This window comes from Camellia sinensis, chromosome 3, assembly GCF_055761805.1.
Source record: "Camellia sinensis isolate YWXY chromosome 3, ASM5576180v1, whole genome shotgun sequence".
NCBI classification, from domain to species: Eukaryota; Viridiplantae; Streptophyta; class Magnoliopsida; order Ericales; family Theaceae; genus Camellia; species Camellia sinensis.
The window spans coordinates 147,317,776-147,386,601 of record NC_138963.1 but is presented as its reverse complement, the minus strand read 5'-3'; the positions used below and the strand labels follow the sequence as shown (position 1 = coordinate 147,386,601).

Here is a 68,826-nt window from a genome sequence, read left to right as displayed (position 1 = left end):
ACAGTGATCAGTGGTTGAATATAGTTATCCAGCCATACCTGTATTTGTCCTAGGGAAATTGGGCTGAGCTGCTGCCTGTTTTCTCTTTCAGTTCGGAGATTCTGTTCAAAGCAGTCAGTATCTTTCTTCGCTGAGGAAAAGCAGAGAAAGGCCAGTTAGGGCACACCGGTTCATCTGATCCGTCAGCCACCAGTCACATCACCTCCGATCAGTTCAGTGGACTCATGATGACACATAATTCAGAGGAAATAGTGGTTATGGAAGCCGCATTAAACCAGGGAATCATCATACAGGGTGATACCGACGTTGAAGTGCCACACCTACCCAGATCACCTACGGCACATCTGATCTGGGAACCCCTATTATTTTAAACCCATGAGCCCACCACTTTCGAGTTGATGGGAATGATTGGCGTTCTTCAGAGATCCGTGGCTGATGTAGCCTACGGAATGTCAGCTTCGCCACCAACCACATCGTATGTCGGGAACTTCGTACCGAAGGAGCCCCCGCTACTGGGGCGAATTGCAATCCAACTCAGCCAACCTGAAGCCATCCCAAGTTCCGACAATGGCATGTCGACAACAACGAGGCTCCACTCTTATGTAGCAACTCAAACCTTCTACTAAGCCGAGGCGAGTGGTAAGAACAAGGTGAAGGTGGACACCGACCCCTACGAACAACTCCTGTCGGCTGTTGAGGCTTTGAAAGCCGGAGGACTAAATAAATAGCAGGTGCTCACTATTGCTGTAAAAACAGTGGATGACACTTTGCACATCAGAGTGAGAGTAGTTCAAGCGAAGGGGAAAACCGAGAGAAGGACCGTCGTACCAGAAACGATCCTTTGAGCTCAAATCCTGCACTCAGGAGAGATCAGCAAACCAAGCCAGCTCCTGCTGACCCTTTCGCTTGTGCGCCTAGCAAAAATCCACAAACCTCGAAGTATCAACCCCGAGGTCACAGGGTCTTCCATGCCCTCTATATGCCTCTGTCCAAGGCCCTTCAAGTCCTTGCTGAAAAGGGGCATCTTAAACCCCTCGAGCCTCGGCCCCTCCCTGCTCATCTTCCCCCAGGGCATGATACTACCTAGTACTGTGTGTACCATCAACAGACCGGTCATAACACCAACAATTGCTTCCGTCTTTGCCATGAAGTACATGACTTGTTTGACAATGGGGTCGTCCTCCCACCAAGCTCAGCAAAGTCTATTGTTACTAGATCAGTGAACCTGGGGGATAATGTGATGTCATCAGGGGATGAACCATCTGCGGGCGGTGCTCGGTTTACTCCGGATGTGGCGTTTGGCACGCAGTATTTTGAGCATTTGCGAATGCTAGTTTTGTAGTTTCTGACTTGGGTGTTGAGTCAATCCTGTAGTTTTTTTTGAGTCTGTCCCATTGTCTTGAGCCAGTCTGTTTGATTAAGGGTCTGTCTTGGTGTATCCAGTCAGTCCTGTTGTACAAAGGTCGGGTGATTCCGGTGGTGTTACCCCGGGCATCACCATTTTGTTTTGTGTTTATCTTTTTGCTTTCTCTCTAGTCTGTTTCTGCCTTGGAGCCAGTTACACCAGAAGATCTAAATGAAACAGCAGTGATTTTCACACTCATGTGTTTGCTTCTGCCTTGGAGCCAGTTACACCAGAAGATGTAAATGAAATAGCAATGATTTTCACACTCTTGTGTTTGCTTCTGCCTTGCGCCACTTGTGCCAGAAGTTTGAATAAAATGGCAGCGCATTTCACCTGCTCTTCTGTGCGTTGAAATTATTGCATTGACCTAAGTTTTTCAAAACTTTTCGAACACTGTGATGAAAACGAAGAGGGAGGAATTCCTCGGGTTTTGCAAAATTTGATCAATTGAGAGAAAGAGAGGCATGTTAAGCCCTTAATGAATGAAATCATGTTTGTTAATGTGAGTACTGAGAAGGACCCTAGCTTGATCCAGATTGGTTCTACACTGTCTTTAGCGCGAGCGATTTGTCGCTTTCTTAAAGAATTTCAAAAAATGTTTTGCATGGTCCTGCGAAGACCTGTGTGGAATCACTCTTGAGATTGTGCAGCTTAGGATCGCTCTCAGCCCTGAGACTCGACCCCTCACTTTCAAACCTTGAACCTTAATTCAGAATATGCAAAGGTCAACCACAATGTGAGGCCTGTGTGGCCAGATTCGAAGCAGCTTACAAACTAGGGGCAGGGAAGGTAGATCAAGAAGATCAGATGTCGTCAAAAGAAGCTTGCAAAGCTAGATTAGAAACACCCCTCAAACTAGGGTCAAAAGATGCCAGATTGTGCTCGAAGAGCCGAAGATGGATCATTCCAAAAATCAATGAAGATCGGCAAGAATGCCAAACCTCAGAAGGGAGGAAAGAAGAAGACATTGCTGAAGGACAGCCGAGTTCCTATCCACAACACTAGGGGCTAATTCACACTCCATTGGATGGTCTTCTACATCATTAGCGAGCAATAGCCATTCTCCTAGATTCAGATGACTTCAAGATCTCGAAACCATTTGACATGGACAAAGCTACACTTTTACCCTTGAGAGGCTCGCTGGGCCGAAAACCCGGAAGGGCGACCCAGGCAAAAGTTAGAGGAAGAAAAAGAAGAAAAAAGAAAAAATGAGAAAAATGCAAAAAAAAAAAAAAAAAAAAAAAAGAAGAAGAAAAGATGAAAAAATGAAAAGAAAAGATGAAAAAGAAAAGAATTGAAAAGAAGAGAAGAACAAAGCCCGCAAGGCTAAAAACCCAGAAAGGGCGGCCTTGGCAAAAGTTAGAGCGCAAAAGAAGAGGTTAATACCCGAGTGTACCTCCCCCCGGAACTACGCAAGGCTTGATTCCCATGTTTGGGATACGTAGGCAACTTCATTCTGAAGTCCAGCCGTAAAACACTTCAAATTCAACTGTGTCCATGTGATGGTTCTAGTCATCTTTGTTCTCTTTGTATCTGAGAGCTCGGTTGTAATTGTCACCTTGAAAACTGGTTACAGTGTGCTGAGGTGCTATTCAAACATGGGGCAACTTTCCGTTGCCTTACAGCGCGCTACGGTACTATTCAAACAAGAGGGCAACTTTCCGTTGCCATGCAGTGTCGTTCAGACAAGGGCAATTCTCCTACGGATCTGAGGTTGTGCATCTCGAGAGTAGGTTCTATGCTCGTTGAGCAGTGGCCGTTTGAAAAAACAATTTTTGAGAATTTTTACTGAGGTTGACTAATTTTTTCGAAAAGTATTTCATTTTTCAAAACTGGACCATTTCTTGGACCCAAAAAAGGAAAATTTTTAGTGCTCATAACCTAACTTGCATGATTTCAAATCAAAAATTGGAACAAATGTGTTAATCTAACTCTCATGTTGGTCAAAATTGTTTTAGTAGAAAGCAAAAACAAAAAATGGTCAAAATAATGAATTGGGGGCACAGTTGAGTCAAGTGTTCTATCTTTTCCCCGTTGTCAACATACTTGCCAGAAAGGGCACTCTTCTTGCCAAGAAGGGCATTCTATCTGCCAGAAAAGGGCACAACTGAGGATAGCAACGAAGGGCTAAAAGCTCTCTCATCTTTCAAACAGTGAGGTATCAAGCCAAGTGCGAAGTAGGAATCGGAATGGATCAATCCATTCCACTCCCTCATCCAGGGCACCGACTAGACGTCATCGAAAGAAGTAGCTGCGAGCTGATAATGTTGGGCATAAACCCACAACTATCTTGTTTATCCATTAATCACCCAGGGAGAGGGATAAAAAATAAGAGATTGAAGAATAGAGAGATGTGCTCTGAGAGGAAAAGCGAGGAAAGGGTTTCGAGAGAAAAACCGAGCTTGAGGGCCGAGTGATGTGAAAATCACAAATAAGAAAAGGATGGGAATATTACCCGAAGAAACTGGCTCCTCGTGCACTGAAAGGTCTCTTGCCATTGGAACACGCCTGTGTGTCGTGTCAGTCGTTTTGACTATCTCGATTCTTGTTTTGAGTCGTTTCGGGTGTCTATAGATGTGTTTAGGTTGTCTTACCTTGTCTTTTTCTTTGTTCTTAAGTCGTGGTGTGTTGTGTTCAATCGTAGGCTCAATATCCAGTTGAGAATTTATTCTCACTCTCAATTTAAAAAAAAAAAAAAAATTGTTTTGTGCTCAGAGTGTCATGCCGTTCTCCACATTTGTGCAAAACGAGATTTTGTTCTTTCAAAAACTGCAGGGTTCAACTCGGGTCATGTGGGAACAGTAAAACCAGGACCTATCTGGAGCTATATACGTTCCAGACTTCGAAACAAAAGAAAGAAAGGTAAAATGTCAGGCATCTGAGTTTGTTTCAACTTCTGCAAGTTCCGTCATCGCATCATGTATGTTCAGAAGGCGCTGCATGTTCAAAATAAAAAAAAATACTGTGTTATCAGCCGTGTGTTCAGATCGAGCAATGTTGTGTTATGAGCTACGTGTTCAAAAATGAAAATGTATGAGCTGCGTGTTCAAAGTGAAATTCGTGAGCTGCGTGTTCAAAATGAAGTGAATGAGCTGTATGTTCAGAAATGAAAATTCATGAGTTGCGTGTTTAGAATTAAGAATGAGCTGCGTGTTCAAAGTCAAATATGTGAGCTGCGTGTTCAAAATGACGTATATGAGTTGTGGGTTCAAAATTGAAATGTGTGAGCTGCGTGTTCAACATGATGTTTATGAGCTGTGTGTTTAGAATTGAAAAGTGTGAGCTGCGTGTTCAACATATGAGTTGTGGGTTTAGAGTTGAAATGTGTGAGCTGCGTGTTCAACATGAAGTATATGAGCTGTGTGTTCAGAATCGAAAAGTGTGAGCTGCGTGTTCAACATATGAGCTGTGGGTTCAGAATTGAAATGTGTGAGCTGCGTGTTCAATATGAAGTATATGAGCTGTGTGTTTAGAATCGAAAAGTGTGAGCTGCGTGTTCAACATATGAGCTGTTGGTTCAGAATTGAAATGTGCGAGCTGCGTGTTCAACATGAAGTATTTGAGCTGTGTGTTTAGAATTGAAAAGTGTGAGCTGCGTGTTCAACATATGAGCTGTGTGTTCAGAATTGAAAAGTGTGAGCTGCGTGTTTAAATATATGAGCTGTGTGTTCAGAATTGAAATGTGTGAGCTACGTGTTCAACATGAAGTGTATGAGCTATGTGTTCAAAATTGAAATGTGTGAGCTGCGTGTTCAACATGAAGTGTATGAGCTATGGGTTCAGAATCGAAATGAGCTGCGTACCCCCAAATGTGTTGTGTGTCCCAAAATGTGTTGTGCGCCCGAAATGAATTGTGTGTTCAGAATAAGCTGTGTGCCCCCAAGATGAGCTGTGTGCCCGGAATGAGTCGTGTGCCCGAAATGACCTGTATGCTCAAAAAATGAGTCGTGTGCCCGAAATAGGCTGTGTCCCCAAAGAGCCGTGTGCCCAAAAAATGAGCTGTGTGCCCCCAAGATGAGCTGTGTGCCCAAGATCTGCTGTGTGCTCGACATGAGCTGTGTGCCCCCAAAATGTGTGTGTGCCCAAAATGAGCTGTCTGCTCAAAAAATGAGCTGTGTGCCCTAAAATGAGCCGTGTGCCCCAAAAATGAGCTGTGAGCCCTCAAAATGAGTTGTGTGCTCGCAAAACGTGTTGTGTGCCCGAAATGTGCTGCGTGCCCAAAATGAGTTGCGTGCCCGAAATGAGCTGTGTGCCCAAAAGAGCTGTGTGCCCAGATAAACAGAGTGCTATGTTTCAAGCTGCATGCCGAATGAACAGAATATTGTGTTGTGAGCCGCATTCCAAACAAACAAAGTATTGTGTTCTGAGCTGTGTGTCGAATAAACCGAATACTGTGTTATGAGCTGCATGTTCAGAATAAGCAGTGTGCTGATCCGAGCTGTGTGTTCAAAGTGAACAGAATACTGTGTTGACTGTTTCTCTGTTTCAGGCCAGAATGGCGATCAGAAGTGCTCCCCCTGAGTACCATTCCCCGTCAAAGTTATCTTGGCTATGTTTGTAATAAGGGAAAGTTATGAATATGATCAGGAAGGAAAACGACATTTGTGGTTTCTGCATGCAGAAGCTACCCCTTGTCAGCATTTTAAGACCTTTATATTGTGAGTTGAAGGTAAGTGTTCGAAGAACACAATGGAAGGAAGATCCCCTTCAAAGTAAAGCGGTTTACCGCCACTCACTCCATAAGGTGCTTTCCAAAGTGCCGCTTTGTCTGTTTATTGCATTCCCTAAACATCATGCTCTACATTGCTTGTAACATGTACTATATCATCGCGCTTATTGCGTTTACTTGCATCTTGTGTTATCTTGTACCATTTATCCTTCTACGTCGAGCTGTATTTAAGATCGTCGTCCTCCGGGACTTTCTCAGGTTGCGCCGAGCACGCACCTGATACTTTGTTTTAGACCTCTTCACACGATTTCAAAGTGGTTTGAGTTTCCGTCTCCTCACACGATTTTAGCGTGTTTGGAATTCATCTCAGGTTGCATCATGTACGCGCTTAGGAGGTTTGTTGTTACGCCTCTTCTCACGATTTCAGCATAGTTTGAGTGTCCCGTTCCTTACACGATTTCAGCGTGTTTGAAATTTATTTCAGATTGTGTTGCGTACGCACCTGAGCGGTTTGTTTTCGGACCTCCTCTCACGATTTCAGCGTGGTTGGAGTGTCCCTTTCCTCACATGATTTCAGTGTGTTTGGAATTTATCTCAGGTTGCGTCGTGTACGCGCTTGGGCGGTTTGTTGTTAGGCCTCTTTTCACGATTTCAGCATGGTTTGAGTGTCCCGTTCCTTACGCGATTTTAGCATGTTTGAAATATATCTCAGGTTGCGTTGTAGACGCGCTGGCTGGGTTGTTGGACCTCCTCTCACGATTTCAGCGTGGTTTGAGTGTTCCGTTCCTTACGTGATATCAGCGTGTTTGGAATTCATCTCAGGTTGTGTTGTGTACACACCTGGGCGATTGTTTGCGGACCTCCTCTCACGATTTCAGCATGGTTTGAGTGTCCCTTTCCTCACACGATTTCAACGTGTTTGGAATTTATCTCAAGTTGCGTTGTAGACGCACTGGGCGGGTTGTTGGATCTCCTCTCACGATTTCAGCGTGGTTTGAGTGTCCCTTTCCTCACACGATTTCAGCGTGTTTGGAATTTATCTCAAGTTGCGCTGTAGACGCGCTGGGCGGGTTGTTGGATCTCCTCTCACGATTTCAGCGTGGTTTGAGTGTCCCTTTGCTCACACGATTTCAGCGTGTTTGGAATTCATCTCAGGTTGCGTCGTGTACGCACTTGGGCATTTTGTTTTCGGACCTTCTCTCACGATTCTAGCGTGGTTGGAGTGCGTTACCCCATTTGCATATTTTGCTCTATCTGTTACATCCATAATTATCAAACCGGCTTCGCGTAACATATAAGCCCAATTATCAAAATCTTCCTGCATAACATATTGCATTCTGCCCCCCTCCTGCGGGCACATCTCATTTATCTCGCCTGTTTGTCTCAGTCTTCGGCCTTGTCAAAAATGGATCGTCTCTGGGCTTTGACATTCACTCCCGTCATGTATGATTTTCGAGTTCTGTCAAAGAGGGGCAACTGTAGACAATCCATTTTTGACCGACCTTAAGACTCAGACATCATCGATTGAGCGCTCGGTGATTGCGCATGTTATGCTCGTTCTGAGGTTACGGAGTCTCGGCTGAGAGCGTTACCCCTGAACCTCGGGACCCTTTTGTGTTTTACCTCGGTTTACGAACCAGGTCTTGTTTTCTCTTCCCGAAGGGAGGGAGAGGTCACGTAGACCATCTCTCAATGGCCGTAGGCTACTTTTCGTGGTCGTAGACCACTGTTCCTGTTTGGAGACCAGTTTTCGATTTTCAGAGCCGTTGGCCGTACGCCTCGGTTCGGGACTACTTAACTTTCTCCGTTTGCTCCAGTTTTTGGCACACACCTTGTTTCCTCTCTCTAGAGAGACACTGTGGCCCGGGAGACCACTTTCGTGGTCGCATGCCACTTTCGATGCTTAACAGTCAGTTTTCGGGGCATCCGGCTGCGCGTTTTGGCCCCCAAACCCTCGTTTGCATCCGTCTTGGTTCATTTTTGGTATGGATCCTATTTTCATTGTTTGGAAGGTGGTACAAGGGTGGGAGACCACCTTTTCTCCTTGGAGACCACTTTTCTCCCGCCGGCCGGTTTTCTTGTCAGGTAGCTGGTCTCCCTCACTTTTGGGCCACAATTGCTGGTCTCCCACCACACCACTTGCTTGCTTTGAGTGTGGAGACCACCCTAGGAGGCCACCGACCAGCTGAACCTTTTGACTCTGGTCGGCCAACCGGGGGGAGTGGTTGGCCGACCACCTGAACTGGTCGGCCAGCTTTCTCCTTTTCTGTCTCACTAAGTTGGTGCCAGCTGTGCCAACTGGAAGCCACAGACTGCATCCTTCATGCACGTATATGGAGGATGTTTAACCTTGGTTTTAAGCTTGTTGAAGAAGCTTTAGACCCTTGGCTCTATAAAGGGAAGGCTCCTCTTCCCTTCCAAGGGTTCAGAAAATTGTTAAAGGCTTATGCATACACTTCCCTCTATATCTCAACACTTTGGCTCTAAAGTTGCATAGTTCTTGACCCCTTTGCATACCATCTCCTAGCACAACCCCTCCATTATCAACTTAACAACCTTGGAGCTGGTTTTCAGAGGTTGAAGGTGTGCTATTTTTGGTCCAGAAGCTACTGGTCCCTTTGGCTACAAGGGTAACACTCTATTTCCCTCTTTTTAGCATTGTTTTGTTCCATCTCTTAGCCTAGTTTGCAAGCATATTTGAGTTTTTACATAAACTGAAAAAAAGTCTTGTTTTGAAGTCCTTAACATGTTTGTTGCAGACCATTTTTCTGTTGGGGGTCATCTACCCCCTTGCATGCTTCATTTCATCTTGTTTTGAGCCATGCATTAGGGCCTTTGTGTTGAGCTTGGTTAGCCCTTTTGACCACTGAAATCCAGCGGATTTTTAGTGGTTATTATGCTGTTTTGAGCACCAAAATCAGAGAGGGGTGACCCTTTCACCCCTTGTCTTGTTTACTAGCATATTTGGCCTAACAAATGAGCCCTTATTTACATGCCTCCAAGCCATGTTTCAGGCCATTTTTGGTGGGTTTTAGGACCTGCATAGGCTCTGTCCAGAGCCTTTTTTGCCATTTTGGGTGTCCATCTTGCATGTGTAGAATAACCCCCTTTATAGCCTATCAAAGGGGCATGTCATTCTTGCATGCATTGGTCAAGTTTCAGTGGGTTTTTGGGCTTCATTTCACATGCCATGATTCTATTTTTGACTAGTTTGGTGGCCTCTCATGTGCTTCATATGGTTGTAGTGTAAATCATGGTTCACTAGCTTGTATTGCATGATGTTTTGGCCCTCTTTCCTAGCATATTTTGGCCATGATCCAAACTAATTTTATTCATATTTTCGGATGCCTAAGCTCTGTTTGAAGTGTTTTGGGTCGTGCATGCATTGCTGTATATGGCCATAGTTCAATTTAAGCTCACCAACTTTGCATATCGGGTCCACTAGCATGCGTTGTTTGGACCCTTGACATGTTTTGGCATCGTCAAGCATGATATTTCAGGGCATATAAGGTTTCCATATTCTCATATTCATCACTCCTTCAATATGTTTGAGAGTTGTGCTTGTATGCCTTATTTTTGAGCCTTAGCATGAGCTTCATTTCTATGCATTTTGAGCCATCATCTTAGGCTATTTTCCCACTGTCTTGGACCTACATAGGGTCTATTCGGGGCTGGTTTTGCCATTTGTGCATTGCTTTGTATACCTCTAGTGTAACGCACTTCACTAGTTTCGGTATTCGAGCCATCTAACATGCATTCTGTGACATATTTGCATGATTATGGACCATCTTGCATATCATTTCAAAGCTAGAAAATGTATGACTGTATGCTATATTCCATCCCTTGCCATGCTTTGGTAGAGTGGCATTGGATGCCTTAGGTTCGAGCCTTTGAATTGTGCATGCTTATGTGTGTCTTGTTACTTTGATTTCATTATGTTTGGCCACTGATTTGGGTGTGGCCGAGGCCCATTCACTTTGGTTTAAGTCCATCTTGCATTGTGTATGCCACATAGTCCATGTTATCGCATGAGCTGATCATTGCATTGAGCATGCCTTGTTCATTCCATTGTGTTTGTTAGTCTTCACATGTGCATTGTGTATGCCATTGTTTAGTCCATGTGCATTGAGTATGTCGTGTGTAGTTTATAGCATTGTGTATGCCATTTGCATGCTTGCATGTCATTCCTTGCATCTTTGTATCATTTAGTTGCATTACATTAGGATTGCATGGTAGAAGTTGCATTGAGCATGACATTCTTGTTTCATCATGTTTGGGATAGGAGTTAGCCCAAATGCGGGAAACGAGGAGCATTTTATACTCCAAGTGATGAAACGTGCCTCAATTCCCGGTCGCCGACACTCTTGACCATCCATGATAGAGTTGTTGGCTTTAGATGTTTATTTGTGCATTCATGTCACATTAAGTCGTGCAATCCGACTCCTCGGCCATCATGCATCGAGATGCGTGATTGGTGGTCCGAGGATCGAGGGTTACACTCCCTAGAGCCTATGCTATGACGGGGAGAGTGGTCGAGCACACATTTTTTGAAAATACCTTGCCATGCTTCCCTATTGCATTGTGTTGCAGAAAACCAGAATCTAGGGGCAGAAAGTGGTCGGCCGACCAGGTTTTCTGGCAGGCCGACCACCCTTTTTGATCTCCACCACAAAGGGGTGGTTGGCAGGTGGTCTCCCATGCCATTGGTTGGTTGGCAGCCCTCCCACAACTTCCCTGAGTGGAGTTTCAGCCTCTTGGAGCTTCGTGCAAGTTTCTGAAATAAATTGCACCCAAAGGCGGGATGAAGCATCACGATAGATTTCCCGACGAGGCGACTGGAGCATGCATACGTCCATTGTCATCCAAAACAGAGCCGAGGTAGTCACATTCATTTAGTTTACATGCTTACTTAGCTAGTTTGTTAATTAGTTAATGTCGTGTAATAATTAGCTGTAGTTCATTATTCATCTGGTTTTGTATTACTCGGATCCTCCGAAGAGGGCAATGTTGTAATAAGTGTGCGCGTGTGTGATGTATGTCTTCCAATCCCACGTCTTTCTCCCTTTTATTGACTTGCTTTTGATGGTTAGCTTAGGGCATGTTTCAATTAGCATACTTATGTTCGCATGTTTGCATTCATTCATCTGTCTTGCATGCACCGGGCTCGGCGCATCATGCTAACTACATTGTATTTCAATTCTGAGTTGAATACGTGTTATCTGTTGCATTTCATACGCCATTCTTAGGATAGCCGAGCCTATTCCTAGTTGCGTTCTTGCATGTGTTGCATTAGACATTTCAGCATAGTTAGGATTCATGCATGTTTTCTAATTACCTTCTTTCTTTGGCTCAGAGTACTCGGTAAGTGTTTATGCTTTATCATCCTTGCATGCGTGTGACTGCCATGATAGCATGCTTACCATGAGGCTATGTGCTTATGTGATATAACTGCCTGAATGCCTGTGGGTGAATGTTAGATTACTTGAATTGGAACAATTCATTGATTACGAGTTTTAAGCCCACGTGAGAGTGGCAAATCACCCTGTTTCTTAAGCCCACTTGATGGTGGCAAAATCCGCATTTTAGCCTACTTGCGAGTAACAAACCATTTTCAAAAACAAACATGAGATGTTGTGTTCCAATTCAGGTGATCCAGTCTGTACTTGTATGCTGTGCGCATCACATAGTAATTCTAGGCTAATAAACCAAAATAAGAGCACATATGTTTTCAAACCAAGATATCATGCTTAGTAGTGGCCGATCTTTGATCGGGCGAGCGAGGGTGCTCATGAAATGACCTTCCCCAATCGTACCCAAGTTCCCGAGCCGAGGCAACTTTGGTGATGACGGACACGTGGCCTTAGGCACGAGTCAGGGTTTCCTAAATTCCCCTAAAATAAAATATTTAGGTGGCGACTCTGTATCTGGAAAAACAGTCCATGTTTTGCCCTTCTTTCTAAAAATTAGTTTTTCAAAACGATTTGCCGGATTTGGACTCTTTGGTGATTTATCAATCTTGCATTGCACTTTGTGAGATCAGATTAAGAACCGTGACATTTTGAGTTCGAACTGTAGTGAGCCTAATGAACAAAACAGGATTCCTCCCAGGACGTTCAGAGATGCCTACAGGTGCACGTGGGGCCCACCTTCAGGCTCGTGCGGCCGAAGAGAAAAAATCTTGTCTGCTTCTTTTCTTCAGTTTGGCCCTCTGGAAATGCTAAAATGTGCATTTGAAACTTTAAAAATGCTTGTAATTTGATGAAGGGTGAACGAATCAGACATTGATTAAAAAGGAAAAACTAAAGAAAATGGACTAACTTGTGAGTTGCATGCTATATGTAGGTCACGTGTAGGAAGGGACTATTGCTCTGCCATTGCACAGTGAGTAATAGTACTGTAGTAATATCTTTAATTACTTCCAATCGCTATCGTTAGCATGTTGTTATTCGTAAATGAGCTATGTCTCCATGTGGTGAACAATTGGAAAACTTATGTGACATTGAACAATGGTATCCTTATAGACCCGGGGCCATTCTGTTTTGTCATTGCTGGGCCCGAGGCCGTTCCAATATAAGTACATTTTATTGACAGCCCTAAGGCCGAGGGAGGTGGTGACATGCCGATGTCTCATCGACCCTAGCATGATTTCAATTGATTATGACTCATGGCTTAAGGCCGAGGGAGGTGGTGTACATGTCGATGTTCTACCTACCCTTCAATGTTCAAACATCTGTTGATATGTGGGCCAGAGGCCGTTCTGTATAATATTGGGCCATAGGCCATTCTGTATGATATTGGGCCTGAGGCCATTCTGAATGATATTGGGCCAGAGGCCATTCTATATGATATTGGGCCTGAGGCCGTTTTGGAAATGAATGCAGAATAAAGACAAGCATATGACATACGTACATACATACGACGTGATTTCTATTTGTTCATACGAATTGCCTACATGCTATTATTCACCGAGCTCGGCTCACTCTATGTTATGTATGTCTATGTAGGTAATCAGCTCGGGGATCAGTCTTAGTCCAGCCCTAGCAGCCCTATTGTCAACCCCACCTGTCCAACCAGTTACATGGAGTTTATGTATTTCTGTAAGAGTTCCCCTCATGGTTCAGAACGTTGGGTCATTAGCACTTTTGTCAATGTCGATAATCATGTATAGCTTTCACTCTTGAATGTCTTAGCCATACCCCCAGTCATGGTGTTGGGATTATGTATATACGTGTGTATATAGTTGTCACTTACGTATATATCAAGTTATATGTCGGGTTGTGTAGTGAAATATTTTGTGATCCTGGCATGTAAACACTGGCTCAATGGATGATTTTTTTTAAAAAAAATTAATCATTGCTTCTATTTAGGCCCCGTATTATATAAGGTAATCATGTTATTGATTTTTTGGTTTTGAGACCCCTTACCGGGTTGGTCATGTCCAAACTTTTAGGGGCGAGTTTACGGTGTGACACTGTGCCTCTGTTGTGCACTTTCTATTTACTATCTGTTCGCACATCCACACTTTATCTTTGCCTTACAGCTCCGGATTTATGCTTATTTACCGGCCCTTGCCCTAGTGCCGGTAGAGGAGGTAACACCAACCGTGCCCTACGTGCAATGGTATGATGTCAGGTGCCGGCGCCAGCACTGCGATGACAAGACATTCGCTTACTTCTGCCGATATTTTGACACGTTGGTGGCTCGTGAGGTAATTCGAAACTTGCAGTCATATCTTCTTTATTCCTGCCGCGATTGTTCTGATCCATACTCGAACAACTGACAACTGATAACAACTAACAACTTGTAAATTCTCCATTTACAGATCACTTGCCAGCCATGGGTGATGATGTCAGCCGAAGTCCGGGACTAGTATGCTGGGGCTTGGGCTACCTCCTGGTATCAGATCTTGCTGGAGGGCCCTTTCTACAGGGCTTAGTTTCTGGGTAAGCGTTTTGTACACCAAACCATAGGTCTGCTTGCTCCAGTCGTTCTTGCTCGGCCTCCAGCATCGATGAGGTCAGTCGATAGCCTCCCAGTTAAGGCTATTATTCAGTTCATGGTGGGGCAGGATGCGGACTACTTCCGGTGAGACAGAGACCACATAGCCTTCATTTGGACTCACCTCACGCCACCCTTGACCGGAGTTTGCCCCGGCGATGCTAAAAGTGTCCCCATTGTTGCGGAGGCTACCTAGGAGGCCGAGGCTGATGTTGGAGAGGTCACACCCATTGTACACACAGCTGGTTGGCTGACGATTCCTACCATGATTCTCTGCAGGCAACCGAGTGGGATGACCCATCAGATCCGGATAAAGCCACCAGCGGCAGAGCATGGGTATGTCAGAGCCCCGGGCGCACCTTAGGTATGGACCACACCTGACAACTTATATCCCGTATTTTTCCTTTTAGATACTGATCATTCAAATTCACTTGCAGGCGCCCATAGAGTACACAGAGGGCCTTCTTCAGCTGGTTGCTTCTCATAGTGCAGAGAAGAGAGACGTTGCTCGCTCTTCATGGTTTCCAGATATATTTCCTTCCCTCACGGGCATTGCATTGCTTCCCACACTGCACTGATATGCCATACTGCCACTGATACACAATACTCATACTGTAAACTAATATGCATTCTAGCACTGCCTCACACTGCACTGATGCACTACGCCTATGCTGAATTTGTCTTTCGGATCATACTCATACTGTATACTACATTCTGCAACATACATACTGTGTCTGATACTCTGATATTTGTTTTTCAGATTCCACCTGTACCGAGGACACAAATGGCAGCAGCAGCACTAGCGGCACCTCCTCTAGTGGTAGGAATGAGAGTTATACAGGCCCTAGCAAGCGGCCGAGATAAGTGTCGAGGTCGAGGCAAGGGCAGAGGTGCTCGTGGTCGGAGCAGTAACAAGTCCCAAACAAAGGAGACCTCCTCCTATCGAAGCCAATTTTGAGTGGGGATGATACTGAGACCAGTAACACTGAGGTGGTAGTGAGCTGATGCTTTGAGCCGTCTAAGAGCGAGGATGATGATGCTGGCTCAGGGTCAGGGAGCGAGGAGGGTGTCGGCTGGCCCTACATCAAAGAGCGGAGATGATGATGCTGGCTTTGGTTCGGAGTCCGATTCTGATAGCGGTGCCGATAGAGACAGTGCCCTTGGGTCCCCTTCGAGAAAGAGGACGAAGAGAGCCTCTTAAGCTTGATGTGATTGGCACAGATTTTTGTACTCTTTTTCTTAGTTTCTTTTATATTGGTAGCTTAGCACATGTATAGCTTTAGATAGGTGTTTACTTTTTTATTTTTGAAAAGACTTGTATTCTCTTTTTGTAAAAACTATGATTGGGGCAAAACCTAGCAGTTTTATAAAAAGAGCCTTTGTTTTTGCATCATGAACACCACTCTTGCATGAAAACGAAAATGGAATTGAATTTGCATTGGAATAATGTTCGTAACCAGATACCGAGCCGACAACCAGCTAAAATACAACTACAACTCGATAACGGAACACAAAGTAAAAACAACCTAAACACAGCTATTTACACTTGCTAAAAACAAAAGACTCAAAACAAGCCCTCAAAACACAACACCCAGAATAGAAACACACTGCCCAACTGCTAGGCCACCAATAGTGGACAGTCGGCCACTAAAGGGGATGGTCGGCCAATAAATGTAGCCAGGCGTCCAGTTGTGGTGGTTCATCAATTGGCTGACAGCTGACATCCACTTACAGCCTTATCTTCTACAAAAGGTCTTCCTCCCCAAATTCTTTTATACAGAACCTCATTTTTGTTGCTGTTTCTTCCACAAATGGAGATATTCCTTGCTAAGAAGCTTAAAGACTAGATAACCACTTTGGACGACACAGAAAAGGTAAATTTTTAAGTTTCGGCATAAACGTGCTTTTTCTATTGAGCTGACTTCACTTTGTTTTTCGTTCCTCTATGTCGCGGTCTGATGTTGGGACCCAATTACACATGTATTCCTCTTTGACGCACAACAAATGTATCCGACTCTTGAAGAGTTCCACGCATTGATGGTGTCCCGGTGCAATGAGGAGATCATGCCTCAACCCCACTTTGGCCATGCCCAGGCTTTGGGACGGATGTGTGGGCTCACTTTGTACGAACCCCGATTGTCAGCTCACGATAGAGAGCTAGATATACACGGCTTAATTTATCGATTTTCTAACAGTGACGACAGAGATGACTACCTCTACCGTGGTTATTGGTAACACGCCCTCTGCTTATGTATGCTCGCGCATTTCCTTCTTGCCCCTAATTATGGCAGAGCCAACATTAAACTGATCAAGGTGGCCTTATGCCTGAAAGAGGGAAAGAGCTACATTGGTCTGGCCTTGGCCGAAACTCTGATGGGTTTAGATGCTTTTCATAGGTGAGAGACTACTTGGTTCACAAGGAGCCGACTCCTACTCTAGGTATTGTTTCCCATCCTTTATTACTTATGATTCTGACATCACTCAGCACTCGCACTCTATTTTTCTCTCCAAGCCTTTTTCTTTGCTTTTCTCTCAACGTACATCTCTCTATTCTTTAATCTCTCTTATTTTTCATCCCTTCGCAAGTATGGCTAATGAATAAGCTGAAAGTCGTAGCCCCTTGCCTCGCGTATTCGGCTAGGGCTTACTTTTTTCACCAACAGCTAGTGGACTTCCCTTCAGAGGGATGGTGGTGTAACAGGATGTGCAGTAGATCTACGACTGACATAGCTTGGCATTTTCCCTAACTTAATTTAACTGAGATGAGCTACAACATGTCCCAACAATCGGGTATATAGTTGATTGGCCTCACGCACTACGTGTTCTATTTCCCTTTCCGGTTTAGACGCCAGTTTGGACATGAACAGATTTGCCCAGAGGAGGGGGGTAGAATACCCAACTTCATTTCCAATTCGTACTTCGCACTTGCCTTGGTACCTTACTGCTTCAAGGACAAGAGTACCCTTGGCCCCTGTCCCTAGCTTCAATTGCACCCTTTCTGGCTAGTGCTTGGCTTGGCTGGAAGACAAGGCAGAGGTTGGGCCAACTTTGGCTGCGGAGACTCCCATAAGCACGAGCAGAGGACGCAGAACCATCTGACTTATTTATGCCCCTAGTTAATTGCTTTGACCATTCTTTTCAAGTTTTTTGATGTAACAACGACTTTGATTTAATCAGTGAGATGGAGAATGTACTTCTGTTGAAATCAATGGAATTAAGGTAACGAGCACTACAAATTTTCCGTTTGGTCCCAAAATGGTCTAAGTCATAAAAGGTAAAATTTTAAGCAGAAATCAACTTTTATTAAAAAATTTCAAAACCATTTTCGAAAACGATCACTACCTGACATGCACAAAATCAGTCCTCAAGATGCACAGCCATAAATCAGAAGATTGCAACTGCCCATAACTGCATTCACAAGCACTGCTCCATCTTACAAACAACCCTTCTGCCAGAATGAGGATCACACAACCAAGCTAACAAATAATAGAGAAAGATGGCCAGATCAAAATGAATGAATAGGACAACGGAATTGGAGATGGTTATTGCCGAACTTCAGGATGAAGTTGCTACGTATCCCAAAGATGGAAATCAGGCTTTATGTAGTTCGGTTCGGGTTCAGTCGAGTATTAACTCTTTTCTTTTGCGCTCTAACTTTTGCTAAAGTTTCCCTTTAGGGTTTTCAACCTTGCGAGCTCAGTTTTTCTTTGTTTCTCATTTTTCATGCTCTAACTTTTGCCTAGGTAGCCCTTCCGGGTTTTCGGCCTAGCAAGCCTCTCAAGGATAGTTTTTCCTCAACTTGTCTATATTGATCGGCTATGAAAATCAAGGCCATCTAGGTCCAGGAGAATAATCGCCCCTCATGACCAGATATATTTGATGATGTAAGGACAAATCCAATTGCGTTGGAACTTGTCCCTAGGTTCATGGATGGGAGCTCGGTTGTCTTTCAGTACCATGTCTCCCTCCTTGAGATTCCTGGACTTAACTTTCTTGTTAAAAGCCCTAGTAATTCTGCATTGGTAGCCCTACATGTGATATAATTCCTTCAACCTCCTTTCGTCGAACAATATCAATTCCTCAAATCTGCTCTGTTGCCAGTCTGCCTCTGCTATCTGACACTCGGCCATAATTAGCAGTAAAGGTACTTCAATCTCAATTGGCAAAACAGCTTCCATTCCATACACCAGAGAATAGGGGGCTGCCCCTGTGGATGTCTAAATCGACATTCTGTAGCCTTAGAGAGCAAACAGCAGTTTATCTGGCCAGTATTTGTAGGTCTCAACCATCTTTTGCAGGATGTTCTTAACGTTCTTGTTGGCTGCCTCAACAGCTCCATTGGTCTGTGGTCTATATGTTGATGACTTATGAAAAGCCGTGTTATATTTCTCGGGCAGATCTACCACCTCTTTCTTGAAGTGTGAGCCATTATCTGATATGTTCTTGTTCAGAACTCCATACTAGTAGATGATGTTGTTTCTGATGAACTTGGCTACATGTGACATTTTCAACACCGCATAGGACTGAGCTTCCACCCACTTCATAAAATAGTCAATCGCCACCAAGATGAACATGTGTCCATTTGACCCCTTTGGCGTGACTGTTCCGATAATGTCGATTCCCCAGACTGAGAAAGGCCAAGGCGAAGTCATGTTGTAAAGCTTTGACGGCAGGATGTTCATGCGATTGGCATAGATTTGGTATTTGTGGCATCGCCGTACAAAGCTAATGCAATCCTCCTCCATGGTTGACCAGTAATAACCTTGTTTGAGAATCTTCCAGGCTAGCATCACACTATTCATTTGTGCCCCACACTCTCCTCCGTGGATAGCCTCCATGGATAGCCTCCATGAGACACTTCGATTCCTCTTCATCTACACAGCTTATACATTCCCAGATGACCACTTTTGTAAAACTTGTTTCCGTAAATGATAAATTGGACGGCCAGATGTCGTATTCCCATTTGTCCTTGGCATTTGCCCTTGGTGGATAAGTCTCATTTTCTAGAAAATTCCAAATGTCGTAATACCATGGGTTTTTGTCTTGAACTTCATTTATTGCGGCAATGGTCTCATAGGCCAATGTGGCGTGTCTTTCTGTTCGATAATAATCAGATACATCTTCACTCCCAACGGGATGTCTAACATAGAAGATAGAGTTGCCAAAGCATTAGCGAACCGGTTGTTCTCTCTTAGCAGATGCATAAATGTTAGCTTTTCAAACCTCGAAATCAAAATATCTAGGGTCTTATGGTAAACCTCGATTTTCTCCTCTTTGACATTCCAGTCTCCGTTTGCTTGAGACACAATCAAGTTAGAGTCTCTGATGACATCCAACCTTATTGCCCCTAGTTCTAGGGCAGCTTCTAAACCAATGATACACGCTTTGTATTCTGCTTCGTTGTTGGACACTTTGATCTAGAGTTTGAACGCTAGGGATATATGGGAATCATGGGGTGTTATTAGCAACACACCTATCCCATAACCATATTGATTAGATGCTCCATCAAAGTACATCGTCAATGTTTCGTCTTCCAGTTGCCAAATATCTTTATCTAGGAACAGGTATTCCACTGCCTCATCTCCCTCTACTGGGTGATTTGCCAGGAATTTCGCTACAGCTCTTCCTTTAACAGATTTGTGCGTGACATACTTGAGATCAAATTTACAAAGAAAAAGCAACCAACGAGCTAGCCTACCCATAAGCACTGGTTTCTCAAAGAGATATTTGATGGGATCTAATCTCAAAACTAGAATTACAGAGCGAACTAATAAGTAGTCCCTCAACTTCCTGGTAGCCCATATCAAGGCTAAGAAAGCTTTCTCCAGGGGAGTGTGGCGGGTCTCATAGTCCAGCATCTTCTTACTGAAGTAATAGACGGCCTTCTCCACTCTATCTTAGATTCTTGAGCTAGCATGCACCCCATAGTTGAGTCTGTTGCTGAAAAATACAGAATCAAAGGCTTCCCCAGCTCTGGCGGTAACAACACAAGTGGATTCTGGAGGTATTGCTCGACTTGCTTGAAGGCAAACTGACATCAATTGTCTTATCGGAACATCTTCCCTTTCTTCAAAAGACCAAATAGTGGTTCACAAGTCAAGGTTAATTTGGAAATAAGCTGTCATATGAATTGTACTTTACCCAGAAAGCTACACACCTCCTTTTTCAGTCCTCGATGGTGGCATTTCTAAGATGGCCTTGATTTTGGAAGGATCTACTTCAATTCCCCTCTACGTGATCAGAAATCCAAACATTTTCCCTACCGTTATGCCGAAGGTGCATTTCTGCAGGTTTAACCTCAATCTATATTCCCTAATCTGTTGAAAGAACTTTTCCAATGTGGTGTAGTGGCCTTCTCGCTCTTTGGACTTGACAATCATGTCATCCACATACACCGCAACCTCTCTGTGGATCATGTCATGCAAAATGGTGGTTGCAACCCTTTGATAGGTAGCCCTAGCATTCTTGAACCCAAAAGGGATGACTTAGTAGTAATACGTACCCCATGGTGTGGTGAAAGAAGTCTTTTCTTTGTCTTCTGATTCCATCAGAATCTGATTGTACCCAGAAAACCCATCCATAAACGAAAGCAAGGCATGGCCAGTAGTGAAGTTTACCAACTCATCTATTGCAGCAGTGGGAAGTCATCCTTCGAACAGGCTTTATTCAAGTCTCTAAAGTCGACACTGACTCTTATTCTGCCATCCTTCTTAGGTACTGGAACAATATTAGCTAGTCACGTCGGATACTCAGATACAATCAAGAACCCTCCCTCAATTTGTTTGGTGACCTCTTCTTTGATCTTCAATGCCCAATCTAGGCGAACTCTACGCAGTTTCTGCTTGATTGGTCAGCCCTCAGGGTTAAGAGGGATCTGGTGTTGTACGATCTCAGGGTCGATTCCAGTCATGTCTTCATAAGACCACTCAAAAATATCTTTAAAATCTTTTAACAAAGCGATTAAACATTCGCGTTCCTTCGAAGACAACATGGACCCGATTTGGACCAATTGTGGATCCTTCTTAGTACCCACATTAATGGCAGCGATTTCATCAATATAAGGCTTAGCATGCCTCTCCTCCTCTCGATTAATCAACTTTTTCAAAACCAGAGGAATTTTTTCCTCTCTGTTTTCATTCAAATTCTAAGAATCTTGGTCAATAAAATAAATCAGCGACATAGAGTAGTACATAGAATCTGTAGTGTTCTTATACATAAGTTCTGGTTCTTCTGTTACAATAGACTCAAAAGAGAAACAAAAAAAGGACCTCGACAGGACCTTGGCATCCGGGTTACCACCCCCGGGAATGCTAGACTCAGACTCTCCAGACTGACTTGAATCTGATTCTGACTCCATAGACTCAATGGAATTAGATTCTAGCTCATCACCTGATTCAGAACTGGAAAGAAAGCCTTTCTCCAGCTACTAAATAAGACATGGTGCCCTCAATGCATCTAGAATACCACTGGAGGGATCCATACACGGTTCCTCTCTGATTAAAAAGATAGTAATGTTATCCTCCAAGTTCTCTGTGTCGGTCGCGGGATCTGTCAAGAGATTAGCCAGTGTTGCCCCTATGTCAACCTCATTGTTGTTTGAGTGATCTTCTTTGCTCTGGTCAGTGTTGATGCTTGGTTTAGCCATTTCCTCATCACTGTCTTGCACGCTTTTTTGAGAAATTTACCCAAGGCTCAAGAAAGCCACAAAAAAGGAAATCCTCTCCTTCTCGAACAAAATGACCGTTCAACGTTCCTCAGATCAACCTGTGGATGAGCGCCTAATGCTTCCCAGCACTCTTGGCCTTGGCTTTGCTCTTTATTTCTTCTCTCTTTCTGATCTAGTCCTCTTTGGTGGGTACGTAGCCCAATCCAAAGGCATGTGGTTCTGTGGCACCTCTGCCAATGCTGCAACACCCTTCTGCCCACTTTTCTCGAACCCCATTCCCAACACATGCTATAGTTTGTTCATGAAGTAGATGGACTGGGCACTGACGTACATGCCTTCGTCCGTGGCCAGAATTATCTACACTACTCAAGCTTCCACCAGAGTGAATCCTGAGAGGAATACATCCACGTCGCCATGGTTGATCTCTAGCACTGGCGTAGTCACCTCTAGAGGTGGATGGATGGATGAGTTCCCGAAAGCAGTTGCTACCCCTCTCTCATGAGGATACTTCAACATCTAATAGAGGGTGGAGGAAACGACCTTCACATGATGTAACCAAGGCCTCCCTAACAGCAGGTTAAAGGTAGCCAGCACATCCAATACATGGAACTCAATCTCTTGCTCAGATGGGCCGACCTGGAGTCATACTTTCACTGTTCCAATGACTTCTTTACTTGTATTGTCATACGCCTGTATTACCTAGGCTGTGGAGACAAAGTCTGCCGATTTGAGGCCAACCACATAGGCAGTACGGGAAGAACTGGCATGAATGGCAGAACTAGTATCTACCAACACCACTAGCACCCACTTCTCTCTACATTCCATAGATATGTATAATGGCTTGTTGTGAGGCGACCTTCCAGTGGCATATCTTTGTTAGAGAAAGTGAGCATTGGCTTAGCTTCACTTGGAAAGACCAGGCCCACAAGTTGTTTGGCGCGTAGTATCAATGGACAATTTAGCCTCGTCCATTGCCGACAATACTGCGTGTCGGTGAACCCGTGAAGCCATAAGGAGTTCCCAGATAGAGATATCAGCTTGGATCTTCTTGAGCTACTTTAAAACTAACTCCTCTTCTAGTTGCTTCTCCTTATGTTTCTCCACCTCCTTGTCCTTTCCTGATGGCTCAACTTGATCTAAGTGTGGCGGCTTAAAGTCCGTTCACTTTGGGTAAGATGGTCTATCTCCTCAGCATACCATGTAGTCTATGGGATACAGTCCCCCCCCAGTCTTTGTCAGTATGGGCCAGATGCAAATCATTGTTGTCCCATCACTCGCCCTTAACTGTCGACAAACAGTTGTCTAGCTCTACTTGAATCATTTTCACAGTATAAGTGTCCCCCTCAGGGCGACACGCAGTTGCATTTTTCTAGCTATTTTCAATTCTTTCTCTCAAACTGCCTCAGTGTAACTTCTTGTTCAGTATCTGTAGTGTTCATCACACCCACTTCTTGGGTTGGGTTTCCAACATGTGTCCTCCAGCAGTTTTCCTTTTTCATCAACCTTCCCGGCCATTGCAGCTACCTCTATTTCCTTTCCCTCCAATTTCATCCTAGTTTCTTCTTCCTTCTCTAGCTCATCACTTAGCTATCCGGTGTCGTTGGTTGATCCGTTCAGGTCAAACCACCCGATCTATATATCTCCTTGGTCATTCTCATCGAAAAACTGTAGGTTGTCTAGATCTTCTTCAAGATCTACCAGGTCGTCCAACCCTTGGCTCGAGCCATCCTCCCTAACCACAATAATCTCCCCCAAGGTTGGTAACACCACTTTGGGTCTTGTTTGAGTGTTTGGCACAAAATAACAACTCAGATCATATGCCCTTTCAAATAGGTCCCTAAGACACCCTAACGACAAACTAGTACCTACTTCCAAAGCCAAAACCTCATTTACTGCAAGTATCGTCACCACATTATGAGGTTCAGGTTATGGATTAGATGTGCCCATCATGCATAAACTTGTGCCCTCAAGAATGAACAACATCAGTTTAGGTAGGTGGGATGGGGTAATATATACGCTGAGGTGGGCAGTGTATGCATAAGGTTAAGGTTTCGATAGGGGGACTTGATTATGGGCCAAGAGCAGATTTGTGGTTACATTTGGTTTCTGGGGTGGAGCGATGACCTTGTTGTCAATGAGATCCTGAATCTCATGGCGCAAGTGGAAGCACTGGTCAGTGTCATGACCGTGCTGCTGGTGAAAAGCACAATATTTTGTAGGATTATGCTTGGGTGGAAGAGGGTCAAGAAGTGGGCGAGGTTCTAAGGGTTTTAGGTGCCCTTTCCTGACCAGCACCTGCACGGCTTTGGATAAGGTTATGTATAGTGGGTGATAAATTCTACTCGAAGGTCAGGTAGGATTGGATGGTGGTTGTGGGCCTTGGTTGGCAAAAGGGTCGACAGTTTTTGTTATGGTGACAACACTTACGTCTGATGGCCTTGTAGCTGTGCTACCACTGGCAGCATTGGAACTGCAAATGAACGGCTTCTTAGCTGGCTCCTTATCATCCTTAATAATCCCCTGCTTCATGGCATCCTCGATTTGAACCCCCATCTCGTGAAGCTCTTTAAATGTAAATAAGAGGAGAACAATCATTTTTTACAGCAACTTGCCATGCAGATTCCGGATAACCATTCTGATCTAGTCTTTCTCTGAAGCTCGAGTGGTCATCATTGACACTTTAACCGTCTATCTTGTCACAAACTCGAAAAAAACCTTCCTTTGGCTCTTGACGTGTCGCCTCGAGATCACGAGTTGTGAGCTCGATTTGCGCATTGTAAGAGTACTAAGCAATGAAGGACTCGGCTAATTCCTCCCAATTCTACTTTACGAAATCTTCTAACTTGGCATACCAAATGGCAGCTATGCCTGACATAGTGCGACCAAAGAGGGATAGCTTTTGTAACCGAGTCAAACCCATCGGCCACAAGATATCTAAAAACAACCATAAATGAACCATCGAGTCCCCAGAACCATCAAAGCAATCAATATGTGGCATCTTGAACCACTCTTGTAATGTAACCGTCGATTTGGTGTATCCATCCCCTATGTGTGGAATGGAATTGGCTCCTTGCTATTTTTTGAGCAGCTTCTCTAATTTGTCGACTTTGAGAGCGGTTGGATCAACCTTGAATTCGAATGGTACCTCAATTTGATAAACCAAGGCTTTGGAAGCTTGTGTCGGGATGGGTTCTACCTACACTGGGAAAACCGGAATACCCTCAGCTTGTGGATTCGAAGCAGTGGCAACATTAACAGTAGCACCGAGCACAAGAATAGCCGCAGTGGGTACATGTGATCAGAGGCCGTAGCTGGCTGTTGCTGTTGCTATAGCCTAGTTATGACCTCGGCCTAACGGGCCGCATCGTGCTGTAGTGTCTCAACTGTTTATTGCAGTTTGAGTATTAAGTCCTCCATATTTGTCGGGGGATACTGTGCCATTGGAATCAGTGACTGTTCTTGAGTTGAATTGGAAGTAGTTGACTATTCTTGAACCGGGCTGGATACAGGTGAGCTGAGAGGTGACTGTTGTAAGAACTGGACTGGTGAATTCTGTTTGATCCATCTCCACCTTGCAACTGGTGACAGCGAGGCAAATACAGGTTGTCCCGAACAAGATCTCCGACCTTGCAAAGTCTTCCGACGTGGGTCCAAAGTACTTGGGAGATATCAGACCCTTCTGAAGTAAAGAAAGAGAACAGTAATCAAAAATCGCACAGCACCTCAGCTAAGATGTTATCAACACAGACATGATCAAAGCTGTATGATTGCACTCCATATTGAATCATACCCCAAAACAAATACCAACCTTGCAACTGACATGCACGTTCTTGTATAGTTTCACTATAAAGCACATACTAGGTAAGAGAGAGCCAAAAAACCCCTATGAAGGGTAGGGTTACCCTGTCCAAGTTTTTGTCATGAACTACGATTTCACTATTTCAATCAAACGGTTTCTTGTAATCCTACAATGTCCTAGTTTCGAACAGTTACTATGGCTTACTACATGCAGCTAAGCCAAATGGTCAAAGGGGGTACCTTAGCAAGACTACCTAATATACCTCTCACACCTAACACCAAAAAGTGAAAGGAGGATCAAGCGATACAGTGGTAGTCCAGATCCAGGAGTTGTGTTTCCAACATGGCAGAGCCCACGACCTGTCAGCCTTTTGGCAAGCGTTTTAGGCGAACCTCTAGCAAACCATCCAGGAAAAGCATATGGAAAACACAATGACTTATGGTAACAATGCAAATGCAATTGCAAAGAACACATATATGTAGATAAAATTTCACATCATGAAGTCCAAGTCAAGTTCTCTACTATCCCCAGCAGAGTAACCAAAAAATTGTAGCTTGCTTTTCTTGCTCCCTTTGGATATGATAGCCCTACAGTTCGGACTCTTGTGGTTCTGAATCTGATTTCACAAGTGCAATATGAAATAAATAAACACAAATGAGTCCAGATTCGACAAATCTTTTGGAAAATTGATTTGTAATCAAAATGCCAAAAATGGACTGCTTTGTCAGATTTCAGAGTTGCCACCTAAATATTTTTGAAAAATTTAGGAAACCCGAGACTCGTGCGAAAGGCCACTTATCCGTCATCACCAAAGTGTCTTGGTTCTAGAACTTAGGTACGAGAGGGTGTAGACACCCCATTTTTGACCCTTCTTAAGACTTGGATGTTCTTGCAGGTACATCCAGTGACAAGTGCGATTTCTCGTCGAGCGCTCGAATTCCGCGGCGGAGCGCCACAGGTTTAAGCTTTCCAAACCCTGTATCAATTCTGTCTCATTTTTGGGCCATGTGTTGGTCCTTTCAGAATATTTTTCTTGGTGCACTGCCGTCCACTTTTGGGCACTGCCGACCATGGATTTAGTCCTATCGACCATTGATGAGCCCTGCCGGCCATCACTGATGGCTGGTAGGCCACTAGTGCATCACTAGATATTTTGAGCCAGCTAGTGAGCACTAGTGCTCCCCTCTATACACGTGTATAGAGGGATGAAGGCAAGTTCTTGGCTTGTATTTCTACAAAAGGGGAGGTCTCTCCCCCATTTGAGGGGTTACAAAAATCTTGTGAGCAAAATTTCTCTCTCTCTCACTCTCTAGAATCCTCTCTCTCTATATTTTGTGCTTGCAAGTGAGTTTTCTCTACACACTTGCACTAAGAACCTTGACCAAACACCTTCACTTCAGAGCTGAGGTCCCTTGAAGCTTGGTTTGAGGTCATAAGCTTGGTTTGAGCTCATAAATTGTGTTGTTTGTTGCTGTGTTTCCAGGGTAAATCCTTACCCTTTTTAAAGCTTTGTTTTAGTTGCTTGTTTGGCCACCTTTGCATGGTAGTATTAGGCTGGTTTTAACTTCTAAAAACTCTGTTTTAAAGGTCTTAAAATGATGGTTTGAGTCTTTGTTTACTTAGGGGTTGGTTTTCTCCCTTTGCTATTTGGCTTGTAAAGCTTTTTGAGCCATCTTTCAAAGCTTTTGAAACACCATTTTCTTGGCCTTTTAACTACTGAATTCCAAGGATATTTTAGTGGTAAAAAGTTGGTTTTGAGGTCCAAAAGAGGAGGGGGTGGCCTCCCCTCTTTGTATCTTGTTTGCATGTGTAGTTGGCTTAACCTATGAGCATGTTTTTCTACCCCCTTAAGGCTCTATGTTAGCACATTTTTGCTACTTATTTAGCATGCTTTAGCTCTGTTTTGGGTGGTCTCGGTCATATGTGCTTTGTCTTGCATGGCTATAGTGTATTTGGCTTCACTAGCTTTGAGTTTTAAGGCCTTTAGCATGCTTTGATTGAGATGTTTGCGTGTTGTAGCATCATTGTACACATGATTTCAGTGCATATATCTTTGTCACACTCTCACTTATTCCACTCTTTCATGGCTTTTGAAAGTTGTGTTTTGTGTCTTGTTTGTGAGCCAACATGGGAGCATGTTTTTCTTGCCTTTTATGCTTCATTCTCAACATGTTTTAGCCACTATTTTTGCATGTCTTAGCTCTGTCTTGAGTTGGTTTGATCATTTAAGTTTGATAATGCATGCCCCTAGTGTAGTGCTCTTCACTAGTTTCAATGCTTTTGGCCCTTAACATGTTGTGCATGTGTTGCTTGCATGTTTGAGCATTATTTGTCGTGCCATTTAAGCACTAAAATGTCTGCAACCTCCCTCATTTCTTCACTTTCTATTTGTTTTGAGGGTTGGTTAACCTTATGTTTGTGTTTAAGCTTGAGATAGAGCTTGTGCTCAATGGCTTTAACTCTCTTTTGAGGGTTCCTCCTAGCCAAAGGTATGAGCTCTCTCATGTCTTAAGCCATCCTTTGGTTGACCCCTCTCTCATTAGAGGACACTCATCTTGGACTTAACCAACTAAAGAATGGCTTGGTAATGCTAAAATGAGTAAATACAATGAACCAAGTAAAACATTACCAAGATAAGCATGTTATGAGTGCATTGCATTGTGTTCAATCGGACGTTATATTGAACACAAGGAAGATTGGTCCATTTCATACTCAAAGTGATGAGATGAGCCAATCCCCTTTGTCTCCATTGCCTTTGATCATCCATGATAAGGTAGTGGATTTGAGTGTTTGCTTTGTGCATTTATTGAATGTGTACAAGTTGGATCCTTGGCCATCATGCATTGAAGATGATTGATTGGTGGTTTTAGACCCAATAACCCCCCTCCTTTGATGTTTTGAGATGATAAGGAGAGGGTACAGTACAAACATGTCCTAGGAAAACCCTACATTTTCCTCTCTGTGTGCTCTGTTGCGGTTTGGTGAATCAGCGCACCAGTGGCCGACAGTACATCATCATTGGCCGACAGTGCTTCATTGTTGGCCGGCAGAGCCCAATCTTGGCCGGCAAGTGGCTGATAGCAACTCTTCATGGCCGGCAGGCCACTAGTGCACTCCCCAACATTGTTTTGGTAAGGTGGAGTAGAAATTTCTTAGGATAACCCTGCAAACAGAGCCTCTCAAGAGCAAACCGAAAGGCTTTTCGGGACGAAAAATCGCATGCATGCATCCTCCGCTTCCCAAGGCAGAGCTGGAGTAGCATAGTTTTAACATTGGTTTTGCATGTTTAGTTAGTATTCATTGGTTTTGTAATTTAATTAATTAGTGTGCTCATTAGTTAAGTATTGTAATAATTGGTAAGTAGTTTATTAGTTATTCAATTGGCTTTGTAATAATTAGTCTAATTAGTTTAATTAGATTAGTTAGCTTAGCTTAGCTTAGAGTAGCTTAGCTTGTTCATTTGGACCCTCCATTGAGAGGTCACAATGTTGTAATATGTGTGCGTGCGTGTGTGCATGTTTTCCAACCCCACGTCTTTCTCCCTTTTATTTAACTGCGTTCGATGGTTAGACTAGGGCATGTTTCGATTAACATACCTTATGCTTGCATGTTTTCATCCATTCATTTGTCTTGTATGCACCGGGCTCGGTGTATCATTCAAACTGCATTGTATTTCAAATACCTATTTGAATACATGTTTCAAAGCATGTTATCAAATTGTTGCATTCATATGCTATCTTAGGTAGCCGAGCCTATCTTATTGCATTATTGCATGTGTTGCATTAGGCATCTTGTATAGCTAGGATCATGCATGTTTCTAACTACCTTTTGTTTTGGCTCGGAGTACACTGTAAGTTTTACACTTTAGCATACTTGCCTGAGAGTGAGTGTTGCCATGATAGCATGCTTGCCATGAGGCTATTTGCTTAATTGATTAACTACATGAATGCCTGTGGATGAAGGCTTCATTGCTTGAATTGGAACAATTCATCAAATGTTAGTTTTAAGCCCACTTTGCGAAATGGCAAATCATCATGTTTTAAAGCCCATCATGTTTGATGGCAAATTCGTGCTTTAGCCCACTTGAGGGTGGCATTTTTAAACCATTTTCGAAAAGCAAACATGAGTTTTTTTGTTCCAATTCTTGCGATTTTAGTCTATACTTGTGTGTGCGTCACATTGTAAAGTTAGCTAGTAACCGAACAAGAACACATGTGTTTATCAAACATCATATCATGATAGTAGAGGCCGATCCTTTGATCGGGCGAGCGAGAGTGTTCATTTCAGGACCTTCCCCTCTCGTACCCAAGTTCCCGAGCCGAGACAACTTTGGTCATGACAGACACGTGGCCTTTGGCACGAGTCAGGGTTTTTCCTAAATTTCCCAAAAACAAAATATTTAGGTGGCGACTCTGTAATCTGGCAAAGCAGTCCAGTTTTGGCATTATTTGATCTAAAATCAATTTTCCAAAACGATTTGCCAGATTGGACTCTTTGGTGTTTATTAGTCTCACATTGCACTTTGTGAGATTACGTTCAGAACCGTGACAGGAGTTCGAACTGTAGGACCAATTCGCGCCTCTCCAAAAGGGGGGCGCGTGAAGAAAGTCGAGTCTACAGAGGGAAAGGCCATGAATTGAGCACCCCACTCGCCCGATCAAAGATCGACCTCTACTAATCATGACGTGATTTTTATTTACATTATATGCTCTTTAGTCCGGTTATTAGGCTATCTTTACTACATAACGCACACAAGTATAGACTAATTTGCAAAAATTGGAACGCTTTGATTTTATGTGTGTTTTGGAAAGATGTTTGAATATGTACCACTTGAAAAAGTGATCTCATATGTACATTAAGCAAATCATCCCAATTTAAGTAATTAGCCATCATCCACAGGCATTCAAACAAGTATATCACTTAAGCACTTAGCCTCATGGAAAACATGCCCGATATGGCAACACTAACACTCATGCAATATGCTAAAGCAATGAGTGCCTCTAACTAATGCGATATAACTAATGTAACACATGCAATATACAGCAAATAGGCTCGGCTATTAACTTGGCATGTGAATCAATTTGACAGCATGCTGTTTAAGCACATTTTCATAGAAGTAATAAATAACAATATGAATTAGGATGATGAGCCGAACTTTTATGCATGCAAGACACATGGATGCAAAGCATGGAAAATGCTTAACGAAATATGATGTACTACATTGTCCATCATAAGCGGGTAAATAAAAGAGAGAAAGAACAGGGGTTGAAAGGCATACACAAATTATTACACATTTGCCCTTGCACAAGAGGGTCCGAATAAATGCCCTAACTAATTACTACAAATCAATTAACTATTACAATACCCAAATTAAATTAATCAACTATTCTAGCTAATCATTTACAAGTTAGAACCAATTAATTAATTACAACACAAAATTAATTAACTTAGCTATTACAAGCTCAAAGGAATTACACTTAATTAATTACAAGATTCCACTTAACGAGCCACAAGGAGGAAATGCTCATGCGTGAAATGCAGATTTTCAACCTGAAAATGCCCTTGTTTGGCTGCCAGAATGATGCTATTTTGCAGTCAGAAAATTGCACTGATTTTCACCTCAGCCTCTGCTTTGTTCTGCAGAAAGAAAAAGGACACTGACTGGCTGAAAAAGTTGGCCGGCCGGCTAGAAGAAGAGGTTGGCCGTGCGATAATGTGGTCGACCGACCACTAATGTTTGGTATTGCCCTGCTGCAACAGATATGAAATAGAGCACAAACAAAGTATTTTAAGGGGATGTTTGCCCACCCTATCTCTCACTATCATCAAACGAATCAAAGGAGGGGTAGCCTTAATTCGCAAGTGATCAATCGGTGCAAAGTCATTGCGTGATGACTTATGAATCAAGGGGCAAAAGCTTAACAAATGAAGCTAAATGACAAACAAAAACCTCTCCCTATCATGATATTGATCAACGCGAAGCAGTTTACTTGATATTTTGAACCATTATCATCACAAGAGAGTATGAAATGGCGCAAAACTCAATGGATTCAATTAATATCCGATCAAACCCCCAAACTATTTTATTATCTTGTTGAATCATAGCCCAATTTTATTACCTCTTTTAATTGCCTTTCCTTTTATTAGTCATTTTAGTCCAAAATGAGCATTAAGTCCACTAATGGAGAGGAGTGTCAAGCAAAGGGTTGTTTTGGGAATGAGAGAGAGGTCATGCCTTTGGTGATGAACCTCTGAAGAGATTAAACCATTAAGCACAAGGTTTCTTTCTCAAGCTTAAACAACACTCATTTTGAAGCAACTCTCAAAGCAGCAAAAAGTCAAGAAACGAGGGAGGGTGCAACGGTGATTATGCCATGAACACAAGTATGAAAAGCATTAAATAAATGCTATCAACTCAAATAAGTTGGTGTTTAATGCCTAAAACACAAAGTCTATGAGGACCATTACATTACAAGCCTACTATACAAAGCATAAATGAAATAAACACATTAAAACAATCCTAGAATGAGTGAAAATAGTGCTAGAATTGAGTTGAAAAAGCTAAGAAAAGCTAGCTAAAATAACAAAGACATGAAGCTAGTAAACAAGCACAAGGATGGGAGGCTAACCCCTCCATTTTTTGGACTTCAAAACAATAGTTTTAGCCTCTAAAATCTCTGAAAATTAGTAGGAAAAAGTTAAAAAGAAGATAGGAAACACAAGGGTCAAAGCTTGGGAAATAAGGTTCAAAGAAGGATGATTAACCCTTATACCTTTAATAGCTTTTAACCACAAGTTTCAGCCCATTAACACAGTTGAAAAACAACCCAAAAATAATAAGAAAAGATAAGAAAGAAGTATTGTGAAAGAGCTAGGATGTATGTCTCTTGAAGAGGAGTGACCCTTGGAGTTATAAACCAACAATTCCACACCCTCAAGAGCTAGTATTCAAGCTCAACAACCTTAGCAAAGAGTCCAAAAAAATCTGGTTTAGGAAGGCTAGGCAAGGTATGTATAGGTTGCAAGGTAGAGATTAAGAATTTGGCTTCACCAAAATTTTCTAACCTAATTTTATGAGAGGGGGTCAAGTATATATAGAAAATAATGTTAGGCTCTCGGAAATATTAGTATAGAAATAGCTAGTGCAATGCATGCACCTATGGAGACAGCTGGCACAGTTGGCAAAAATATCTATTTTTACTGACACAAGTGGCTGACCGACCGCTAAGGGGAGGGCCGGCCACTCATTTGTGGCCAGCTATCACTAAGTGGCCTTCAGGCCCCTAGATGATTAGGCTTAAAAAAAATATTGTTTTGGTCCAAAAGTGGTGCAAGGTTTGTAGGTTTTTGAGGCTTAAATCCGAGGCTTTCTGTTGACGAAATCGAGCGTTTGACAAGTGTATAAATTCATCATTGCGTGATCAATCAGTGGCGCCCAAGTCTTAAAGGCGGTCAAAAATAGGGTGTCTACACCACGTATAATGCTTGACAATGTCATGATAAATGCTTTGTTTGAATTCATTATATGATTTGTTTTGGAATATAGGACATGATTTGAATATGTTGGACTTCATTCATTAACCTCTTCATTTTGGTATTAGTCATTGGGTTTTAGCTCACCCCTTTCCCTTATATACATGTAGGTGAGCATTGGGATGGTCAAACATAGAGTTGCTTTCGAGAGTTCGCCTTTTTGTCAAGCCAATTGTGGAGTGTCTCCGTGTTGTGGTGCAATCAAGTGTAGTAAGTACAAACATGAATTGTTTTTATAAATACCCTCAACCCCCAACTAGAATACAACATTGTCCTCAATGTAAGTAACTGTAAAGTAGATAGTAAAGTGAGACAGAGAGGATCTTACCAGATGGTGTAGGCGCACATCTAGTAAGGCAGGGACGAACCAAACACACACACACATACTCTTTTTTTTTTACAGTACAATATAAAAGGAAAAGAAAAATAAAATAAAACAAAACAAAAAGAAATGAAGAAATGAAACAAAGAAAATATAATGGATATCACTGATTTGGATCCGGCAGTGGTGGAAAATGCTGCTCAAATAGGGCATGCATCAATGTCCGAGTCTTGAATGCCTCATCATGAACCCTAGCACCAAGCTGATCAAACCGTTACTGGCCCAACTCCCGGTATGCATAGAAGTCAGTTTGCAGAGATGCAACTGACTATTGATACCCATCAAGTGTCGTCTGTGAGTAATCCTGATATGCCAGATAGTTTACTCAGAGATCAACCACAGATTGCTGAATTGCAGCTTGATTATCCAAAAGAGTCTAATATTGCACCCGCGTCATACAGAATGGTGGTGGCGCTGGTACGGCGGCGGGCACTACCGGAACATCATTAGGATTGGCCAGCGCATCGGGGAGGAGTAGAGGAGGCGGCAGGCAAGTAGTGGTTTGGCGCCATTGGGTTTTACTATAAAGCATTGGCGGCAGAAGCTGAACCTCATTGGGTTCGAGTGGGTATGTCCCATGGCCTTTTATAAGTGCAATGATGAGGTTGGCAAATGGGAGGGCCCATGTAGAACCGCCTCGAATATTGCATAACTTGACTTCATTAAGGATACAAGCCATCTAGTTGAAGATCAAAGTAGGGATGCCGACCCAAAACCTACAGTCAAATCGGTGCAAGGCACAAAAGAAGTCCCCTCGCCGCTCTTCCTTGTAGCCTAGAGGGATGACATTCTTTTTTAGAACCACATCAAGGAAGAGGAGGCGGCATGGTAAGTTAGCCTGCCAGATGCTAGTTAGGTTGTCATCATCCCGTCGCTCCTCATAAAATTCGGTCACCAGTGCTAAGACTGTGAGTTCCCGAGTGAACACCAAGAACAACTCTTCATTGATAATGTTCGTGGAACAGTGAAGAACCTTGGCAATGGAACCTGGTGTGACCACTAAATCCACCTAGTCAACAACGGACAAAAAGCTCTCGGGGCCTCGTCACTGATGTACGTGTTCTGATAAAAGACTCACACAATGCGAGGATACGCCGGTGCAGTGACGATATAGATGCCTAGGAGGCCCCGGTCTTCAAGTTGTTGGACACTCCATGAAGTGGGTTAATAGCGGTGGAACAAGTCCACATCAAAAGTTGTGTCACAGGCAATTGGTTTGTTGGCCCAAGTGTCGGTTGGTACATCCCTAGCGGCGATGTTAGCATCGTGAGGCTGCTTGGGTGCTCGGCGGGATGATGTAGAGATATCTGCACAAAATAAAACAACCAACACAACCAAAAACGTGGAACAAATCACTCAAAACCTAATTGCCATCACACCACCGGATTTCTTTTATTTCAATTTTTGTTTTTTTTTTAAATACTACCCTAAATTAACTTACACTAAGTTAGCAAGTAGAAAATTGACAAATGCAACTATGAAATACAATGAATAAATTAATTACTTAGCAGAGAGAAAAAAATAAAAAATAAAAAAATAAAATAAAAACTAAACGACTAACCAATTAAACTAACAATTAAATCACTAAATAAAAACAAAACAAAATCACTAAAACAAAAATAAAAACAATCCACTAACCAATTAAACTAACAACTAAATTGAAATTAAAAAAAAAATATAAAAACCACTAACTAAACAATTAAACTAAACAACTACATTATACAAATATAGACTACAACAAGCTAAATTATTATTATGTTATTATTATTGGTGGATATTTTTATTTTTATTTTTATTTTTGGGCCGCACATGCGTTGGTGATGGCTGCACAAGCGGTGGTCTATTACAGCAACAATTTTTTTTATTTATTTTTGTTGTATGTGAGGATGACAATGATGAACCAGATGATGAATAAGCCTGAAAAACAACCATCAAACTACTAATGTACTAATATTACAAGTGAAAACTAAGAAATCTAACCAAAAAGAGGGTGATTACCTCAAAAAAAAAAGTAGGAAGAAAAGAAAGGAAGAAGAAGATGTAGATCCACCGAAAAAAATGGCCGTCGGAAGGTCCCCGGTTGGAAAAGATGGTGATGCTCTGGTGGTAGGTGGTGGTGAGAAAAAGGTGAGTGAAGGTTGAAGGAAGAAGGGTTGATGATTGTGAGACTTTGTGGTGTTGTGAGTTTGTGAGTTAGAGAGAGAGAGAGAGAGAGAGAGAGAGAGAGAGAGAGAGAGAGGTAGAGAGAAAATATTTGAAAGTTGATGGTGAAGTTGGGTCTAGGGTTTGGCTTAATGAAGTCAATTTTTTTTTAAGAAATAAAATAAATAAGTAAATAAAAATAAATAAATAAATAAACTGCACGCTTTTTTTTTTTTTTTTTTTGCGAAGGAAAAGAAAAAAACAAATAACAGAATAAAATCTGAACCATATTTTTTTTACCAGACCGCTCGTGCACCCAACGGGGCCACATGTGCGGTAAATTATGGGTCGCTCTAGCGGCGCTTACGTAGAATACTTTTGGGCCTGGGCCGCTGATGAGGCCTAGCCATTCGCTCGAGCGCCCATTTTTTTTTGGAATGGACCGCTCGTGCGCTCATTTGGGCCGCACGAGTGCTTAATTTTGGGCGGCTACAGTGACAAAATTGGGCCACTCCAGCGGCGCTGAAGCAATGTGTTTTGAGCCTGGGCCTCCCATGTGACCAGGGCCTCTGTTCATACGCCCATTTCTGGGACCTCCGCTCGTGTGCCCGTGTGGGCCACACGTGCGGTCTGTTGCACTACTTTTTAAAAAAAAAAAAAAATTAAAACCAAGTACAACCCAAAACATGTCAAACCCTTTTTACCTCCATTTCACATAGGAAATATATATAGCACTTTGAAAATATCGGAATGCTTAATAGATATATAATCTTCATGTGAAAACCACGGGTACTAGTTTTCTCCCTAACAATGTTTGTAACTTTCCCTATTCTGCAACAGCATGATAGACTAGGTTGATTCGGTATCCAGAATCGAGGCACATAAAGCTAACTTGACCTATGGGGCTGCCATACAGAGTTCAAGCCGAGGTGGTTTTGAAGCAATCTCCACACCCCTGGGTATTTAAACCAGACTTTAGTGTCAGAAATTCCAAACCTTTGCATTCTAGGTTTTGCCATTCGAACTCTAGTTTCCACCATCTAAGTTTGTCTTCTAGGAATTCACTACAAACACAGTTAGGTGGCTATACCATACCGTCAGATGTCGTTCGGGCATGACAAACACCAAAAGAATTACAACTTTAGAGGATTTAAAGTCTCCTAGACTCAAAGCAAGTACTGTGGAAGATATATTGGGTCAGTCAAGTGGACAACCTCAATCATCTCCCCTTTCTCAATACCATCCACATAATGTTTCAATCGTTGGCCATTAACCTTGAAGGTCATACCATCTTGTGGATTTTTAATCTCAACCACCCTATGTGGAAAGATTTCAATAACCTCATATGGGTCATCCCACCGAGACTGAAGTTTACCCAGGAACAATTTCAATTTGGCATTGAATGGCCACACTTTTTGGTGAGGTTCAAAGGACTTACGAGAAATGTGTTTATCACGAAATGCCTTAGTCCTAGCCTTGTAAATTTTAGAGCTCTCATATGCATCATTGTGGAGCTCCTCTAACTCATTAAGTTGGAGTTTTCGATGGTCATTGGCTTTAGCCATATCAAAATTGAACTTCTTAATGGCCCACAAAGCCCGGTGTTCTAACTCAATAGGGAGATGGCATGGTTTCCCGAACACAATCCTATATGGAGACATCCCGATAGGTATTTTATATGCAGTGCGATAAGCCCAAAGTGCATCAACCAACCTAGTGGACCAATCTTTCCGATTGAGCCTCACAATTTTCTCGAGGATGTGTTTAACCTCCCTATTAGAAGCCTCTACTTGACCACTAGTCTGGGAATGATAGGGAGTGCCAACTTCGTGAGTGATCATGTACTTGCACGCTAATGCCTCGAAGAATCGGTTGCAAAAATGCTTGCCACTATCACTAATTATGGCACGCGGGAACCCAAAATGACAAAAAATGGTTTCATGGAGGAATTTAACCATAACTTTGTGGTCATTCATTCTGGTGGCCACTGCCTCAACCCACTTAGAGACATAGTCCACAGCCACCAAAATGTTTTCAAATCCAAAAGATGGTGGAAAGGGACTGTAGACACCCCATTTTTTACCGCCCTTAAGCCATGGGAGCCTTAGGTTGATCACTTGATAATGAAAGTTATGCTGTATAAGCGTTCAATTTCTTCAGCAAGAAGAGCTTCTAAATCCCATCCTTACACCCCATTTTTGGCCAAAACTATTTTGACCCAAACTATTTTAGACCTTGAAACCCTCTTTTTTCAAAATATGTTTCAAAATGTCTCTATGATGTTCCGACACTTGCATTTTGTATAAAATATTGCACTTTTCAATAAATCGAGTAAAGACAAAGTGGAAATAAGTGACAAGGAGGTGAACTCTTAGAAAAATCTTTAAAATATCTTATATATAGGTTTGGAGTTGAAGAAAATTGGAGAAGAGAGAGGAAAACTAGTTGGGGAAAAGGTTGGGCATCAATCTATTAAGATAAAAATGAGCAGCCTTCACTAAATTGGGCATATCCCTTTTCACACTTAGACTTTAGTTGTGAGGCCACCACCATTGGAAAGTGGAGCTTCAATTTAAACTCAAGAATCTCCTGAAACTGAGTCTGGATGAGGGAGATATGGCCATTTGAAGTTAGGCATCAATCCGGTTAAGATAGAAATGAGAAACCTTCACTAAAATATGAATATCTCTTTGTACACTTAGAATTTAAATGTTAGGCTGCCAACATTGGAAACTAGACTTCTGGGGCTTCAATTTAGAATCAAGAATAACCTGAAAACAAGTCCGGATGAGGGAGATATGCCCAATTGAAGCCGGGCTTGGAAGTAGATTTTCGTGGCCGACTGCCCACTATTTGTGGACGGCCGGCCACTATTAGTGGCCTGCCGACCATTTGTGTAAAACGTAGATATTTGCTGCCAGCTATCCCCCATAAGCTCCAGTTGTTCCTATATCGATATTTCTGACCTGAGAGGTTGTGTTTCTATATATACTTGACCTTCCCTCATGTTTTTAAGGTTTCAAAAAATTACAAAAGACCAAATTCTTGAAAATCTCTCTCTATCTCTATCTTGCAATACATACCTTACCCAAACACTTCCTAAACCAATACTGGAGCTCTCCTTGTAGAGATTATTAGGTCCAAATTTTAACCCTTGTGAGTGAGAACTTGTGGGTTTATTAACAAAAGAGTTACCTTGTTTCAAGATGTATAATTTTGGGCATCTCTACACTACTTTCCTATCTTTTCTTTTAGTTTTTGTACTGTTTTTACACTGTTTTTATGGGTTGAAACTTGCGGTTTAAAGCTACCAAAGGTGGAGGGGTTAATCACTCTTCTTTGAACCTTGTCTCCTAAGCTTTTACCCTTGTCTTTCCCATCTTTCATCAACTTTTTTTTTGACTTTTTTACCATTGGTTTTCAGAGGTTTTTAAAGGCTAAAAAAGTAGCTTTGAAGCCCCAAAAATGGAGGGGTTAGCCTTCCTCCTTGTGCTTGTTTACTAGCTTAAATTCCTTAATATTGTAGCTAACCTTTTCAAGCTTTTCCATGTGAAATTCAGCACAATTTTAGTCTAATTTAGGATTGTTTTGAGGTGTTTATACTCATTTAAGCTTTGTATAGTATGCTTGTAGTGTAATGGTCTCATAGGTTTGGTGTTTTAGGCATTAGACACCAACCTATTTGAGTTGATAGCATTTATTTCAAGTTTTCCATACTTGTGATCACCTCTAATTATGTTTGCAACCTCTCTCATTTCTTGGCTTTTCCTTTACTTTCAGAGTAGTTTCAAACCAATTGTTTGTTTAAGCTTAAGATTGAGGTTGTTGTGCTTAATGGTTTAATCTCTTCACAGGTTTATTACCAACGGCATGACATCTCTCTCATGCCTAAAATAACCCTTTGTTTGACACTTCTTTCCATTAGAGTACTTAATCTTCATTTTTTGACTAAATGAATTAAGGAATGGAAAGGCAATTAAAATTGGGATAAAATGGACCAAGCTAATAAAATAATTTGGTGTTCAATCGGATGTTAATTGAACACATGGAGACTTGAGTCATTTCAAACTTGTTAGTGATGAAATGGCTCATGTTTCCAAGGTCAGCCATTGTAGATACCCCATTTTCTACCACCCTTAATACTTGGGCGCTTTATTCCAAACACCCGATGATGAAAGTTACACTGTACAATCTTTTGAATTCTTGGCGAAGAAATTCAGATTGAAGCTCTAATCCCAAGCCTTGCACCCCATTTTGGCCAAACTATTTTAGACCTTAAAACCCTCTTTTCAAAATATTTTTCCAAATGCTTCTACGATGTCTGAGGCTCGCATTTCGTTTAAAACATTGCACTTTTAGGTAAACTGAGTAGGGACAAAGTGGAAATGAATGGAAGAGAGGTGAACTCTTTAAAAAATCTTTTAAAACTTCTTATTTATAGGTTTGGAGTTGAATAAAATAGAAGGGGTTAAAAGAAAACCAGTTTAGGAAATGTGAGCATCAAACCATTGAGACAGAACTGAACAGCCTTCACAAACCATGTCTATCTCTTTGCACACTTAGACTTTAGTTGTGATGTCACCACCATTGGAAATTAGACTTCCGGGGCTTCACTTTGGACTCAAGAATCATCTAAAACCAAGTTGGGGTGGCGGAGATGTGGCTGTTGGAAGTTGGGCATCAATCTGGTTAGGATAGAAATGAGCAACCTTTACTAAAATAGGCATATCTCTTTACACGCTTAGAATTTAGATGTGAGGCCACACCATTGGAAAGTAGACTTCCGGGGCTTCAATTTAGACTCAAGAATCTCCTAAAACTGAGTTCGAATGAGGATGATATGCCCATTTGAAATCGGGCTTGAAGTGCAGTCATTGAGACCCGGCCGGGTCTACGTAGAACCGACAATGCTTCATCGAGGCCCGGCCGAGCCTTTATGAAAATTTCTCCAGAGTGTTTTTTTTACTTTGCCTTGTTTATTAAGGCCCGACCGTGCATTATTGAGACCCAACCGTGTGTTTCAAGGGCCAGTCGGGCCTCGATGGCGTCAAGCAGATAGCTGGCGGGAATTGAACAAATATCTTTATTTGAAGATATTTTGGACCTTTTTGGCTCAAACTCCATAAATAGAACCTCTTCCTTCAGAATTCAAGGTTAGAAAAACCTTCCAAAAGGCTTAGGCATTGATAGAACATCCATCTTCCGCCTTACTTCCTTTAACCTTCAAACCCTTTTTGAACTATACATACACAATACATATACTATTGGAGCTTGTTCTTGAAGCTTTTTGCTAGAGTTTCATACTAAGTTTCATAAACTTGAGGGTGCTTTGGAATCAAGTTTGTTTAACCAAAGCTTTCTCTCTTCAAGAGGTATAAGCTTGTCACCTTTTTCCTTGCTTTCATTTCTATCTTTTTCTTGTATTTATACACTGTTTTAGATCCATTCCAAGTGCTGAAACTTGGGGTTAAAGGGCTACCAAAGGTAGAGAGGTTTAACAACCTTTCTTGCACCTTATCCCATAGCTCATACCCCTTGTCTTCCTACTCTTTTCTTTGGTTTACATGATGTTTTTCAGAGTTTAAAGGGGCTGAAAAACATGGTTTAAAGGTCTCAAAAGTGGAAAGGTTAGCCACCTTTCCTTAATTTTTCTTGCTAGCTTTATATCTCTTGCTTTTGTCTATCTTTTTGTGCTCTTTAAACACACTTGTAGGCACTATTTTTGGACTGTTTTGAGGCTGAAACATGTGATTTAAAACTGTAAAAAGTGGAGGGGTTAGCCACCCCTCCTTAGGCTTTGTTCCATAGCTTTTTCTCTTGGTTTTAGCTACTATCTTTTGCACTTTAGGGGCTGTTTAGGGCTGTCCTAATTCATTTAATTACTTCAAGCTTTGATTAGTTCATTTGTTGTCTCCTAAGTTTACTTGTATAGCTTGTTGCATGTTGTTCTAGTTTTTCTTCAACTCATTTCCATGTTTAATAACCTCGTTATAATAATCAACTTGCCACTCCTTTCTTTCATTTGAGAGTTGTTTCAAGTGGTTGATGGTTATTCAATACATGAACTAGAGTTTTGCGCTTAATGGCATAATCTCTACGAAGATTCATTGCAACGGTGTTCATGTTGAGAATTACTTCCCATTTGACGCTTCTCTCCTTTTAGAGGACTTAATCACCATGGACAAATGGACTAATGAATGGCAATGACTAAACAAATTGGTTTAAAACTTCGATCAACACACTTAAAGAAGAAGGCTTAAAATTGCTTCAACTTGGCCAGATGTTATGCCAAGTTACTTGTGTCAAGAGTCGTCACATGTTAATTCATAGCATTTTGATGATTCTTGAAGCGTCTCTACCACCCTCTTTGAGTTCATTCCATGACAAGAGGGAGGGGTGGTCGTATTCATTGCATTTCATTGACTTTTGTCCAAAATTGCATCTGAGACCATCAAGCAATCATTTTGCTCATTGATGGCTTTCGAATCAATTTCAACCTTCTCCCGAGGCTTTCCCATGACAGTTGAGGAAGAAACGGACAAACAAAGCTTGAGGACACTCTGTCTGCACTATTTCACCTCGGAACACAAAAACAGAGCTTTGCACCAAATTGATGCACGACCGGTCATCTATATACCCATCCAGCCATCAGTGATGCACGACCGGCCCTCAGTGTGTGGCTAGCAGTGTAGTTTTGCAAAAACTAGATGCAGTGGTTGAACGTGAAACAGAAGCGGCTTGGGCACACAGAGTAGCTCTCAGGCGCTGTTCATGTAACCTTCATCCATTTTCACTTACGCATTTTGTCCAATGTAATTAATCTTGTTGTAATTAATTCGTTGTAGCTAGTTAATTTTGTAAAGTTTTGTAATTAATTAAGTAGTTAATTAATTATTCAATTTCGTTTTGTAATTAGTTAGTTAACTAGAATAGTTAATTGATTCATTTGTTGTAATAATTAGTTAATTAGTTTAGCTATTTATTCAAGTTTTGTAATGATTAGCTTAATTAGCTTAGCTTAAACTTGGTTAGCTAGTTTATTCTTTCAGATTCTCCTTCATGAGAGCGTAATGTAATAATGTGTATGTCTTCCAACCTGACGTCTTTCTTCCTTTTATTTACCCACTTTTGATGGTTAGATTAGGGACATGTTTCAATTAGCATACCTTATGCTTCATCCATTCATCTTGTATTGCATACACCGAGGCTCGACGCATCATTCAAACTACATTGTCATTTCAATACTTTCTTTGAATACGTGTTTAAACGCATGCTATGAAATAATTGAAAATGTAATATTAGTAGTCGAGCCTATTAATTGCATTCTTCGCATGTGTTGCATTAGACATCTTGTACAGTTAGGAATCATGCATTTTTCTAACTCTTTTTGTTTATCTTAGCTTGGAGTACTAGGTAAATTTTTAGTGCTTTACCATACTTGCATGAGTGTAAGTGATTGCCATGACTAGCATGCTTACCATGAGGCTAAATGCCTTCTTGATAAATTGCTTGAATGCCTGTGGATGAAGGATTATTTTTTGAATTGGAACGATTCACCGAATGTATGTTTTAAGCCCACTTTGTTGAGCGGCAAATTCACATCTTTAAGCCCACTTTGTTTGGTAGCAAATTCGCAAACTTTAAGCCCACTTGAGGTGGCAAATTCAAATCCATTTCCAAAAGAAACATGAATTGAATTGTTCCAATTTGAACAAACTAGTCTACACTTGCTTATAGTAATGCTAGCCTACTAACTGCAATAAGAGCACATAATGTTGATAAAAATTATATCATGATTAGTAGAGGCCGATATTTGATCGGGCAAGCGGGGGTGTTCAATTCATGACCTTTCTCTCTCATACCCAAGTTCCCAAGCCAAGGCAACTTTGGTGATGACAGACACGTGGCCTTTTGGCATGAGTCATGGCTTTTCTAAATTTTCCCAAAATAAAATATTTAGGTGGCAACTCTATATCTGGCAAAGCAGTCCAATTTTGGCATTTTTGCTTCAAAATCAATTTTCCAAACAATTTCCCAGATTTGGACTCATTGGTGTTTATCAATTTTCCATTGCACTTGGGAGATTAGATTCAAAATCATGGGAGTCTGAACTGTAGGGCCTTCTTTCAAACTTCCGAAAGGGGTGCAAAAAAGTCAAGCTATAACCACTTCCTTTGATCAAATCTTGATAGGGAAGAGGTTTCCGAGTCTTTCGTAATGCATTTATTGAAATTGTATCCCTTGGTTCATAAGTCATCACACAATGAAATTGCGCCGATTGATGGCTTGTGAATCAAACTTATCCCTTCTTTGACCTGTTTGCTAATAAGGAGATGCAGGGTGGACAAATATCCCCTGAAAATACTTTGTTTGCGCTCTGTTTGTTCTCTGTTGCAGCAAGAAAGAACCAACATTAGTGACTGGCAGGCCACTTTTACTGGGCGACAGGCCACTACTTCTGGGTTGCTGACCACTTTTTCTTGCCAGGCAATGTCCTTTTTCTAGCAGAGCAGAGCAGAGTTTGAGGTAGAAAAATAATGCAATTTTCTGACTTTGCAACAGAGGCATTTTGGCAACAAAACAGGGGACTTTTTCGGGTGGAAATCTGCATGCATGCATGGGCAACCCTCATTCCCTAGGGCTCATAATAGTTAATTAATTAGCTAATTAATTGTGTGTTCAAATTAGCTAGTTAGTTTTTGTATTAAACTAAGTAGAATAGCTAATTAATTTTTGTGTTGTACTTATTTAATTAGCTAAAGTAGTTAGTTAATTCGTTGTTCACTACTAGAAAAATGACCTTTTGCTACTATATAATTTGCAACCCCCTAATTATCAGTTGCAAATAATCTATTTGTTCCTTATATTTATTTTTTCTTCCTTTTTTCCTTATTGCCCTAGCCCTATTTCACAAACATTGATATCGTGCCCCCCTCCCCCCCTCTCTCTCTCTCTCAAATTAATCGTCGAAGCTCTCAGTTCTCAGGTCGCCATTAACGTTTCTCTCTCCTTCGGCTGCCTCACCTTCGCCCCTGCCCTTCTCAACCTCTTCCAAGTCTCTTTCTCTCTCTTTATATACATGGATATATTTGTGTATGTATCTCTGATAGCTTGTGTTCTAGATGATTCTAGAGAGAGAATTGACAAATAGCTCTGTGGGAGCCGAATAATGGCAAAATTAGAAGATGCATACCTTAGAAGACTGATATTAATCGACTATATCCTATGAGAATGGGAAACCGAATATAATACATGTGCCGAATAAGTGTAGATCCTTAGAGCCGAATAAGAGAAAGGACAATGATTAAAAAGTAGGCCCTGGCCCCGAGGATCAAAAGGAACAGGTATAAATACAGGAACAATGGATTGAGAAACGTATGTAACAATCACTTTTTGCTTAACTTAGAAGACAAGTTATTTGGAGTACAAGAACTGACATGTCCGTCGGAGTGCTAATTCCGGCGCCCCCGACCGGAGTGTTTGTGTCTTTTCGGGTGACTAGCTGAGGATCACTAGCGTCTCCCAAGATCTGAAGAGTATTTCCAAAGCCACTTCTCCATAAGCTCTAAAGATCTATGGCGGATCATTCTCTTTCTCTCTCTCTCTCTCTCGCACGCGTTCAACAGACCTGTATAGCTTTGCTCTCTCGCTAGTCATCATCGTCAGAAGATCTCTAGCGGTATGAATCTCTCTCTCAATCTCGCCCCCAATCCCTCTATCTCTCTCTCTCTCTCTCTCTCTCTCTCTCTCTCGCTCTCTCTCTATGTATCTATCTATCTATCTATCTATCTCTAGCCACACATACATATCATACGAGGAAGCTCTGGTTCGACTAATTCGTCTCATCCTCGTACAAGTATGTACTGGTTCAACTCATTTTATTCTTGCCCTGTTTTCTTGCATTTTCCATATCTATTAGTGTATATCTCTCAATTTCTTCTTCAATACATTATAGTGAGTAGTAAATTATTGTTTTTAACTTGAAATCAAGATTTCATTTATTATCGGCAATTTTGAATTTGTTGAGGCAAGAACTGGTAAATTTGAATATGGAAGATAAAAAGTCCTAGTGTTGAATTTGCTTGATTTATATGTGATACTAAATTAGTTCGTTGATCATGCTGATTGGATTTTCTAGTTGATTGATCTGTTAGCATTGACATTGACATGAATCATTATCACTCGGTACAAGTGTATTCATCATTGCACTTGTTGTTGGAACTTTTGCTTGTTGAATGTTGTGAATGTCTTTGGTGCTTTCTATAATCATATTTTTTGAATATGTTTGGAGAAAGGAGAGAGGGAGGGAGGAAAACTAACTAATTTATTTGATCCAATCAAGAAACATATAACTAATTTATTGTAAACTGAATCAGAAATGTTTGAGTGGTTTACGAATTAAATTGTCAGTCATCTTTTGTTCTTACAGATTTTTTGGGAGAGCTCCCTTTTGATGAGAGTGTATGGTCCTTATATATTCTTGGTGTGTAGAGGTTACACCACCGTCTGGTGTGCTATGATTTGTTTTACTGTACTTTCTTAAAAAAAATGTCTGATCCATTAACTTGATCATACTCCAACTCTAATTGATCCTTTTTTAATAGATTGGCATTAGACAAGGTACAGTCAGTTTGCTTCAATGATTAAAAAGTTTATAGTTTTCAATTCTTACCTTTCTGTCAGCAACAAAACATAGTGGGAAATTACATCTGGGCTGAGTTTGGATCTTGGATTTGTTGAAGCAAACGAAAAGGGAATGAAAATTGAAAAAAAGAAGTTTATATTTCATTGGCTTTTTCCTTTCCCTTGGTAAATCACTTCACAAATACAAGATCTATACATTGGATTAGAAAATAAAGTGGAAGTTCCCTGTTTAAAATTTAACAGATAGCACTCAAATATTCAATTAGCTTTTGGAAGGTGTTGAATGACCTTACTTGAACCATGTGTGTTTTGGTGATTTCTTTGGCATGAATGTCTTACAAAGACATGAGTTTTTCTTTTATGAAAAAACATTATAATTTGTGGTTTGGTTGGAAATTGAATTTTTTAAAAGTATGTGTTAAAATTAACAAAGCTTACATAGTTGCTTCTTGGCAATGACTCTCATTGTGTATTTCAAATGGTGTTCGATACTTTATAAAATTAAATAAAATAAGTAAAATAGATGTTTGATATTTTACATTATTCTCTGCTTTGTGCTAAGCTTTAAACCAATATATAGATGAACTTGATGTTTCTTGGACCTAGTAAAAAAAACAAAGAAAACTTTAATTTTAATTTCAAATGAAAAATTAATTGTAAGTTTTCATTTTAGATTAGAGCAGTTAATGATCACAACAAAAACAAACTTGCATAATTGTAAAATGGTGGATATAAATAAGCAAATTTAGATCATCTTGCTAAGATGTTTCTGATCAACCAAACATGGCATAGTTACTTCTCTAGTTGGCATTATAAGCTCCTTTCCAGTTGAATGGCTTTGGAACGTGAAAATTTTGCATGTCACAGGAAGACATGTGGTATGGGAGCTGGTCGCAAACTGAAGTCCCATCGCAGAAGGCAAAGGTGGGCTGACAAGGCATATAAGAAGTCCCATCTTGGCAATGAATGGAAGAAGCCTTTTGCTGGGTCTTCCCATACCAAAGACATTGTCCTTGAGAAGATGTATGCTATTTCTAATATGCTTTCATTTACCTCCTTTTTACTAAATGTTCATTTGTGGTTGTTGCATTTAGTATCAAACCTGACTAATGGCCAACTGACATTTACAATGGTATTGAGGCTAAATAGCCAAACTCTACTATCCAAAAATGTGCTAGGGTTCAACTGATTAGAAATGGGAAGAAGATTGCAGCATTTGTCCCAATCGACGGTTGCTTAAACTACATTGAAGAGAATGTAAGTACTCTTCAAAAGCTTGGGATGATCATTCTGCAGTCATCCTTGGTGACTTAACCTCGAAACATTTCTTGTTGTAGGATGAGGTGTTGATTGCTGGATTTTGGATGTAAGGGGCATGCTGTCAGAGATATTCATGGTGTCAAATTCAAGGTTGTGAAGGTATCTAGTGTCTCCCTTCTGGCTCTCTTCAAGGAGAAGAAAGAGAAGCCAAGGTCTTAGTTTTGTGCACGGAGATTGTCTATTTCTGTCTTTTGGTAGTTTTGTTGGAAGTATTGGAATGCTACCCTAGATTGTTTGAGCAGTGTTGTGGTATCTTGTAATTGTGTTAGATCTAAGAAAGATTTCATCTGAAATTCAGATTGTTGTGTTAGGGTTTATGTGGCCTGCTGTTTTTTCCTAATTTTGACATGCTAATAATGGTGTCTAAAAGAACTTTTTTCTATTTCTAGTTTTAATAATTTTCACATATGGCTTCAATTTTTGAGACTCAAATGCAATGGCTTCAATTTTGAGTGTTTAATGTTACACATTATTATTATTATTATTATTATTATTATTATTATTATTATTATTATTATTATTATTATTATTATTATTTTGCGACGGTAACAAGATGGTCACCAAAAAACATGTTAGCATTTTATTTTTATTTTTTTACGATGGCAAAATAGCGGTGGCCATAAGTAGTTTAGACGGTGGCAAATCATTTGCGACCGTTGTTTGCCGTCGCAAAAAATATTTGCCACCCCCATAATCGCGACCCCCATTTGCCGTCCCATGGGCCGTCGCAAAAGATCTTTTGCGACAGTATTTTTATTATTTGCGACGGCTTGTGACGGTCGCAAAAATCACTTTTTTTAGTAGTGGTTGTAATAATTAGTTATGTAGCTTAGCTAATTTATTCATTTGGTTTGTAATAATTAGCAAATAGCTTAGCTAGGGCATTTATCCGGACCCTCTTGTGCGAGGGCCAAACTTGTAATAAGTGTGTATGTCTTTCAATCCCATGTCTTTCTCCCTTTTATTTATCCACTTATGTTGGATAGTATAGAGCATCATGTTTACTTAGCATTTCTCATGATTTGAATCCATTGTCTTGTATGCATGTGGCTCGGCGCATCATTCTAACAATGCATTGTATTTATTACTTCTTTGGAAACGTGCTTAAACCGCATGTTATCAAATTAGTTCACATGGTATAGTAGTAGTCGAGCCTATTAATTGCATCTTGCATGTGTTGCATTAATCATATTGCATTAATTAGTGGCATGCATGTTTTCTAATTATTTTGCTTGTTTTGGTTCGCTTCGAAGTACTAGGTGAGCATTTTATGAGTGCAATTGCTGCCATGTCGAGCATGATTAACATGAGGCTAAGTGCCTAAGTTCTTAAGTGCTATAACTCTTGAATGCCCGTGGATGATGGCTAATTGCTTGAATTGGGATAATTTGAGTAATGTGTATATGAGATCACTTTTTCAAGTGATACATATTCGAAAAAAATTTCAAAAACAAACTTGAAGTCAAATGTTTCAATTTTTGTAAATTAGTCTATACATGTGTGCAACACATAGTAAAGTTAGTCTAATAATCGGAACAAGAGCATATAATGTAAATATGAATCATATCATGATTAGTAGAGGCCGATCATTTGATTGGGCGAGTGGGGTGCTCAATTCATGACCTTCCCCTCTCGTACCTAAGTTCCCGAGCCGAGACAATCTTGGTGACGATGGACACGTGGCCTTTGGCACAAGTCTCAAGTTTCCTAAATTTTCCAAAAACATTTAGGTGGCGACTTTGTATCTGGCGAAGCAATCCATTTTTGACATTTTCATTCAAAATCGATTTTCCAAAAAAATTGCCAGATTTGGACTCATTTGTGTTTATCTATTTCACATTGTACTTGTGGAATCAAATTCAGAATCACGGGAGTCTAAACTGTAGGGCTAGTCATATCCGAAAGGAACACAAAAAGCAGAGCTACAATTTCTGGTGACTCTGCTGGGGACTTAGAGAACTTGACTCGAACTTCATGATGTGAAATTTTATCTACACTTATATGTTCTTTGCATTGAATTTGTATTAGTGCGCTTAAGTCACTGTGTTTGCCATCTGCTATTCTTGGACGGTTTGCCAGAGGGTTGCCCAAAAGCTTGCCAAAAGGCTGACCGGTCGTGGGCTCTACCATGTTGGGAACACAACCCTTGGATCTGGACTACCGCTGTACCGCTTGATCCTTCTTTCACTTCTCGATGTTAGGTGTGAGAGGTATATTAGGTAGCCTTGTTGAGGTACCCCTTTGACTATTTGGCCTAACTGCATATAGTAAAGCCATAGTGACTATTCCAAACTAGGACAAGATGCTCACCAGAATGCAGGATTATGTGAAACCACTTGATTGAAATAGTGAATCCTAGATCACTCAAAAAACTAGGACAGGGAAACCCTAACCTCTCATAGGGGTGTTTTGAATGCTTTTGTGCAAAATGTGAAATCTTTGGAAATGTGTGGTGCAATCCTGGGAGAGTCTTAAACTTGAGGCAATTCCTTTCAAAACTTGAGGATCATATTAGAATCAAAATTTGGGTCGAAATCCAAGGGTTTGTGTTTGATAGGGGTGAATTTTCAGCAAGGCCAGAACCAGGGCCAAAATTGTATCTTTGTTTTGCTTTAACTGGCATACCTGATCTGATGAGGCATTCGTTTTTAATGCTAGGTTTTTCTGAGCAAGAGAAGGAGCAATACCCGCCTTAACCCATCAAAATCCATCCAATTCCAAAAAAAAAAAAAAAAAAAAAAAACCCACTCAGCAAACGTCCAGTCCATCTAACCCCCAAAAGGCCAGCTCAAAAAAGATTCAGCCAATACCAAAAAACCCATTCTAAAAAGCCCAATCCAGTCGAACCCGTCTGGACTTATACAGTTCAAATGCATCAAATATAACCAGGACGAAATCCTTGTTAGTCAGCTCTCAACTTGCACCTATCCATTTCCTCGATTGCCAACTTAGCAGACCCGTGATTACATAGAGTCCAGAAGAAGTTATGGCCATGATAATGGCATCAAGCCAGGGAATTGCCATGCAGGATAAGCCCAATGCTAAAATGTAATGCCCATCTAGGCCGTCTACTACACATCCAGTCCTGGCCACCCAGCCGAACTTTGACCCACCTCCGCCAGTTGAAGATTTGCATGGCTCAGATCCTCGAGAAGGGTTGACTCAAGCTCAATTTTTCAGACCTCTGGTACAGCCTAATGAGGGGCTTTTTCCCCTTGATATTAATGAGCTCGACTCGACCTTGTTAAAAATTACTAACCTTGAGAAGCAATTGAAAAAGGCACAGGAAATTAGCTCCATTCTCGACATTGAGGATGGGTACACCGAGCTTGCTGTAAGGCTCCTAGACAGATTCAAAATGCCACATATTGACCGTTTTGATGGGTCTGGAGATCCTATCGTATATATCCGACTTTTCTTGGATGTCCTGAAACCAATGGGTCTAACTAACCCTCAAAAACTCTCTGTATGGAAGAACCTTATCAAGTATAGTAGCCATTTGGTACGCCAAGTTGGAGGATAAAGTAAAGCAGAACTAGGAAGATTTGGCTGAAGCGTTTGTCAATCAGTATTCTCCCAATACCCAAATTGAAATGACCACCCAAGAGCTCAAAGCAACCCACCAGCATCCTGAAGAACCTTTTGTGGAGTTTGTTGCAAGGTGGAGAGCAAATGGAGCACAAATGATAAATCGACCTTCTGAGAGGGACCAAGTATGGATAGTGGTGTAGAACCTTGAGTCTGATATGTTACAAAAGTTAATAGTCGCTTCATTGTTCACTTTCAAAACTTTGCATGAATTAGGGGTTCAGATTGAGAGTGCATTTAACAGAGGGATTATTCCTAGAACAAGCGAACCAACAAGGAGGGTGTTTTTTGGGAGCACTATTCTCAAACCCACTAAAATCAATACCGTTGCTGCCGCTCCCAAAACTGCCGACCCGTTTGCCAATACAAGCCCACAAACAGCCAGCCCAACCCGAGCTCAAGGTAGAACTTTCACCCCCCTACATATGAGCCTAACCAGTGCACTAAAAGTCCTAATGAAAAGTGGCTTATCTCAAACCCCTTCCAACCACTTCCTGACCCACTCCCTGCTAGACATAACCCCATCAAATATTGTGCGTACAATCAGCAGCACGATCATGGTACCGATCGTTGCTACCACCATCGTCATAAGGTTCAGAATCTCATCATAACCAGACGATAGCCCCACCTCAAGAATCCAACGTTACTATCAACCCACGTGCCATACATGACCAAGTACCTTCTCCTGACTTTAACCTCATCCATACATTACCACTACCCTTGAACCCCAGTATATACATCACCCTAGCCCATTTACGCAAGCATGAGGTGTTCATTCCAAAAGGCACTAACTTGTGCCTGATGGATGCACCCAATTTGGTTCAGGTATGCCAAGGGCACCAAATGGTCAAACCTACTATTGCTGAGATGTTCAGAATGGTTGAAGACCTTCAAGGAACGATGGCAGATTTAACATTTGGGGTTTCGATCCCATCAAAAAGCTCCCTAATCTTGGGGCAAACTGCAAGTGAAAAGGGCCAACCCGAAACTATCTCAAGTCTGGGTGATGACAGATCAACAACAAATGGGTCTCGCTTCGATATAGCCACGCAATCCCTTAAGCTAAAGCAAGTGGCCAGAACAAGGCCGGGACAAGTATGGATCCCTATGCACAACTTCGGTGGGCTATTAAGACTTTGCAGGTCAAAGGGTTGAACAAGCAGCAAGTGCTCAAAGTTGTTGCAAAGACTGTGGATGACACTTTTATCGCTTAGGTTGAGAGCATTTTGAATCAGGGGGCAAATAATGGAAAGAGATGCTTTACCAGAAACACACATCCTAATTCCAATCCCAAGCCCATGAATACCCGACCAACACCCACCAATCCATTTGCCAATGTTTCTAAACCTAATGCTTCATCCTCCCAAAAACGAACCTTCACCCAACTCCATATGAGCCTAACCTGTGCATTGAAGGTACTGATGGAGAAAGGGTATTCAAACCGCTCTATCCTTGACTTCTCCCTAATCCTCTCCCACCTAAACATGACCCTACCCAATATTGCACATTTCATCAACAGTACAGCCATCATATTGACCATTGCTTCCACCTTCGCCACGAAATTCAAGACTTGATTGACAATAAGGTCATCACCCCACTTGAAAATCCCGAACCTGTCAATAACCCTCTCCCTAACCGCAATAGATTGCCATTCCATAACATAAAACCCACCCACAGCTTGCCAACAACCAACCATTACCCTAGCTAACACATCATACCCGTGAATGAGCCTAAACCCATTGTGTTCATTCCTAAACCTGCTGATTCTAATCTGAGCAAAAGGAACAAAATCTTTGAAGAGATGGAAAGTTTACGCAATCTTGGTGAGTTCAAGCTTGATGAAGTAGTGGGCTCTCTACAGATGCCCGCACTGGTGGTTGGAATGATGAACCTCAGTCTCAACTAGGGGAATTGTCGAAAGCACACCTTCTAAACAAGGGGCATGGTGTGAAAAACCAATTGTTTCAGTCAAGAAGATGTGTGGGGACCACATAATTATGAGGTTCAATCTGTGAGACCCGATTTAAAAGTCAAAAATCAATCCTTCTGGGTGTGTATGTTAGTATTGCTAAATTGAAGGCAGGTCTGGACCTTCTCGTGGGCTACTTGAAGTTTTTTTTTGAAATTCTATAGATGGACTTAGAGAAAGGAAACCACCTTTTGTCTTAGAAATGCTTATTTTGTTTTGAGTTGTGTCTTGTAAATAGTTGTTGTGAGTTTTGTTTTCTTTGTCTTTTCTTACGTTGTTGCGTTAGTTAAGTCTTTTCCTTTGAGTCGCTCTCGTGTACCCTTAGGTCTTCATCTTCATAAGAAAGTGGCAGTCAAGTTGTTGATCATTTTGTTGTGCCTACATGTAGACACCCTATTTGTGACGGCCCTTACGACTTGTATGTCCTTGTAGGTACACCCGATAATGAGTCTGTTTGCTTGCCAAGTGCTCGAAGTCCTCAATGAAACGCCATAAATTTGAGCCTTTCAAACCTTGCACCCTTTTTGTCTATTTTTTGGACCATACCTTGGTCTTTCTAGCCTGCAACCTCTGGTGGCTTGCCAACCATCCCGAGAGGCTGCCAGCCATCACTTTTGGTTTGCCAGCCACTGATGTGGCTTGCCAGCCACCAGTGATGGCCAGCCGAGCACTAGTGTTTTCTGCAAATATTTTATGCCAGCTGTGCCAACTGTTTGCACAGATGCATGCATCTATCCACACGTGGTGGGATGGATCTCATTGTAGAAATTTCATGTTTTCTATATATAGAGACCCCCTCTCTCTTGTAGGTTAGAAAATTTTAAACCCATAAATTTTCCACTCTCTCTAGCATTTCTCCACAATTTAGCCTCCAATTCCTTAACCTTTGTATATACACCCTGTAGACACCCCATTTTTGACCGTCCTCAAGACTTGGGCGTCACCGTTTGAACACTCGGAGATCATCCTCGCTTGTGTTCGTCTTGAGTTCCCGGAGGTCTCAGCTACGCGTCTTGCCTCAGGATCTCTCGACTCGACTGTTTTGTGTTTGGTTTTTCACCTAACACTTGTGTTTTTGCTTTGGAGGGCAGGGAATGGCTTGTTGGCCATCCTCACACTCCACCGGCCATAGAATGAGGCCACCGGCTGTGTTTTGTTGCCATCGGCCAAATGTTTGGCCGACTGGCACTCTAGATGGTCGACCGGCCATCTATTTTGGTCAAATTGCATTTTCGGCTGGCCGACCACTGTTCATCTGCTTTTGTAGATATTTTTATGCCAGCTGTGCAAGCTGGCACACACTTTGCTCCCCTCCATACACATGTATGGAGGGATCTCCCTCTTGATTAGCTTGTTTGGAAAGCTTTGCAAGAGGGATTGTCTATAAGAGGGAGCCTCTTCTCCATTCATTAGGGTGAGAAATTTTTTTTAGAGCTTTGAGTTTTAGGGTTAGGGTTTGTTCATACTCTATCTCTATATCTCTCCCTCTCTTGAGTGTTTTGTGTGTGTTTAGTCTTAGTTTTGCACACAAATACCTACCATTACACCATACCTTAGTTGTTGAGGCATAAGGGGCTTGTTCTTGGAGGCTTTGGACTGGTTTGAACCTAAGGAAGTTGCTGGTCTTCCATTTTGGAAGAAGGTCTACAAGGGTAACAATCTTATCCCTTTTTTCCCATTTTTGCATAGCTTTTTCACCTATCTTGCAACTATTTTTCGACTTTGTGTATAACATATAAAAGTCTTTTCTTAACCTGCTCTAAATAGTTGTTTAAGAGTGTTTTGAGCTTCGCGGTTGTTTGACCCCTCTTAGGGCTTGTTTGGCCCCATTTTGTGCCATTTTGGTTGAGCTCCGGGACCACCTTGTTTGGGCCTCCTCACCACTGAAATCTTGAGGGATTTTAGTGGTTAGGATGGTGCCTTGAGGTCTTACGAGGGAGAGGGCCACCCCCTCTCCTTGTTGTCCTTGAAAAGGGCCATTTTAGCCTCTTGAGTGAGCATCTTATTTAGGTTCATGTTGGCCATATCTTAGCTGCTATTTAGTGTTATTTTGCCATGCTATAGCACTGTTTTATGTTGGTTTAGGCATACCATGCTTGTTTAGCATACATGTCTTGTAATGCCATCATTTGCCATAACATGTACTTAGCATGTAGATTACCATGCTTGCTTGTTTTGGCAAAGCTTTGTGAAGCTTTTAGGCTTGTTTTGCCATGCTTAAGGTCTGATGTAGGTTGTCTTAGCCATGCTTGCCATGCTTTGTTTAGACTATTTGCATTCTTGGCTTGTAAGCCTCAAGTGTATGAACCATGAACATGCATTACTTGCATTATTCCAGTGGTTTGGAACCAATGAACATGTCATTTCAGTCCTCATGACATGTTTGCATGCTTGCATTCGATGCTCCTTTAATGCGTTAAAATGTTGTTGTCTTATGCCCCTTGTTTAGGCCCTTGTGCATCCTTGCATGTTTAAGCCATTTAGATGCCATCTAGATGTGTTATTGGCTTTGTCTTAATATTCTAAAACTCTGATTTGGGTTGCTTAATTCATGCCATGTCCGATTTTGCTAAGTGTAGTTTAATACACCATGGGCTTGCCTTGAATTTTGGCTTTGCTTGCATGCCTTGTTTGTCTTGTCTAGTTGGTTTGGCATCTTTCATGACTTGATTTTCAGAGCTTATAATGCATGCCATTTGTCCATGTTTTCATCCTCTAAAGTGTGCTTGAGAGTTGCTCTTCAATGCCTAAGTGTTGGTCCTTGTGTGCATGCATGCTTGCACGTTATTTGGTCCTCATTCTCTTAGCAATTGGCCACTATTTTGGGCTTAGTATAGAGCTGCCCAAATTAGTTTAAGTCCATTATTCGCATGTTGTTGCATGCTCACCTTGTGTGTTGTTGCATACTTGTGTGTTGTTACATGTTTAGGTTGTTTAACATGTTTGCTCCATGTGTTGCTACATGCTTGAACATCCACATTGCATCTTGCACACTTGTCGGTTTGCATTACCTCACGCCTTGCATGCTTGCTTGCATATGTTGTATGCCTAGTATGCATTGTGCATTGCATGCCCATGTTGCATACTTAGTTAACATGCCTAGGTTGCATTGCATTGGCATGCATGCTTTACCTCTTGAATTGAGTATGATAGAGGTTGAGCCTCACTAGTTTGTTTGATGTGCATCTCATTTGAAATCAAAGTGCATACTTGGTTTCTTGGGCCATCACGCATTGAAATGCATGGTTAGTGGTCCGAGAATCGAGAACCATGACCCTTTAAGTCACAAACATGATAAGGGATGTCTTGGTGCACACATTTGCTTGAAATGCATTGCCATGCCTTGTTTTGCCCTCTACTGCTGTCAAAACAGGTTCTGCAGGAAGTTTTGGCCGGTCGGCTACATACAGTGCCGACCGACTAACAATTTGTGGCTGATATCTCCATAGGTGGTCGATGACCATTCCTCATGGCCGGTGGTGTTCCATAGCACTCAGAGAAGCAACCTTGGAGTTTGTGCAATTTTCAGAGGTGCCAAACAATAAAAACAGAGGCAACTTGTGCATGGCAGTAGACTTCCAAACGGAACCGAGCATGCATTACATTGGGCCCTCTTCCCAAGGTTGTTTACTGTTTTATTAGATTAGTTAATTTGCTTACCTAGTTTAATTTGTCTGTAATAATTAATTAGCTTGTAGGTTAATTAATTGTATTATTCTTTTGGTCCCTCCGAGCGAGGGCGAATTTGTAATAAGTGTGGGTGCATGTGTGCATGTTTTCCAACCCCCACTTCTTTCTCCCTTTTACTTACCTGCTTTGATGGTTAGTATTAGGGCATATTTAATTTAGCATACCTTATGCTATGCATGCGTGCATCATTCATCAGCATTGCATGCACCGGGCTCGGCGCATCACGCTAACTGCATAAGTATTTCAAATCTAACTTGAATATGTGCATCAAATGGTTGTATTTCACATGCCATCCTAGGATTAGCCGAGCCTATCCTAATTGCATTCTATATGCGTTGCATTAGGCACTTAACATTGACTTGGATCATACATTGATTGCTAACGAGTTCTTTGTTTTGGCTTGGAGTACACTGTAAGTATTTTGTGCTATAGCGTCTCGCACGAGTGTGAATGTTAACATAACAGCATGCTTACCATGTGGCTAGATGCTTATGTGATATGAATTGCCTGAATGCTTGTGGGTGAAGGTTGGATTGCTTGTGTTGGAACAACTCATCAAAATCCGTGTTTTAGCCTACTCGCAAGTAGCAAATTTCAAAACATTTTCCAAACAAACGGATATGCGATGCTTTGTTCCAAATTAGGCGATCTAGTCTATACTTATTTTACTGTGTGCATCACATAGTAATTCTAGCTAATTAATCGGAATAAGAACACATAACGTTTTCAAAATTGGATATCATCGTTAATAGAGGCCGATCTTCGGGTCGGGCGAGAGGGGGTGCTCATAGCTGACCTTCTCCAATCGTACCCAAGTTCCCGAGCCGAGGCAACTCTGGTGATGACGGACACGTCTCCTTAGGCAAACGAGTCAGGGTTTCCTAAATTTCTCTGAAATAAAATATTTAGGTGGCGACTCTGTATCTGGCAAAGCAGTCCATGTTTGGCACTTCTTTCTAAAAATTTGTTTTTCAAAACGGTTTGCCAGATTTCGACTCTTTGGCTCAAATTAAGAACCGTGATGATTTGAGAGTCCGAACTGTAGTGAGCCCAAAACGAACAGAATGGGACTCATCCTCCCGGGGCATTCGGGGACGTCTGCAGTTTCTGGCGACTCTGCTGGGGAGTTAACGAACTTGACTCGAACTCATGATATCTTGTTTTGACTACACTTATGTGTTTCTTTGCATTACATGTGCATTGGTGCGCCTAGGACACCGTGTTGGCCATCTACTATTCTTGAGCGGTTTGCCAGAGGCTGCATGCCATAAGGCTTACCAGTTACAGGCTCTGCCAGTATGGGAACACAAACCTCGGTTTTACCGGGGCACCCTTTTGACCATTCGACCTAGTGCATATTCGGAATCCATAGTGACCATTCCAAGCTAGGACAGGTTGCTTACCCGATGTTAGGTTGTTTGAAACCGCTGTGTGCGTAGTGAAACCCTAGCTCCTGACAAAATAGGACAGGAAAACGCTACCCCAACATAGGGGTGTTTTGGCTCTCTCTTACTCGCTATGTGCTTTTAGAGTGTATCTCTACAGGAACGTACATACCAGTTTGCAAGTCTGGGGCATCAGGCCTAAGGGCATCAGTATCAAAATTTGAGAATCGGTTATATCCGCGGGTATCAGATTCAGTGTTTCGAGGTAGTGATTTTGTGGAGTAGTGATCAGTAGTAGAGTACAGTTATTCGACTACGCTTGTGTCTATTCAGTTGGGCTGAAATGCTGTATGCTTTCCCTTTCAGTTTAGAGATTTGGGTTCAGAGATTTGGTGTTCTTCCTCGCTAAGGCAAGACAAATATCGGATCCATCGATCACTGACTGCGTCATCTCCGTTTGGTTCGACGGACTTATGACGACCCAAAGCTCAGAGGAAATTGTGGTTATGGCAGCCGCACTTGACCAAGGAATCACCCTACAAAGTGAGACCAGTGTTGAAATAACGCATCCGCCCAGGTCGCCTGTTGCGCACCCGGTCTGGGCCCAACGATCACTGACTGCATCATCTCCGTTTGGTTCGACGGACTTATGACGACCCAAAGCCCAGAGGAAATTGTGGTTATGGCAGCCGCACTTGACCAAGGAATCACCCTGCAAAGTGAGACCAGTGTTGAAATAACGCATCCGCCCAGGTCGCCTGTTGCGCACCCGGTCTGGGCACCCCAGTTGTATCAGGCTCGCGAGCCCACCACATTCGAGTTGATGGGGATGATTGGGGACCTCCAGAGGTCTGTGGCTGATCTTGCTTATGGGATGTCGGCTTCGCCACCAACCACATCGTATGCCGGGAATTTTGTACCGCAGGAGCCCCCGTTACTGGGACGAATTGTGATCGAGCTCAGCCAACCTGAGGTCGCCTCAAGCTATAGTAATGATGTTCCAACAGTAACCCAAACCCTCGATCAGACTGAGGCCAGAGGTAAGAACAAAGTGGGAACAGATGCTGATCTTGTTAAGCAACTGCTGTGGGCAGTCGAGGCTTTGAAAACTGGGGGGATGAATAAGCAACAGGTATTCGCAATTGTGGCTAAAACTGTGGATGATGCTTTCCTCACTCCCACCGAAGGCAGTTCAAACCAGGCGGAAAATCGGGATAGGCCCCGTCATGCCAGGACAGTTTCTCCCAATCCCAACTCTGCAACTGGGAAAGATCAGAAAGCCAAGGCAGTGCCTGCCGACACTTTCGCTAGTACGTCTAGCAAGAATACTCAAACTTCAAAGTACCTACCTCGAGGGCGCAGAGACTTTCATGCCCTCTACATGCCTTTGTCTAGGGCATTTCTAATTTTGGATAAAAAGGGGCATCTTAAACCCGTCGAGCCTCGGCCTCTCCCGAAGAATCTCCCTCTCTCACATGATGCTACCTTGTACTGCGCGTACCACCAACAGTCCGGTCACAGCACCGATGGTTGTTTCCGCCTTCGTCATGAAGTGCAAAATTTGATTGACAATAAGGTCATCCTCCCACCTACCTCAGCAAAGTCTGTCACTACTGAGCTATTGGACTGCGAGGATACTGCAAGTTTGTGATCAGGGGTTAGACCACCTGCGGGTGGCGCTCGGTGCATTTCAGATGTGGCGTCTGGCACGCACTTTTGAGCATCTGCAAATGCCAATTTTTGTGGTTTTTGACTTAGGTGTTGAGTCAGTTCGGCGATCTTATTTTGAGTCTGTCTCTTTGTTTTGAGTCAGTCTTTTTGCTTAAGGGTCTGTCTTGTCGCGTCGAGTCAGTCCCATTGTATAGAATGTCGGGTGATTTGGGGGTTGTTGCCTTGAACACCCTTTTGTTTTGTAATTACCCTTTTTTTTTTTTGAGTCTGTCTCTGCCGTGGAGCCAGTTGCAACCAGGGAATCTGAATGTAACAGCTGCGACTATCATGTTTTTGTGCTTACTGCTATTTTGAGCTAGTTGTGCCAGCGGATTTGAATGGAATAGCAGTACATTCCACCTGCTCTCTTGTGCCTTGAAAATCATTGCATTGACCTAAGTTTTTCAAAACCTTTTTGAACACTGCGGTGAAAACAAAGGGGAAGGAATTCCTCGGGATTTGCAAAACTTTAATCAAATTGAGAGAAAAAGAGGCATGCCAAGCCCTTAATGATTGAAATCATGCTTGTCAGCGTGAGTACTGAAAAGGACCCTAGCATGATCCAGACTGGTTCCACACTATCTTCAGCGCGAACGATTTGTCGCTTCTTTAAAAACTTTCAAAAACAAAATGTTTTGCGCGGTCCTGCGAAGACCTGTGTGGAATCGCTCTTGAGATTGTGCAGCTTAGGATCGCTCTCAGCCTCAAGACTTGAGCCCTTGCTTTAAAACCTTGAACCACATTTCGGAGTGTTCAACGATCGACCATTAAGAGAGGCCTGCGTGGCCAGATTGGAAGCAGCCCTCGAACAAGAGGCACCAAAGTCAGATCAAGAAGATCAGATCTCATCAGAAGAAGCTTGTGAAGCTAGAACAGAAGCACCCCTCCAACTAGGGGCAAAAATGTCCGATTTGCTCAAAAAGCCGAAGATGGGTCCTTCAGCAAATCAATACAACAGTCATTTTCCTGGATTCAGATGACTTCAGGATCTCAAAACTATTTGGCATGGACTTGTTACACTTTTACCCTTTGAGAGGCTCGCTGGGCCAAAAACTCGGAAGGGCGACCCAGGCAAAAGTTAGAGCAAGAGAAAATACAAAAGAAAATAAAAGAATTGAAAAAGGAAAGAAGAACAAAGCTCGCAAGGTCGAAAACCCGCAACGGGCGCCTTGGCAAAAGTTAGAGCCTAAAAAGTGAAGGTTAATACCCGAGTGTACCTTAACCCGAACTACGTAAGGCTTGATTCCCATGTTTGGGATACGTAGGCAACTTCATCTTGAAGTCCAGCCCCCAACGCTTTCATAGCGACTGAGTCCATGTAATGGTTTTGATCATCCTTGCCTTCTCTAAATTCAATAGTTCGGTTATGACACCATGAACTACGTAGGCTTGATTCCCATGTTTGGGATGCGTAGGCAACTTCATCATGAAGTCCAGTCACCAACGCTTTCAAAGCAACTGTGTCCATATAATGGTTCCGACCATCTTCGTCTTCTCTGTATCCGGGAGTTCGGTCGTGATCGTCACTAATGAGGACTGAGAACAAAATGCCGCAGCATCATCCAGGCAAGGGGCAACTTTCCGTTGCCATGAGTTGCCATGAGTCACTATTCAAACCAGGGGCAACTTTACGTTATCGTGCAGCTCTCGTCAAATGAGGGGTAATTTTCCATTGCCTCCGATCTGAGGTTGCGTATCTCGAGAGTAAGTTTCGTGCTCGTTGAGCATTGACCGTTTGCAAAAATAGTTTTTCAAAATTTTTACTGAGGTTGACTATTTTCTCAAAAACTATTTCATTTTCCAAAATTGGACCATTTTCTTGGACCCAAAAAGGAAAATTTTCAGTACTCATAGCCTGACTTGCATGATTTTCAAATCAAAAATCGAACAAGTATGTTGATCTAACTCTCATCTTGGTCAAGACTGTTTTAGTAGAAAACCAGAAAAAATGGTCAAAACACAGTTGAGTCAGGTGTTCTATCTTTCCCCCCGTAGTCAACATATTTCCCAAAAGGGCACTCTATTCTCCAGAAGAAGGCACAACTGAAGCTGTCAGTAAAAGGGCTGAAAGCCCTCAACCTCCTCCAAGCAACGAGGTATCAAACCAAGTACGAAGCATGAACTGGAATGAATCAAGGTACTCTGTTCCCTCATTCGGAACATCAACTAGACGTCCCTGGAGGAAATAGCTGCGAGCTAACAGTGTTGGGTTTGAACCCACAACTTCCTATTCATCCATCATTCACCCTGGGGAGGGATGAAAAAATGAGAGAATAAAGAATAGAGAGGTGTAAGTTGAGAGAAAAGTGAGCAAAAGCGTTTTTGAGAGAAAAAACCGAGCTTGAGGGCCGAGTGATGTAAGAATCACAAATCAGAAAGAGTGGGAACAATACCCGAAGGAACTGGCTCTTCGTGATTTAAGGTCTTTCATTTTTGTAAATAGGTCTGTGTGTCGTGTCTTTTGTTTTGTTTAGCTCAACTTTTGTTTTGAGTCTTTTGCGAGTATTACTCGTTGTGTCTAGGTAGTTTACCTTTTGATTTTCGCTGTTGAGTCCTTTTCACTGAGTTCAGTCGTAGGCTCAATACCCCAGTTTGAGAAACCCTTTTTTCAAAAACAAATCATTTTGTGCTCAGAGTGTTGTGCCATTCTCCACATTTGTGCAAAACAGATTTGGTTCTTTTGTAAAGCCGTGGAGGTTCAACCTAGGTCGCGTGAAAACAATGAGCATATGGATTCCGGATTGCATCTAAGTGTGTTTCAGATTCAGCAAATTCAACCTTTGTATTCCGTCTTGCTAGATTGAACTGTTTGTTCAGGATTCGCTGTATGCAGATTAATCCCCAGCAGAGCATGAGCCAAGTGTTCAGACAGAGCAGTGGGTTGTTTAAGTTGTTTTGCTGTTTGCTGGTTCATTACTTGGTTATTACAATACAAATGTTTGATTTTCAGACAGGAGATCAATCTCATTTACATTAAGGTGTAACATGATGCAATGCGATGCAATGTATGAAATGTACAAATGTAACAATTTTTCAGACAGCAAGTTTGTTTCATTTCATCATCTTTTTCAAGTACAAAGTTTTGGACAAAACAAAAACCTTCCCGCGACAGTACAAGGTACCCTAGCTACCAGCAAAAGAAAAGCAAAACAAGAAGAAGAAAAACAGCAAAAGTCTGGATCAATGTCAAATGGTCTCAGGCCTAGAGGTCCGTCCTCGTCGTCTTCCTGGACGAAGGTCCAGGAGCATCATCATCAGCGCCGTCATCTGAGCCCGAGTCAGCACCATCTCCGGTCTCCTCCTCAGATAACTCCGCCTCGGACTCATCATCGTCAGGAACTGGTGCCCGTGAGCTACTCCCAACATGAGTGCGCCTCGCCTTGGTGCGGGGGTATACTCTGCCCTCTCCATCTCCCCCTCGAATAGGAATGGATGGTCCAGCTGGAGCACCTCCTACAGTAGGAATCTGGAAGGGATGCTGAAAAGTACAAAAAGCAAATGCATCAGTATGTCGCACAAAACAAGGTACGAATGCAGAATGCAATGTATGAGTACAGTGTGTGAATACAGTGAGCAGCATATCAGTTCAGAATGCAGTGTATGAGTACAGTGTATAAATGCTATGAACAGTGTGTCAGTACAGAATGCAGTGTATGAGTACAGTGTATCAGAGGCCGTGAGGGTCGTGTGTGAAGTGTTGTGTTGTGCATTAGATTGTGTGAAACAGTTTACGGTTTGAGACCGTGGTCAGAAGAACATTCCGAAATACTGTAAATCGCCAGAAGGTCGAGGCTCTGCTGAAGTATCCCCATCACAGAGGCGGTCAACTCCAGGGACTGGCGAGTGTACTCGAAGAAAGCCTGCAAAAGTGTTAGACTCTAGACAGCGCCCGCGTGGGCCTCAATGCTACAGTTCGGACTCTCGATTTGTGTCACGGTTCTAAATCTGAACCAAAGAGTCCAAATCTGGCAAATCGTTTTGAGAAACAGATTTTTGAAAAAGTAGTGCCAAACATGGACTGCTTTGCCAGATACAGAGTCGCCACCTAAATATTTTTTATGGGAGAATTTAGGAAACCCTGACTCGGTGCCGAAGGCCACATGTTCGTCATCACCGCAGTTGTCTCGGCTCGGGAGCTTGGGTACGATCGGGGAAGGTCAGCTATGAGCACCCCCTTTCGCCCGGTCCGAAGACCGGCCTCTACTAACCGTGATATCCAATTTTGAAAACGCTATGTGTTCTTAAACCAATTATTAGCCTAGAATTACTATGTTATGCGCGCAGCAAACAAGTATAGACTAGATTGCCTAATTTGGAAAGAATCATTGCAGATCCGTTTGTTTTGAAAATGCTTTGAAATTTGCTACTCGCAAGTAGGCTAAAAACACGGATTTCAATGAGTTTTTTCCAACTCAAACAATCCAACCTTCACCCACAGGCATTCAAAACATTTTAACACATAAGCATCTAGCCACATGTTAAGCATGCTGACATGGCAACATTCACACTCATGCGATATGCTAAAGCGGAAATACTTACATCGTACTCCGTGCCAAAACAAAGAACTTGTTAGCAAACATGCATGATCCAAGTCCATGTTAAGTGCCTAATGCATTGCATACAAAGTGTTGCTAGAATAGGCTCGGCTATCCTAAACATGGTATGTGAGAAATGCACAACTATCACATATTCAGTTTGGAATTTGAAATACATATGCAGTTAGCATGATGTACCGAGCTCAATGCATGTAATACAAATGCATGGATGCACGCATGCATAGCATAAGGTATGCTAATTTAAACGTGTCCTAATACTAACCATTAAAGCGGGTAAGTAAAAGGGAAGAAAGAAGTGAGGTTGGAAGACATACACACCACCCACGCACACTTATTACAGATTTGCCCTCGCTCGGAGGGACCAAATAAATATTACAAATTAATTAACTACGCAAGCTAATTAATATTACAAATTGCCTAATTTAATTAACAAATTAAATAGACTAAGGAAAACAGTAAAACGCCTCGAGAAGCGCGTCGCCATGCACAAGCTGCCTCTGTTTTCCTTCCTCCACTCCTCTGGAGGCTGTCAAAACCTCAGGGTTACATCCCTGGGCACTGGGGAGTACCACCGGCTGAGTGGGATCATCGCCGGCACTGGTATGTGTCCATCGGCACAAAATTGAAGCTGTCGGCAGAGAAAAGGTTGCCGGCCGGCACCTTACACTGCCGGTCGGCAAAGAAAGTCTGCAGGACCTGCAACTCACAGCAACAGAGGGCAAAACAAGGCATGGCAGCACAATTCAAGGCATGTATGCACCAACCATGTCTCTTATCATTGTAATGACTCAACGGGACATGTGCCTCGGTTCTCGGACCACCAATCACGCATTTCCATGCATGATGGCCCAAAGAACCAAGTATGCAACTTTGATTTCAAATGCATGCAAACCAATCAAACAAATTAGGCCCAATTCCTATCACCAATTCAAGGAACAAGGCATGCATGCAAGATGCAATGCAACCTAGGCATACAAGCTAAGAATGCAACATGGCATGGCAAGGCACTTATGCAAGCATACAAGCATACATATGGCAATGCAAATGTATGGAAAGATGGGCTTATACATGAATTAGGCAGCTCTAATAAGGCCTAAAACAGTGGCCATTAATGCCTAAAATGGATGCTAAGCACACATGCACACACACACATGTTAAGACCCAACACTTAGGCACAAAGCAAACAACATTCAAGCACACTTGAAAGAGACATTCATGGACTAAAAGCATGCAACATAAGCTCTGAAAATCATGCTAAAACAAACCTCAAGAATCATTTAAATGGCATTCAAATGACTCAAAACAAAAGCATGAATAAGCACCAAAACATGGAGCATTGCTACACAAGCTTATGAGGCATTAAAGAGACATGCAAGGCAATCCAACAAGCATGGAAATGGGACTGAAATGGCATATAGGATGATCCCAAATCACCAAAACAATGCAAGGATGGCATGCTACACATGCACATACTCAAGGCTAACAAGCCTAAATACGAAGGAGCTATATCAAGCATGCCAAAATCAACCCAAACACTTATGGACAGACCTAAAACATGGCAAAATAAGCACATAATCTTCACAAGGCTAAGCCTAAAACACGCTCCAACTAAGGCTAACAACCTAAGACATGTTAAGGCATAAACAAGGCATTACATGGCAACTATGCTAAGCATGCATGGAGTTCCAAAACCAACTTAAAGTCATGTTATATTATGGATATATAAGCATGAAAAACAAACCAAACATGCTCAACACACACTTAAGCATAGGCTTCCTTAAGAGGCCAAAATGTGTCCTTTTCAAGGACAACAAGGAGAGGGGGTGGCCCTCTCCTTCTTGGGACTTCAAGGCATCATCTTCACCACTGAAATCCCTCAAGATTTCAGTGGTGAAGAGACGCCAACACCAAAATCCCGGAGCTAGCACAAAATGGCTCAAAATGAGGCCTTTCAAGGCCTAAGGGTGGTCAACAACCCTCAAACAACAAAACACTCTTAATAAACAACAAAGAGGGTCTAAAAACAGAACTTTTTTATGTTATACAATAAGCACAAAAACAGCTCTAAGATAGGTATAAAATCAATGCAAAAATGGGGGAAAATGGGACTAGATTCTCACCCTTGTAGACCTCTTCACAAATGGTGCTCCAATGGCCTCCTTTGGCTCCAAACCAGTCAAGAAACTCAAGAACAAGCCTTTAGAACCCTAGTTTCAAGAGGAAGGTGAAACACTAGGTGCTTGTGTGCAATAGTATGGACTAAAACACACACAAGAGTAAATATAGAGATAGGATATGTATGCAACTCAAACCCTAAAACCAGAGCTTCTCTCTGTGTTTTTCCCTCTCTAAAATGTCTAAAGTCTCTCCCTAGCCCCAAGAGAGAGCCTCTATCTATCCCTCTCACCAAACTTGCAAAACTTACAAGTTAAGCAAAACTAGAGGGCCATCCCTCCATACACGTGTATGGAGGGAAAGTCACTGCAATACAGCTGCCTAAAAATATCTCAAAAAGCAACTGCACAGTAATCGGCCGGCCAAAAATGCCATCTTGGCCAAAACGAGTGCCGGTCGGCAACAAATAGTGCTGACCGGCAACAAAGAGTGCCGGCCGGCAAACTATATTACCGGTGGCAGCAAAAACCAGCCGGTGGCCTCTAGCCAATGCCGGTGGTGGGTGGGGATGGTCTACAAGCCCCACCCTGCCTCTCAAGGGCAAGATGCAAGTGTTTGGTATAAAACCAGACACTAAACGGTCGAGTTCGGAGATCCTGAGGCAAGGCACGCGAGCCGAGGCCTCCGGGAACTCCAAAAGAACACAAACATGGAAGATCACCGTGTCTTCAAACGGTGACGTCCAAGTCTTGAGTACGGTCAAAAATGGGGTGTCTACAGTTGCCCCTCTTTGACAGAACTCGAAAGTCATAACAATGACGGGAGTGAATGTCAAAGCCCAGAGACGACCCATTTTTGACAAGGCCGAAGACTTAGACAAACATGCAAGACAAACAAGGTATGCGCCCGGAGGCAGGGGCAAAATGCAAGACAATGCACGGAGCCGAGCATAACTTATGATCATGCAAAGAAAGCTGTAATGAAGCAAACATGCGACAGTTTTAAGCTAGCATACCAAACTACACTACAATGCAGAAAGGATGTAAGAGAATTATGGAATTCTCAATACGTCTCACTCGGGAGATACAATACCTGTGCGGCTCGTCTGGTTGCACCAGCTTCAAATGAACCGTACATACAATATCGTGCCTGCAAATAAAACAAACTTAACAGGTACAATATGGTTAGCAACATACATGACAATGCAAATGGATGCAAAACGATATGCAATATATATAAAACAATGTATAAACAATGCAAATGAAGATGCAATGTAATTGAAACAATGCAAGCTACATGCAAAGCATTTGAATCGTGATCCAATCACGAACGGCTCGAAACCACACCTATGTCAAATAGATTGATGGAGATAACAAGTCTGTCTACCATAGAACGGTCAACTGAACTATGAGTATTGTATACAGACGCAAGAACAAGTATTGGGTGGAATCGACATAAGTGGGGAAACGACCCGCTGGAGAAAGGACTACGATCCTAATGCCGGATGCAAAAATTACACTACAATGTAATACATGAATACGGCACGCAGGCCAAACCAAATCTTGCCTAGGAAAGGCATGTACACATACAAGCCATGTATAACACAGAAAAGGTGCCGCAACCCTCAACCAACATACCAGCGTGGAATTGGCGCGATACACATGCAGAACTGTGTTTTACGTGAAAAGTAAGGGCACATGCCAGACCAAGCTCAACCTGGAAAGGCGCAAGCCATAGGCGGAAGATGATGCAATGAATGCATGCAATCTACAATGCAATATCTACAAATATGCAATGAAATGGATATGGATACAATGGATATGGCACGCAAGCCAAACCAAATTTTGCCTAGGAAAGGCATGTACACATACGGGCCATGTGTAACACAGAAAAGGTGCCGCAACCCTCAACCAACATATCAGCGTGGAATCGGCGCGATACACATGCAGAACTGTGTTTTAACATGAAAAGTAAGGGCACATACCGGACCAAGCTCAACCTGGAAAGGCGCAAGCCAAAGGCGGAAGGTGATGCAATGAATGCGTGCAAACTACAATGCAATATCTACAAATATGCAATGGAGTGGATATTTACAAATATGCATGACAATGCAGTGCAATGCGACCTACTGGGGAAAATGCAATGGATGCATGCAAGCTACAATGGAAATGCATGACAATGCACTATGATGCAATGACTATGATTGCAACTTTCCCTATCTTACCAACAGGGTGATATACTAGGTTGGTTCAGTA

The 68,826-nt window shown here is 42.1% G+C and overlaps 1 protein-coding gene and 1 pseudogene across 1 annotated transcript; one reads left to right on the top strand and one right to left on the bottom strand.

Moving 5' to 3' along the window:
- Positions 1–36,760: 36,760 nt before the first annotated feature.
- Positions 36,761–37,552, bottom strand: LOC145821905 (uncharacterized). Its single transcript, XM_082918476.1, has one exon. The coding sequence runs from the start codon at positions 37,550–37,552 to the stop codon at positions 36,761–36,763; it is 792 nt and encodes a 263-aa protein (XP_082774602.1).
- Positions 37,553–47,070: 9,518 nt separating this feature from the next.
- On the top strand, positions 47,071–47,717 carry LOC145821904 (small ribosomal subunit protein uS12 pseudogene; annotated as a pseudogene).
- The last annotated feature ends 21,109 nt before the right edge of the window (positions 47,718–68,826 follow it).

Bases quoted from the DNA above. Each gene is read 5' to 3' on its own strand.
- LOC145821905 (XM_082918476.1), bottom strand. From the start codon at position 37,552: ATGGTTAAATTCCTCCATGAAACCATTTTTTGTCATTTTGGGTTCCCG.